The 72,089-nt window shown below is 42.8% G+C and overlaps 1 protein-coding gene and 1 long non-coding RNA gene across 2 annotated transcripts in view; both read left to right on the top strand.

Moving 5' to 3' along the window:
- LOC134909076 (uncharacterized) overlaps positions 1 to 9,245 on the top strand; it is a 220,360-nt gene extending 211,115 nt beyond the window's left edge. Inside the window, exon 3 of the long non-coding RNA XR_010175838.1 lies at positions 9,206 to 9,245. This is a non-coding gene — a long non-coding RNA (uncharacterized LOC134909076). The remainder of the gene's footprint in view (positions 1 to 9,205) is intronic.
- A 46,549-nt stretch (positions 9,246 to 55,794) lies between these two features.
- CLDN18 (claudin 18) lies at positions 55,795 to 71,587 on the top strand. The gene is made up of 5 exons (XM_063915503.1): positions 55,795 to 56,014; positions 58,008 to 58,172; positions 66,580 to 66,718; positions 66,818 to 66,928; positions 67,908 to 71,587. The coding sequence occupies exons 1-5, from the start codon at positions 55,795 to 55,797 to the stop codon at positions 68,047 to 68,049; spliced, it is 777 nt and encodes a 258-aa protein (XP_063771573.1). The 3' UTR covers positions 68,050 to 71,587.
- Positions 71,588 to 72,089: the final 502 nt, after the last annotated feature.

Genomic DNA, 72,089 nt, shown 5'->3' with positions numbered 1-72,089 from the left:
AGACTTGTGTACTGGATACGCAGTCGTAGATGACCAAGACACCATAGAAGCGGAACCGCTAGGCCCACCTCACTCAGCCCAGGTTGCTGAACTGGTCGCCCTAACCAGAGCATGTGAATTGGCTAAGGGTAAGTCAGCCAATATCTACACCGATTCTAGATACGCATTCGGGGTAGTCCATGATTTTGGAGCCCTATGGCGCCTCAGAAATTTCATGACGGCAGCTGGTACACCGGTAGCGCATGCAGCTCACATAAAAAGGCTTCTAACAGCGATACAGGAACCCGACAGAGTGGCTGTTATCAAATGTAAAGCACACACATATAGCCAAGACCCGGTATCACTTGGTAACAGCCGAGCAGACGAAGCTGCTAAGTTAGCAGCTGCTACCCCCATACAGACAGACACCACACAATTGATGGTATTTAATACCATTAACACACAGAAGTTGTGTGAAATGCAAAATTCGTGTTCCACACAGGAAAAGGCAGTCTGGAAGGCAAAGGGATGTGGCCAGGAGTCCTCAGGACTCTGGACGGATGGACATGGTAAACCAGTGGCCCCCAGAGCATATCTTCCATGTCTGGCTGAAGCAGCTCACGGGCTGACTCATCAAGGCAAGGAAGGGATGTGCAAATTGGTAAGAGCCTATTGGTGCGCCCCAGGATTCTCCTCTCATGCGAGTAAAAGAGCAATGTCATGCCTTACCTGTTTGAGAAAGAATATTGGAATGGCAATACCTACAGAACCATCCCATATCCCACCTGCCGGCGGCCCTTTCCAGGTAATACAAATTGACTTTATACAATTACCCCCTTGTCAGAATTTGAAATATGTACTTGTTTGTATAGATGTTTTCTCAAATTGGGTCGAAGCATTTCCTGCGGCTACAAATACCGCTATGTTTACTGCTAAGAAAATTGTGCAGGAATTTGTATGTAGATATGGTATCCCTAGAATAATCGAAAGTGATAGGGGTACCCATTTTACAGGTGATGTCTTTCAAGGAATGTGTAAGTTGATGGGAATTGATAGCAAGCTGCACACTCCGTACCGTCCACAGGCGAGTGCGAAGGTCGAAAGAGTGAACAGCACTATTAAAAATAAATTGAGTAAAGTGATGGCAGAGACAGGATTGACATGGCCAGAAGCTTTACCCATTGTATTGTATAGTATCAGAACCACTCCCAGGTCCCCTCTTAATCTGTCTCCCTTTGAAATCTTGTTTGGTCGACAACCGCATGTCATGATTAACCCTCAGGATGATTTGAAATGTAACAATGAAGTAACTGTAAAGTACTTGATTAACATGAGTAAACAGTTAAGGAATCAGAATGATAGTCTGAAGTTGGTGATTCCTGATCTACCTGATAGTAATTGTCATGATATTGAACCTGGGGATTATGTAATGATACGGAATTTTCTACGCTCAGGTTGCCTTATTGACAGATGGGAAGGACCATACCAGGTCTTATTGACTAGCACTACAGCATTAAAGGTTGCTGAGAGAGAGACTTGGGTCCATTCATCCCACTGCAAGAAGGTTGCTGATCCAGAGAAGTCCCGTGATAAGGAACAGACGGTAGAGGTTGTATCACTGGAGTGTCTGTTCCAGGAGGACTGAGGCGGCACCTGAGCCTTGAAGACCGAGAGCTGTTGTCGACTCCCCACTCCCTTTTATTATTTTCCTCCACTTCCCATCCCCTCTCCCTCAAATTTCTTTTTCCTCCTTCTCATTCTTCTCCGTTTCCTCCTATAAGATGGACTTGCCCCAAGAGACTGTGATCCGGATTTTCCTGTTGACCATGATGTTGACCAGAGAAGTCTGTTCCGGCGAGAGTACCATGGAGGTCGATAGAGGTTCTGGAATGGGTTCTGATGATAAAGATGGAGGCGTAGTTTTCCAGGATCAACCTAACCAACAAGCAAAGGCGAGTATCAGAAAACGATCCGATAGCATTGACCATAGAAGAAATTGTGACGGATTGTTAGCTGAGGAAAACTGTATCTGTAGGCTCTGTAACAATGTCATCAAAGATGGGTGCATTAAGAAATGCCAATCCAGTTTTAATATCCATATGGACCGGCATCCATTGAGTGACTATCACTCCTTAGTGGGTAATGTGTTAAACAAAACAGATTGTTGGGTATGCTCTCAAGTACCTCAAGGTCATAGCAAATCAGGGCTAGTACCATTTCCTTTAACGATAGGGGAGGTACTTGAGTTAAATGGTGGGAGACCGGTGGACAGGAGGTTTAATATCTCCAGCCCTCCTAGTTTGAAGCTCCACCAATACCATGTGGATAGGTCCCTATTATGTTTCAACATCTCCAATCCCAGAAAGCTGGGAAATTGGGAAGTGTCATGGAGTAACCACACCATGACCTTTTCGCATAGAGCAGATAGAATGCCTACAGATACAGAGCTTGTACGCCACATAGCCAGTAGAGGAAAATCTTTCCGGTATAGGTACACCTTAGGAAATAGGATTACGAGAGTTGGAGAAGTATCACCAGGATACTGTGCACATATCGTACAACCTGATACGTGTATTAAGCAGATGGAAGAATTAGGGTTAGGAGAGTTCACCTGGAAGGTGTGTAATATGGTTATGTCCTTCTCCGTCCCATATGTTCTCCCCGATGATGCATATTTCATATGCGGGAGAAAGGCGTACAAGTGGCTTGCCCCAAACTCTGAAGGATTGTGTTATATTGGAAAAGTATTGCCTGAAGTAATGACTGTAACACATGATAAAATGAAAGACATACACCGTGGTGCCCAAGCTCCTTATACTCACACCCATTACGAGCACGTTGTTAAAAGGCACCTGATAGAGAAGACAGAGCATCCGGCCTCTGATCTGATAAGTGAATCCACCGGGATTCAATTCTTAATCGCGTTAGATTTCACCCGCACCACTAGAGGAGTGCTAAATTATAAATACATATCGGCGCTCGCAAATTTGTTAGATAATATCACTGAAATGTATGATGACACGTTTAGATATACTGGAAGGGAACTTCAAGCTTATAAAACAGAACTGGTGCAGCATAGAATGGTTCTTAATTACCTCACAGCAGTGACAGGCGGATATTGTGTTACATTGGCAACACAGTACGGCGTGAAGTGTTGCACGTATATCACGAATAGCACCGAGGATCCGGTCGAGGTCATAGACCAAAAGATGGACGATATTCTCCAATTGAAGTGGGAATTTCGCCGAAAACACAATCTCACTCTTGCTGCTGTAGGTAATGAGCTGACTGGTTGGGTGTCATGGTTGAACCCGCGAAATTGGTTCTCCGGTTTGGGAGACTGGGCTCAAGGAGTCATAATGGATGTTGGGAAGTTTCTCCTATGTATCTTAGGTGTTGTCATATCGATTGGATTGATATTTAGATGCGGTCAGGCTTTAATGAAGTGCAAACATCGTACCAGGGTAATGAGTTTGAGGAGTGAAGAAACTGTAATTAACCAGGATTTGATTTATGACCCAATGATAGAAATAATGATGTAATGAAAATGCGATTATACGGTCCGTTTCTTTCACCTGTTTTTCTGCTTTTCTCCAAGATAAAAAGACCCCCTTGGTCGAGGAAGTTGACGAGACGCTATACAGACAACGGATAGACCAAAGAAGAAGTTTTGACCACTTGAGATACGGACATTTGATGAACTTTGCCATGGATCCCCAGTTTCCCTAGAATTCTTAAACTTACGCTAGCCCAACATTTTTTGTAAATCTAATGGCATTGACAAAGCTTTTTGCTCACACCTAATGGGCAACACAGCGCAAAGAAGACGACTTTCAACTGATACCGAACAAAACTTCAACCGACAAATGTACATTAACCTGACATAGAATACCACCGCATTTACCGTAATTATGTCTTTTCTTCATTTCTACAACCCTCAGGTAATGACACACATAGTATAGGGAATACAGGCACAGATATCAGCAATCACATATTCCCCCATTCATGTATCATCAACTAAAATGTGCTCCCCATTTTGTTCAAAATCCGAAAAGAGCTCGGTAAAGTTTGACAGCCCATCCACAGACCCGTACCACGGGATAAGAAGGAATTCAAATGTATACTTCGCAATACCTCGAAGCTTGATTTACAACACGTACGGCACGATGATACATGACCCCCCCAAACATGGACTCATACACACATGCTTCTGCTATCTCACTAGGTCATACCCTCTTCCCACCTACTCCTCTCTCCTCCCTTACCCAACCATGGAAATGAATTAACCCCTGACATATATTTTTCTCCTTTTGAAATGTTTTAGAAGGTGGCAGTTATTATTGACTGCCAAAGGGTGGACTGTCAAAGTCAGAAAAATATCTCTATGCACACTACCATATTTGCACCTCACACAGGTCCGTGCTGCGCATGCGTACGCTCTCCCGTACGTGCGCATACTCACAGTCGCGGGCACCCGCAGGCGCATGGTATGCGTATTTACGGTAGAGTTTATGCGATCGTAGCGTGCGACTCAATCATTACATATTTTCACTAATAATGTATTTTGTAGATCATGGTCCCTTTGATAGATTCTGAAAGTTTGGTTAATATAGAATGTTTATGAACAGAGGAATCCCTCTTTGTTTGATACGAAGGGTCAGACAGGAGTAATACAGTGGTGTTTAGTATCCATCGGAAGAATATTTAATTAGAAATATTCCGGTGTTGGTTTGAAGCAGATCAATCGCTCGTGCGAATAGTTATGGACATAAGAAGTTTATGAACATTTACTTTATTTGCACTTTATTACCCATGCGGCGGGAAACCCAGTTTCCCTCCCACCTGAGCAGTTGGAAATAGTCACAGCCCACCTGTATGAATCAACCTATGACCTTTTGTTATAATGCGAAGCCGAATTCCTGTGTCCAATGAACAATGAGATTGTAGGGACCATTGAATTGTATTGTGTGTGGGGCATAAATAGGCAGGCCGACCGTATCCAGTTCACTCTCTTCAACGGTTCTCATTGCTGATAATCGGGAGCTGGATATCGAGGCGCATGCGATCGTTTCCCCTTGTGCGTAAGTTTTCTCCGTAATCATATTGTCTTACTGTGAGCCATCTCTCTCTCTCTCTCTCTCTCTCTATCTCTCTCGTATTTTCCTTTAATTGTATTGTATTGTATTTCCTGTGTAGTTTATCTGGTTAGTTGGTTTATGTTATATTGTAGTGTATCATTTGTACTGTGATTCCTTTTGCAAGTATAATAGTCATAATACATATAATAGGTTTTGGACCCTAAGCCCAGGTATCTGTGTATTCTTTATAAGGGTTAAGTATTCTCTGAGCGTCGGTGACGCTCAAGCAGCTTTGTAGTTAATCAGGTTACACCAGGTTGCACTTACACTCTGTCTCTACACTAAGGTATACTGTGTATCTCATCGTTAAAGGTATAGATATAAAGGTTTAACGTTGTAAGCGTCTCCACCGCTGGTGATCTTCTCGTGGTCCCGAGCGTACGCTACGCTATAGCGAATCATTACGTTAGTCGGCAGCCAATAGCGTACCTGCCTGTGATCACTGGGCCGTAAGCGAACGTGACGCTTGAGCGTCTCGACTACGGTTGAGCGATCGCTACACAACTTGCGTACCCTTACGGTACTTCTTACGTAGATAGCGTACAGTGTTCTTAGACCTCTTAAAGTGTTTTATATACGATAAATATTTAGCTTTATCAATCCTTACACATAACGCTCACAGTAGTGTTCCTTACACATAATGGGGGTAATTCCAAGTTGATCGCAGCAGGATTTTTTTTAGCAATTGGGCAAAACCATGTGCACTGCAGGGGAGGCAGATATAACATGTGCAGAAAGAGTTAGATTTGGGTGGGTTATTTTATTTCTGTGCAGGGTAAATACTGGCTTCTTTATTTTTACACTGCAAATTAGATTGCAGATTGAACACACCACACCCAAATCTAACTCTGTGCACATGTTAAATCTGCCTCCCCAGCAGTGCACATGGTTTTGCCCAACTGCTAAAAAATTTCCTGCTGCGATCAACTTGGAATTACCCCCAATGTATCCAGTATAGTGTCAGATACACATAACGTTCCAGTATAGTGCCAGATACACATAATGACCCCAGTAGAGTGCCAGATACACATAATGACCGCAGTAGTGCAGTTTCAGATACACATATGTCCTCAATAGTGCTAGATACACATAATGACCCCAGTAGTGCAGTGGCAGATACACATAATGACCCCAGCAGTGCAGTGCCTGATACACATAATGACCCCAGTAGTGCCAGATACACATATTTGAAAATACCAGACCAAAAAGGAATCCACAGCGCTGTTCTTAATGAATTCCCTTTAAACTTCAGGATATTGCTTAATTTCCTATAGCAGATCCTCGTAAAATATCTCTTATATGCACTCCCAGTTCTCAAATTTACGCAGTGGGGACCGTTTTTCAAATCCGCACAGCAGACGATAATTGAGGTATGGTTCTATTGGTCTCCACACAGTAATGCCCCTTGCACCGTATCATACCCCACACAGTAATGCTCCTTGCACATTAATATGGCCACACAGTAATGCCCTATACACCTTAGTATGCCCCACAAAGTAATGCCCCTTATACACGTTACACCACAGTAGTGCCGCTTATACTGTACATATTACACCACATCAGAACCCTTAGACACATTACACCAAAGTAGAGCCGCTTACACACATTATGCCATAGTAGAGCTCCTTATACACATTACACCATGGTAGAGCCGCTATGGAAATAGCTGTTAATTGTGGACTAGAGAGAAAGAGAGAGGACAAGAGAAAGAGAGAAAAAGAGAGGTGAGGCAAGAGAGAGAGAGAGAGAGATGTGAGGATGAGAGAAGGAGGGGGGTGAGGACAAGAAGAGAGAGAGTGGGCTGGTGAGGGGTGAGGACAGAGGACAGAGAGAGTGACAGAGTCAGCCAGGGCATGTATACATATGGAAGACAAGAGAGAAAGACGTGAGGACAAGAGAGAGAGGTGAGGACGAGTGAAAAAGAGATAGAAGGAGAGAGGTGAGGACAAAATACAAAGATGGGGTGAGGACAAAATACAGAGAGGGAGTGAGGACAAAAGAGAGAGAGGGAGTGAGGACATGAGAGAGGGAGTGAGGACAAAAGAGAGAGAAGGAGTGAGGACAAAAGAGAGAGCGGGAGTGAGGACAAAGAGAGGGAATGAGGACAAAAGAGAGGGAGAGGGAGTGAGGACAAAAGAGAGGGAGAGGGAGTGAGGACAAAAAGGAGAGAGGGAGTGAGGACAAAATAGAGAGGGGAGTGAGGACAAAAGAGAGAGGGGGAGTGATGACAAAAGAGAGAGGGGGAGTGAGGACAAAAGAGAGGGAGAGGGAGTGAGGACAAAAGAGAGAGAGGGAGTGAGGACAAAAGAAAGGAAGTGAGGACAAAAGAGAGGAAGTGAGGACAAAAGAGACAGGGGGATAAGGACAAAATATAGAGAAAGGGGGGGTGCGAACAAAAGAGAGAGAGAGGTTAGGAAAAGAGAGAGAAGAGAGGGGGTGCGAACAAAATACAGAGAGGGGGTGAAGACAAAAGAGAGTGAGGGACTGATGACAAAAGAGAGAGAAGGAGGGAGGACAAAAGAGAGAGATGGACTGATGACAAAAGAGAGGGATTGAGGACAAAAGAGAGAGAGAAAGCGAGGACAAAAGAGAGAGAGAGGGAGTGAGGACAAAAGAGAGCGGGGGTAAGGACAAAATAGAGAGAAAGGGTGGTGAGGACAAAAGGAAGAGGTTAGGAAAAGAGAGAGAAGAGAGGGGGTGAGGGCAAAATACAGAGAGGGGGTGAAGATAAAAGAGAGAGAGGGAGTGAAGTCAAAAGAGAGAGAGGTTAGGAAAATAGAGAGAAGAGAGGGGGTGTGGACAATAAAAATAGAGGTGAGGACAACAGAGAGAAGGGTGAGGACTAAGAGAGAGAGGTGAGAACAGAGGGACAGAGAGTGTGGGTGAGGACACAGAGAGTCAGCCAGGACGTGTATACATCTGCACTCACCCTGGCCAGGGGAGCAACACTCTCCATGCAGTGCTGATGCTGGCTGTGTGCTGTGCTGCTGCTGGCATCCTGGACTGCATGGGTAGCTGGACTCCTCCTCAGGACCAGGGGCTCAGGCAGGCAGACCGGTGCTTGTGGGTGGCCAGCTGCATGTAGTACCATGCGCCATCGCTCAACGTCGTGCTGCTGCTCCTAGGACTTATCTCCCTGCTGTGTGCTATGATGAGAGAGATAGAGAGAGAGAGGAGTGAGGGCAAAAAGGGGTGGGGGTGAGGGCAAGAGAGAGAGAGAGGTATGAATACAAGAGAGAGAAGAGGTAAGGAGAAAAGGGGGGGTTAGGACAAGAGAGAGAGAGAGGGTGAGGACAAAAAAAGAGAGAGGGTCAGGACAAAAGAGAGGGAGTGAGGATGAGAGAGAGATCAAGAGAGGGGGTAAGGAAAAAAGAAGAGAGGCGAGGAAAAGAGACAGAAGAGAGGGGTGAGGATGAGAGAGATAGAGGTGAGGTGAGGACAAGAGAGAGAGAGAGAGAGAGAGAGAGAGAGAGAGAGAGAGGTAAGGTGAGGACAAGAGAGAGAGGTGACAAGAGAGAGAGAGGTGAGGGAAGGACAAGAGAGAGAGAGGTGAGGACAAGAGAGAGGTAAGAACAAAAGAGAGAGAGAGGGGGTAAGGACAAAAGAGAGAGAGGGGGTAAGGACAAAAGAGAGAGAGAGGGGGGTAAGGACAAAAGAGAGAGAGGGGGTAAGGACAAAAGAGAGAGGATGGGATAAGGACAAAAGAGAGAGGGTGGGATAAGGACAAAAGAGAGAGGGTGGGATAAGGACAAAAGAGAGAAAGAGAGAGTGGGATAAAGACAAAAGAGAGAGGGAGTGGGATAAGGACAAAAGAGACAGGGGGTTAGGACAAAAGAGACAGAGGGTGTAAGGACAAAAGAGAGAGAGGGGGTAAGGACAAAAGAGAGGGGGGGGTAAGGACAAAACAGAGAAGGGGGGGGAGTAACGAGGGGGGTGGTATGAAGAACCAAAGAAACCTTTTGATGAACGCATCTAATTTTATTGAGGTCAGTTGAAAGGTTTCCTGATATTAGATGAAAGATCAACATATACACGCTACTGATACTGTTGCTTTTGTTCATTTCTTCGAATCCTGTGAAAGAATAAAGGACTTCCAGAAATTCCTGTGAATTGATAAGAAAGAAAGAAAGAACCTCCTTGCAGTGGCGGAACTAGCGAGCAGTGGGGCCCATGTGCGACAAAATGGCTTGCCCCCCCCCCTCCCCCTCCCATCCCATCCCATCCAAGTCCACCCCCTCACCCCTGGAGAGGATCTGGTGAGGGGGGGCCTGCTCAGGGAAGTGGATACCTAGCAACAGTGCCGTAACTAGACATTTTAGCACTGTGTGCAAGAAATGGCATCGGAGCCCCACCCCTGCATGCAAAATAGGGGCAGTGCGCGCCATAGGCGCGCGCAAAAATACATAGTGGCGTGGCTTCGTGGGGAAGGGGTGTGGCCACAAAATAATACCAATTCACAAAACGGTGCACAGCAGTCTCCATTATTCAACATAGCGGCAGACAGCGTACACTTTTTACACATAACGGCAGACAGCGTGCCCTTTTTACACATTACGGCAGACAGCGTGCCCTTGTTACACATTACGGCAGACAGCGTGCCCTTGTTACACATTATGACAGACAGCGTGCCCTTGTTACACATTATACGGCAGACAGCGTGCCCTTGTTACACATTACGGCAGGCAGATTCCCCCTTTTTACACATTGCGGCAGGCAGATTCCCCCTTTTTACACATTGCGGCAAGCAGATTCCCCCTTTTTACACATTGCGGCAAGCAGATTCCCCCTTTTTACACATTGCGGTAAGCAGATTCCCCCTTTTTACACATTGCAGCAGGCAGATTCCCCCTTTTTACACATTGCGGCAGGCAGTCCCCCGTTTTTACACATTGCGGCAGGCAGATTCCCCATTTTTATACATTGCGGCAGGCAGTTCCCCCTTTTTACACATTACGACAGGCAGTTCCCCCTTTTTACACATTGCGGCTGGCAGTCCCCCATTTTTACACATAGCGGCAGGCAGTCCCAACAAAGAAAGAAAGAAAGTAAGAGACAGAAAGAAAGAAAGAAAGAAAGAAAGAAAGAAAGAAAGAAAGAAAGAAAGAAAGAAAGAAAGAAAGAAAGAAAGAAAGAAAGAAAGAAAGAAAGAAAGAAAGAAAGAAGAATTATACTTACCCTCTCCGCTGGCTCAGGCTCCTCGTGCAGCTTGACGATTCCCGGGCAGTAGAGGAGGTGGAGGAGGGAGGTGAAGGAGGGAGCCGCAGCAGCGCTGTATTATTGGTGGAGGCGCTGCTGCTGCTGCCCCTCTGCTTCACTATAGGCTGTTCTCGGAAGACAGCCTATAGTGAAGCAGAGGGGCAGCAGCAGCAGCGCCTCCACCAGTAACAAAGCGCTGCTGCGGCTCCCTCCTTCACCTCCCTCCTCCTTCCCCCGTCCGTGCCGCTGCGCTCCTCTCCTCTACGGGCGGCTGTGCGCTGCGGGCAGCGGTTGCCTGCAGCGCACAGCAGCATGTAATGAGTCACTTTGACTCATTACATGCTTGGGCCCCTGGACAGAGGCGGGCCCCAGTGCAACGCACTGGTTGCACTGGCAGTAGTTCCGCCGCTGCCTCCTTGTTATACTTGCAGCGCTTGTGGACCACTCCCTTTTTGGTTGTATATGGACAAGCCAGAAGGTTATTGTAACAATTTTTCGTGGCAAGATGAGTCTAAAATAGAGCTTTTTGGTTTAAATGAGAAGCGTTATCTTTGGTGAAAGAAAAACACTGCATTCCAGCATAAAAACCTCATACCATCTGTGAAACACGGTGGAGGTGGAATCATGGTTTGGGCCTTTTTTGCTTCATATAGCCCAGGAAGACTTGCCATTATTGATGGAACAATGAATTTTGAATTATACCAGAATATCCTAGAGGAAAATGTCAGGACATCTCTCCATGAGCTCAGTGGCGTAACTAGAAATTTTTCTCCCCCAAGCCAAAAAATCCTTCGGCACCCCTACCCCCCCCCCCCCCCCATACCCCCCGTAATTGGCACTAGCAAAGGTAGAAAAATGCGCGCGCCGGTAAAAAGGGGGTGTGGTTTTGTCAAAATGGGCGTGGCTTTGCGTGGAGGGCGTGGCATTGCAGGAAAAGACTACCTTATACCCCAGTTTTGCAACCTGCACGCCCAGACGTCGGCCACCACAGGAAAGAAAAATAATCCTGATTCATGCCCCTTGCATTATTTGTCATTTTTCCTCCTTATAGTAATGCCCAGTATACATTATTCCACATACTGCAATGGCCCGTAGACATTATTCCACACACAATAATGCACATGACACAATATGCACACACTGTAATGCCCCAGACACATTATGCCACACACCGTAATGCCTGTGACACATTATGACAGAAATCGCAATGCCCGTTATACATTATGCTACACACTGCAATGCCCCTGATACATTATAGCACATACAATGTCTGTGACACAGTATGACACACACCACAATGATCCTGAGACATTATACCACATACCACAATGCCCGTGATATAGTATACAACACACCGTAATGCCTGATACATTATGACACACACCGTAATGCCCATTACACATTAAGTTCTACAGTAAGGCTTCTAATTACTTTTAAATTACCTGCTCGTTGCCAGGGGTTTCATGCTCTTGGTTCCATGCACGGTGCCAAGGGTTTTCATGCTCAGGGTGTCATGCTCGTTGCCAGGGGTTTCATGCACTGGGTGTCATGCTCGTTGCTAGGGGGTAGTGCTTGTTGCTAGGGCCATGCTCCCAGTGCCACATATGCCCCCAGTGCCAGATATTCCCCCACAGTGCCAGGTATATGCCCCTAGTGCCAGATATTCCCCCACAGTGCCAGGTACATGCCCCCAGTGCCACATATACCCCCCCCCCAGTGCCACATATGCCCCCTCAGTGCCTGCTCCCCCCAGTGCCAAATATTCCCCCACAGTGCCACATATGCCCCCTCAGTGCCTGCTCCCCCCAGTGCCAAGTACTCCCCCACAGTGCCAGGTATATGCCCCCAGTGCCAGATATTCCCCCACAGTGCCAGGTATATGCCTCCAGTGCCAGATCTTCCCCCCACAGTGCCATGTATATGCCCCCAGTGCCAGATCTGCCCCCACAGTGCCAGGTATATGCCCCCAGTGCCAGATCTGCCCCCACAGTGCCAGGTATATGCCCCCAGTGCCAGATCTGCCCCCACAGTGCCAGGTATATGCCCCCAGTGCCAGATCTGCCCCCACAGTGCCAGGTATATGCCCCCAGTGCCAGATCTGCCCCCACAGTGCCAGGTATATGCCCCCAGTGCCAGATCTGCCCCCCACAGTGCCAGGTATATGCCCCAAGTGCCAGATCTTCCCCCCACAGTGCCAGGTATATGCCCCCAGTGCCAGGTATATGCCCACAGTGCTAGGTATATGCCCCAAGTGCCTGCTCCCCCCCCCCCCATGTGTTGGAGGGACACGGAGCGCATCGCGCGTCTCTCCTGCGTCCCTCCTGGCTCCCCACCCCCCCCACCCCGGCTGGTCTAATAAAGGAAGTGCCGGTTCGTGAGCCAATCAGAGCTCGCGAACGGCACTTCCTTAGACCGGCCGGGGGAGAGCCAGGGAGGGACACAGGAGAGACGCGCGATGTGCGTTCCGTGTCCCTCAACACAGCAGGGAGGGAGAGGAGACCGCAGATTGACATGCGGACGCTCGTCCGCATGTCAATCTGTTCTAAGTTAGTGGCGCCCCCGCAGCCCCTCGCCCCCAAGCCACCGCGAGGATTGCGGGGGCAGTAGTTACGCCACTGCATGGGCTACATCTTAAGAGAACATGGGTCATGCAGAAACACAACCATCCAAAGCATACAAGTCATTCGACCAAAAAATGGTTAAAAAATAAGAAATTTAAAGCTTTGGAATGGTCAAATCAAAGTCCTGACCTTAATCCAATTGAAATGTTTTGGAAGGACCTGAAGTGAACAGTTTATGGGCGGAAACCCACCAACATAACAGAGTTTAAGCTGTTTTGTATGGAGGAAAGGGGTAAAATTCAGTCGAGATTCAGGACTAATCAAAAATTACGTTTATATGCAGTTATTGCTGTACAAGGGGGTCATACCAGATACCAGATACTGAAAGCAAAGGGTCACATACTTTTGCCACTCACAGATATGTGATATTGGCTCATTTTCCTAAAAAAAAAAAAATAAGCATGTCTAATTTTGTTGTCTCATTTGTTTGATTTGGACAACTTTATTTACTTTTAGATAAACTTTTAGATTTACTTTTGATAATCTGAGGTAGTTTTAGGCCAAATATCAGCATAAATATAGAAAATTCTGAGGGGTTTACAAACTTTCAAGCACTACTATATATATATATTTATATATATATACACTGCTCAAAAAAATAAAGGGAACACTAAAATAACACATCCTAGATCTGAATGAATGAAATATTCTTATTAAATACTTTGTTCTTTACATAGTTGTATGTGCTGACAACAAAATCACACAAAAATTATCAATGGAAATCACATTTATTAACCCGTGGAGGTCGGGATTTGGAGTCACACTCAAAATTAAAGCGGAAAAACACACTACAGGCAGATCCAACTTTGATGGAATGTCCTTAAAACAAGTCAAAATGAGGCTCAGTAGTGTGTGTGGCCTCCACGTGCCTGTATGACCTCCCTACAACACCTGGGCATGCTCCTGATGAGGTGGCGGATGGTCTCCTGAGGGATCGCCTCCCAGACCTGGACTAAAGCATCCCCCAACTCCGGGACAGTCTGTGGTGCAACGTGGAGTTTGTGGATGGAGCGAGACATGATGTCCCAGATGTGCTCAATTGGATTCAGGTCTGGGGAACGGGCGGGCCAGTCCATAGCATCAATGCCTTCGTCTTGCAGGAACTGCTGACACACTCCAGCCACATGAGGTCTAGCATTGTCTTGCATTAGGAGGAACCCAGGGCCAACCGCACCAGCATATGGTCTCACAAGGGGTCTGAGGATCTCATCTCGGTACCTAATGGCAGTCAGGCTACCTCTGGCGAGCACATGGAGGGCTGTGCGGCCCCCAAAGAAATGCCACCGCACACCATTACTGACTCACTGCCAAACCGGTCATGCTGGAGGATGTTGCAAGCAGCAGAACGTTCTCCTTGGCGTCTCCAGACTCTGTCACGTCTGTCACATGTGCTCAGTGAGAACCTGCTTTCATCTGTGAAGAGCACAGGGCGCCAGTGGTGAATTTGCCAATCTTGGTGTTCTCTGGCAAATGCCAAACGCCTGCACGGTGTTGGGCTGTAAGCACAACCCCCACCTGTGGACGTCGGGCCCTCATACCACACTCATGGAGTCTGTTTCTGATCGTTTGAGTAGACCCATGCACATTTATGGCTTGCTGGAGGTCATTTTGCAGGGCTCTGGCAGTGCTCCTCCTGTTCCTCCTTGCACAAAGGCGGAGGTAGCGGTCCGGGTGCTGGGTTGTTGGCCTCCTCCATGTCTCCTGATGTACTGGCCTGTCTCCTGATAGCGCCTCCATGCTCTGGACACTACGCTGACAGACACAGCAAACCTTCTTGCCACAGTTCGCATTGATGTGCCATCCTGGATGAGCTGCACTACCTGAGCCACTTGTGTGGGTTGTAGACTCCATCTCATACTACCACTAGAGTGAAAGCACCGCCAGCTTTCAAAAGTGACCAAAACATCAGCCAGAAAGCATAGGAGCTGAGAAGTGGTCTGTGGTCACCACCTACAGAACAACTCCTTTTTTGGGGGTGTCTTGCTAATTGCCTATAATTTCCACCTGTTGTCTATTCCATTTGCACAACAGCATGTGAAATTGATTGTCAATCAGTGTTGCTTCCTAAGTGGACATTTTGATTTCACAGAAGTGTGATTGACGTGGAGTTACATTGTGTTGTTTAAGTGTTCCCTTTATTTTTTTGAGCAGTTTGTATGTATATATATATATATATATATATATATATACATAAAAGCAGTTCAGATTCCAGGATTTCACAGCATCAGAGCCACTCAGAACATTGGGATCCAAGCTCACCCAAGCCGCCAGACTCTGATTGATTCCCATTTCAGGCCGAATGTCATCTTCCCGGCGTCAGATTCTCGTGGGACTTGGATTTTATATAAGGTTCCGTGGCCGGGACTTGGCGCCATTGCACTGGAACTGACGTTTGCTGCATTATACTCTGCTGTAGTGTCTGTACTGTAGTGGGCTATGTCTCTACTGGATAGAGACTGTGTATAGGGAGCACACTGTACACTGATGCATGCTGTGCTATACTCTGCTATACTGTCTGTGCTATGTCCCAACTCCAGAGTCTTGCAAATGGATGTGCTGTATATTAATGACTGTGTATAGGTGGCATGCTGCGCGCTGCTGTGTTCTGTGCTACACTCTGCTATACTAGCTGTGCTGTGTCCAGAAAAATAAAAATAAAATATATATTTCTACTGTTGGTACTGTTTTATGGGCTTTGTTCACATGCATTTTTAAGCCCTGTGATCCACGCAGTTCGAACCAAGTTGCATTGGAACCAAGCTGCAGGTTTAAAAATAGAAAAATTGCAGCACTCCTAGGCATAGATGAATTCAATCTACTAGGTAAGTTGGGTAACGTTTCAGTGCCCCCTTTATTGTATCGGCACTTTCATCAGACAACAAGATACAAAATAGTCTCTTACCTAAATAAGTGCTCCCTTCTCCAGGACGCCAATCACCGGAAGCCAGACAGTCCGGCCTACCCGGCATCTCGTCATCGGTGATGTCATTCCCATACACGCCTCACACGGGCGCGCTGGCCTAATCATCACCACCCAGTGCACTAAAAACAAGACAAATAGAGCATATACATTTAGAAGATATAAAACATATACAACACACATATTTCTCCGCTAGTAATCATGCCTGTTGCTTTTCATATCGTTAACACTGCATAAATCAGCTGTACACATCATATTATATTTAGGCTATATAGATCATTAAGTGTTTGCTATATAGGTACAGCATGTTAGTGTATATCGAATCTTAGACTTTTTACCTGACCCTGGGTGATAAAACATATCACCTGCCATTAAAAACTGACAGGTGGTACAAGCACATCTTATGCAACCCATCTTCTTTTTACGAAAGTTATCCCTGGTAATAGTTTTGGATCTTACATCCGTATATATAAAACAAGTGGTACCCTGGGCGCTAAGTGAAATAACAAAGAGCTGCACCTCAAGATGAACCTTCTGTTAGATAAGGCTCAAGGATAACAAAAATAAAACGCAGATCTGAGGGCGCTAATTAACAATACCTAATTAACATATAAACAGTTTAAAAAATCAGTTTTGATATTTATTTGTGTACATACACTATAGCAATAACACAATATCACAGAAATAAAATTCCAAGTATTATCTGATTAGAAATCCATTAATGAAACAGTCCTTTATCAGCATGTGGCATAGTTGGACTCAATGCTTGAAAGATATAGCCTTTATCATGAGGCCTACTGTGACAAATGACATGGCTCTATGTGGGCACTGCTATTATGTAGGTTAGGACTGCTGTATCGGAGAAGCCGTGACGTGGCCAGCAGCTAAACATGTGTTTGCAAACATTTGTGACTAATTCTCTGAATTTTATTACCAGATAGGTTCAGGGATGGTTACAGGTAATTTTCAGTATGCGGAAAGGAATTTAGGGGTGGGGATTTGCACCCCCCTCCTCTCTGTCTGTTGTTTGTCTGTGACCCCTCCCCCTTCCAGCACCTGATATATAATTATCTCCAGGTATGAATGAGCAACTGCCAAATTGTTTGTCTGCTTGTGTGCAAGAGGCATTGAATGGAAACAGAATTTGGAAGGCATGCTGTTCCTTGTAGTGCCAATGGGAGATCCTGGGGGTGGCTCCTGGGTAAGTTAGCTCTCTGTCTGGAAGTGTTTTAGTAATAGCCTTTATCATGAGGCCTACTGTGACAAATGACATGGCTCTATGTGGGCACTGCTATTATGTAGGTTAGGACTGCTGTATCGGAGAAGCCTTGATGTGGCCAGCAGCTAAACATGTGTTTGCAAACATTTGTGACTAATTCTCTGAATTTTATTACCAGATAGGTTTAGGGATGCAAAAAAAAAAAAAAAGTGGAAACTTATCCAGAAGCGCTCCTATCAGAGACTGCAGCTGTGTCTTTAATCAGGAAAAGCTGATCAGCCCATTAGCTGAAATGGAACCAAATGTATAGACAATCCTTTTAGAGACCCTCAGCGCTGTCTCTTTTACCGTAGCTGTCACCAACTCTGTTTCTTCCAAATAATGTATAACACTGTACTCTCAATTTCTTAAAAAATATAAAGTCTCTTTTATTCATAAAAAAATCTCAACAGACGTTCCTAGGTTTCTCTGTTCACAGTTTTTCTTTAAACGCACACAGGTAACAGCGGTCACAAAAACAGGACTTATCTCACCGGATTCTCTGGACGTTCTTTTTAATCATGCGGTGCTGCTCCCTCGCCTCAGGTCGTTTGTACTCGGTGCTGCCGGCTCGCACCTGACCTCTCCGCTCTGGTTGCAGACTAGTGTCGGAAACCCTCCACTCCGCCTGTGCTAGGAGTTCGAGGTCGGGTTTACTTCCGCTAAACGCCGCTCGGTGATACCTTCTCCCCGCTTCCTTTGTTACCTTCCCGTGCCGCTTATCTCGTTACTCCACCAGAAGCACGTTGCTATACCACTGTGAATGTAGTGACCAAATCCACCGTCAGCCGCCGACGCGTTTCTACCCGTAGCGGGTCTTAGTCATGGCATAGGTGGATGTGGTCTGGTCACCAATTTTATATCCTGAGAATCCGGTGTGTTAACTCCCCTTTCCTTATACATTATACACATTGACCTCTCTCTATACACATTCCTAGGTTTTCTTAAAGATGCATACCTTCTTATTCCCACTTTAAAGATAGTTCACATATCTGGTCTTAAATTTAATTTGATTATACACTCTCAGAGGAACCATTTGGTTTCAAATTCCCCATTTAAGCCCCCTGGTTGTAATGTTTTTAACTCATATATCCAGTGCATTTCTGCCCTGGCTAGAGATGCTGCTGTGTCATTCCTCCTCCAATTGCCTTTCACTTGTTCGATTGCTTTGAAATTAATTATGCTATTTATTGAGCATTTATGAATTTCTTTACAGTGAGAGAAGAGACAATGTGTCTCCAACTCCTTCCGTATATTATTCATATGCTCTCTCATTCTCACCTTGAACGGCCTGCTGGTTCTCCCCACATATTGTCTTTGACATGCACATTGTATCATATAAACTACATTTGTGCTTTCACAAGTAATGAATTTATTAATTTTGTATTGTTTCTTTGTTACATTTGAATGAAATGTTTACATTTTACTCCCTTCATTCCCCTTTATATATTTACATGCCATACATAAACCGCACCTAAAGAAACCTTTCGATTTTATTCTTGTTGTCATAGTGGGTGCAGGGGCCACAGCACTTTTAACCAGCAGGCTCTTCAAGTTGGGTGCTCTTTTATATACCACTCGCAGTTTTCTGGAATTATTTTTTCCAGAATATTATCACTTTTCAGAATACCCCAGTGCTTTTTAAGGACACTTTCAATGTTCCTGTATTTCTGATTATATGTAGTTACAAACAAAACCGGTAATTCTCCCTCCTCTTCCTTATCCCTGGGCTGTAATAGAGTACCCCTCTCTATTATATCTATCTTTTCCAAATCTTTACCTAGAGAATCTCCATCATACCCTTTTAATAGGAATTGATTTTTTACAGTCTGCACTTGGTTCTTGTATACTTCTTCCTCTGTGCAATTACGTTTTATACGTCTAAACTGACTCCCCGGGACACCCCTTAACCAATTGGGATGGTGGTTACTCTCCTTCCCAATATAGGAGTTACTGTCCGTGGGTTTCGTGAAATTTTTTGTGCACAACCTTAGATCATTTACATAAATCGTCAGGTCTAAGAAATTTACCTCTTGTGTACTCTGAGTGAAGGTGAGTTTTACTCCGAAGTCATTGTTATTCAACTTTTCTTGGAATACTCCAAGGGACTCTTCCCCCCCTCTCCACACAAAGATGATATCATCTATGAATCTATGGTAGAGTGCGAGATCCGCCCCCAGCTCATCCAACACATGATGCTCCTCCCACAAGCTCATGAATATGTTCGCGAAATTGGGGGCGAATCTCGCACCCATCGCCGTCCCAAGGCGCTGCAAGTAATGGGTATCCTTAAAGAAGAAATGATTATTGGTCAGACAAAACCCTATACTTTCCTTAATAAAGTTTTTTACATTTTCCTCCATATTCTCGTCTGCCAATGCCTTCTCCACCGCCTGAATCCCCCTGTCATGCTCAATAATGGAATAAAGTGAGCCAACATCGGCAGTAACAAGGATATCTCCTGCCTGCCATTCCATTCCTCCCAGTTTATTTATGATATTGGTCGTATCCTTTAAATATGCTTTTCCTTTACATGCTAGGGGTTGCAGATGGTGATCTAGCATTTGAGAGAGGTTTGATGTCACCGATCCCACCCCTGCCACTATGGGTCGTAGGGGGGGGGGGGGGGCCTTTATGTTTTTATGGATTTTAGGTAATCCGTAAAATACCGGAAGTACAGGGTCATCTATTTTTAAGAAATCTCTTTCTTGTTCTGTAATTGTACCTAATCCATAGTATTTATCCACCAATACCCCTAAATCCTCTTTTATTTTTATAATTGGGTTCTTTTTCAACGTTTTATATGTTGTACCGTCTAATAACATATTTTTTATTTTATTTTCATATGATTCTGTGTCCATCACACCGGCAGCACTGAGTACAAACGACCTGAGGCGAGGGAGCAGCACCGCATGATTAAAAAGAACGTCCAGAGAATCCGGTGAGATAATTCCTGTTTTTGTGACCGCTGTTACCTGTGTGCGTTTAAAGAAAAACTGTGAACAGAGAAACCTAGGAACGTCTGATGAGATTTTTTTATGAATAAAAGAGACTTTATATTTTTTAAGAGATTGAGAGTACAGTGTTATACATTATTTGGAAGAAACAGAGTTGGTGACAGCTACGGTAAAAGAGACAGCGCTGAGGGTCTCTAAAAGGATTGTCTATACATTAGGTTCAGGGATGGTTACAGGTAATTTTCAGTGTGCGGAAGGGAATTTAGGGGTGGGGATTTGCAACCCCCTCCTCTCTGTCTGTTGTTTGTCTGTGACCCCTCCCCCTTCCAGCACCTGATATATAATTATCTCCAGGTATGAATGAGCAACTGCCAAATTGTTTGTCTGCTTGTGTGCAAGAGGCATTGAATGGGAACAGAATTTGGAAGGCATGCTGTTCCTTGTAGTGCCAATGGGAGATCCTGGGGGTGGCTCCTGGGTAAGTTAGCTCTCTGTCTGGAAGTGTTTTAGTAATAGCCTTTATCATGAGGCCTACTGTGACAAATGACTTGGCTCTATGTGGGCACTGCTATTATGTAGGTTAGGACTGCTGTATCGGAGAAGCCATGACATGGCCAGCAGCTAAACATGTGTTTGCAAACATTTGTGACTAATTCTCTGAATTTTATTACCAGATAGGTTCAGGGATGGTTACAGGTAATTTTAAGTGTGCGGAAGGGAATTTAGGGGTGGGGATTTGCACCCCCCTCCTATCTGTCTGTTGTTTGTCTGTGACCCCTCCCCCTTCCAGCACCTGATATATAATTATCTACAGGTATGAATGAGCAACTGCCAAATTGTTTGTCTGCAAGATTCCTTCTTTATCAGCATGTACTGTAGCATGGATGGAAATAATGCTTGACAAAATCCAACACGTTTCGTCCCTACTGGGACTTCCTCAGGGGTATTGTTTCAAATGCCGAATAATTTTAAAGAATACTGAAGAGGCATGTGCATCACTGTATGTATCGATATGTATGAATATAAAACCAAGTTACTTTGATAGGTAAGTTAATGGCGTGATTCCATGTTTACACGGAATCCAACAGATAACAGTTCAGAATGGTCAGTTAAGTGACCGATCTTAGGTCACTACATGCTACATGCTGATAAAGAAGGAATCTTTCAAGCATTGAGTCCATCCATGCCACATGCTGATAAAAGGCTGTTTCATTAATACATTTCTAATCAGATAATACTTGGAATTATATTTCTGTGATATTGTGTTATTGCTATAGTGTATGTACACACATAAATATCAAAACTGATTTTTTAAACTGTTTATATGTTAATTAGGTATTGTTAATTAGCGCCCTCAGATCTGCGTTTTATATATACTGTATATATATATATATATATATATATATATCAAACACAGCAATAGTGAAATTGGCGCCCTAGGGAAGGTATACTCCTGATCCCTCTTTTGTTAGTATCCCTTTCAATATATCTTACAGAGAGCATAAAATACACAGTGAGTTCCAATATACAGAGTTTTATTAAAACATTGCTAAAATATCAATAATGGGGGTCATTCCGAGTTCATCGCTCGCTAGCTACTTTTAACAACCGCGCAAATGCTTTGTCGCCGCCCACCGGGGAGTGTATTTTCACTTTGCAGAAGTGCAAATGCATGTGCAGCAGAGTGCGTGCAAAATCATTTTGTGCAAAACAAGACTAGCCCTGTAGTTACTCTTTGTGTGCGTTGATTCTAACGATGGAGGGACGGCTTTTGACAACACACACCCTTCCAGCGTTCGCCCAGCTATGCCTGCGTTTTTTCCGACACGCCTGCATTTTTCTAAGCACTCCCTGAAAACGGTTGGTTGACACCCAGAAACGCCCACTTCATGTCAATCTTCCTGCGTTCGGCCATACGACTGAAAGCTTCGCTAGAACCTGTGCAAAACCACAAAGGACTTTGTACCATACATCGTGCGTGAGCATTGCGGTGCATATGCATGCACAGATTAGCTGTTTTTTTTCACTGATCGCTGCGCTGCGAACAATGGCAGCTAGCGATCAACTCGGAATGACCCCCAATGTCCTTATATCCTTAGATGCATTAACAGATGACGGCCTCCTCACGTAACATGGAGGTTTGATTTCTCATAGATGAACTGATTGCTCCTTAATGAGAGCCTCCTTCCAATGATACAGGTTGGAGGCTACATCAAAACATAATAGAATGACCAACGCGTTTCATCAGATAGACTTTATCAGGGGTGTATTTTCATCAAAAATATGTGTTCCTAAGGCAATATTTCTAGACACTATTTTCCATCAAACATGCCTCACGCAGTTGAAAAGGTGAGTATTGTTGCCTGATTGTGTCTACAAAAAGCATATGATACTTAGGACATCACAATTGTGAGAAAGTTTCAAGATTCATTCAACCATATAGTGAAATGAGCAGTGCATCCAGGTATCAAGTGACACTCAAGCAGGCGAAACGCGTTGGTTATCCTTGTCGAAGTCAAAAATATTACATAGAAAGAACAAACTACACACATTATAAATCGCTATACTTGCCAATACGCGCAGCAAGCACAGCAATATATGGTAACACACGCATTTACATGGACATGCCACAGAGATGGATTCGACACTTATTTCATACAGTATATAATTATAATAATATCAAGCGCCAGACATCATGATGATTTAAAATTATATAATGAAGTAATGTCATATATGTGTATTATTTGAACAAAGCAAGATAAATCTGTCATATTTACTATTAAAGCAACCAGATTAATGTGTAGATTCATTTGATACTTGTTATTAAGTTGTAGGACATTGCAACAAATAGTTATGATTAAATGTATGTAAGCTAAAATCACTTTTATTAGAACAATAGATATTCCAAACAGGTAGTGGACAGGAAGCTCAGGCCAGCCCTTTGGATATCTTCAAGGCACCTGTTCAGCACACGAACAAACCAGTGACTCATCATGAATGAGAAAGTCCCCTCCCCCAAAAAACCAGATAACACATTGCTGATCACACAGGAGGTCAGTTGCTGTTTTGTCTCAGATGATGATGGATTTCCTGCATGATTTTACAGAGAGAGAGTGATATGGGGAGACAAATTTATATGAGAAAGATAATGGTATTGTATGCTGGCCTGTAACTGTAACTGTATGTATTAACTGCTTACTGTATAAATTGTAATCATGTAATTATGTGTATACTGTACATTGTAATATATTGAATCCATATCCTTTTACTAACAAATATATACATCAATGAGCTTTGGAACTCAGATAATGTGTGGGTGTATTGTTTTCTCTTATGGGCTGCAGTGTTTTGCTATGTATAGCGCACATTCATGGCACATGGTAATAAGAGGTGCAGGCGTTTACAATATATATTAGAGCGGGCATTTTAAATATTTTTAAGGAAACAATTTGGCATTCACAGATGAGGGCTCTTACGGGATATCATGGTCTTAATGATGCACTGTACATTATAAACGTGACACTGTGGTCGATCAGCTTGTGGTGGACGCATCATAAGGCTGAGAAAATCATAACCGTGTGTATTGTTGTGATATCAGTAAGCCAATGATATGAAATTTCAAGGGACAATGCGTTTCTCATAATATTTAAAATGCTAAAATGTATTTTTATTGTTGCAAAAAAAAGTTCAAAAAAGTCATATTGTGTTTGATTCAGATTGGATTGTTTATCTGTTAAGTAGGTTTAAAAGTACATTTAAAAGTTGCTGCATAGCCTTGATATAGTTTTTTTTAACTCAGGCCTAAAATAACTTCTGGTGCTTGTATAATGTGTGATTTCTTTGTGACAAAAAAAGCCGCATGGTCTGTCCTCCATTTTGGACTAACCACATGGCCTGTCCACCATTTTGTGTAAACCTTGTGGATGTGGAAGGGGGAGGAGCAGTGGCCATTTTAGGAAGGTCATTTGCTAAATAGCTGATTTTCAGTCTGCTCAGAACAATCAGATTCCTTGGTCACATCAAGCACCATTTATGAGTTACCAATGCATTTATTTAACCCATGCCATAGTCAATTACAAATACTTTCAATTGGGCCTAATGAGAGTAAATGGTGAGATAAATGCTTGGCTTGGGGTAAGAATTGCACACAGATAGAAAAAGGAAAGAAAGGTTTTTTTTTTTTCTCTTTTTCCTTCCAAGACTTATAGAATCTGCTTACTAGGGAGGATATCCATTGAAATGCAAATTAACCTGTGTAACTGTTTTTTTTTTTTTTAGCAGTGGAAAAGCAAATAGCTTTGATATGCAAATTAGAAGCACTGAATGGGTAAATGAGTCACATAGAAGGCTAGTGAATGATACATATATATAATATTATTATAATTATGTGTATATTTATATCAGTGTATGTTCTGCAAGATAGTTATCTAATCTGAATTATATCATTTAAATTATAGATTATTGCAGTCATTATAGATCTGTGTGAAATAGGATACATTTGTTGCTATAAAGGTAAATTTGAAATAACAGTATTTTAAGGAAGTAAGTGTAAAGACACAAACGCAGGTCTGCATAAAAGTTTATACAGAACAAGTTGTGTCTAGTGGGCAATAGTAATTAGTATTGTTCACATTTATAGAGCTGTGTGATTTGTTTTATTGCGGACGCAGGGTTTGTACACAGGTCTCGGAGAAAGAACAGGACTGCGCACGCAGCGTAAGCGACACGCACGGTCGCGGGTTTACGCAAAGTGCGTAAGAGCGCGGGTGCTAAGTACAAATTACAAAATAGTGTCATTTAATTCAAAGGTGGGACAGTAGCCATGCTACAAAAGCACAAAACTACCCGGTTTCTAAAGCAGATTAGTATAAAACTTTTGTTTAAACTGTATTGCCTCTGGGGGTAAAGCTGCCAATCTGAATGCATTAAAATTTTCTGTACAGAAAAACAAAGTGTATTTGAGTGAGCGAACGTAGGAGTAAGTGGATTCGAACCCCAGAATTCGGGATCCCGTCGTTCGGTACACCAAGTGAGTGGAGGCTTGGTGGCGTGAGGCGGCTGACTCACGTTAGTATAGATTGAAACACGTAAGTCGTGAAGAGACTTACACAGGAGCTTGGTAGGGAATTGTGTTGTGACCCATATAGTTTTTTGATACGCTTCGGCTGAGGTTTTGCAGCTTGTGATTCGATTCCAGTGGTCGTACGGCAGATAAGTAACAAGTACCTATACGCTGTGCGATTGGACCGCGCGTTTGTTGGTGCGATATATAGCGCAACTTGATATCCCTTTTACGAGCCTTTTGCATAAAATTGCGGTATCATTAGAGCTGTATACAGCATACGCAAGCGTGATTTGTGTATAAAAAGTGCATAGGGAGTTTTCGCTGGTCTCTCTCAGGAAAATCTCCAACAGCAGATACTTTACTGGAAAGGGTAAGTTGTTCCCCAAAACTTCCAGTAAAATATAGGTCAATAGGGGCCCTAAGTTGGGTACATTGCCTTCGCTATCAACAGTGTATGGTAGTACTGGCCAGCGTGGGCGAGAGTGGGTGAAAGCGCTCAGAGAACTTTCACCGTCGCCTTATATCTAGTATTTTGGTATTTGTGGGATTAGCTGAGAAGGCAAGACCCGCAAATTATGGGAACCAGTTGCTTAACTAAGGGACGTATGGTAGCCAGGGTTCAGGCAGAAGAGTTGGGACCGAGAAGGTCAGACTCGGGATCGAGAAGGTCAGCAAGGTTTATAATGTGTGGAAAATATGGTCTACACACTGAAGTTTATTGTGACGAATGGGTACGTATGACTGACAAAGATAGGGTATCATTCCCTAAGGTGGGCAGCTTTGAACCAGAGGTATTGCAGAACTTAAGGATAAGAATCTGTTTGATAAAATCACGAAAACAAAGGGTCAGACATACAAATTGTTTAAACCTGTGGCAGCAAGAGTGGTTGGTGAGTTTGATCCTAAGGTATTGCAGGTGGTATGTCTAACCAAAGTCATATAAGACAAGAATGGAAATATAAGAACTGTTTGAACTTGTAGCAACAATAAACAAGTAGGAAAAAACAAAAAAAGAGAATGCAAGTACACCGCCTTATGTAGATGTGGAAGCAGTTACGGACAGCATACAAACTATAGAAAATAATTAAAATATGAAAATATGACTATAACCTATATATGTACTAATGAATGTTGAAGTTTTATTTAGGAGGAGAAGGTGACCTGATTGTTTTCAGCCATTTCTCATGCACCCAGAGGAGTATTCAACCGGTAAAAGAAGAGCAGTAGCCTGCGGGGGAAGTGGTTGAGACCAGTGGAACAGGTAAGTATGGTATCATTCGTGTACATATATAGTAAAAGCCAAAAATAAAACAAAAAAAAATCAAGAAAGTAATGTCAGAAATGGAGAAAAACCTGTCCGCACATTAGTATTTGCCAGTAGGAAAGCGGACAGAGACAAGGTAACCCCCGGGTATTTCTTTCAGTTACCATATAAGAAGTATTCATTCCTAGTAATGCCCCTAGTCAAGATGAGCTCGGAAATGTTTGTTGGACCATGTACAGACCCTTAATACGGGATGAGAAGGATTGAATGAATACTTTGCATGACCTAGAAGCTTGTTAAAAACATTTTTTGTCTTTTGCAGTAATAGAAAACTCTCCATCTGGATAAGACCACTGGTAAACACTAATTCGGCAAATGGGAGGTGGCTGTCTCTGTGCAAATGGACGGGCTCAATAAGGCATTGAGTGTAAGGGTGCAGAATTCTTTGCAAAATTGGAAACGGGTCACAGTAGCTAATCTTAGATAGTGTGCTATTGAACATCACAAGAATAGTGCTAGGCGCAGAGAACAACAGGTGGAGAGGTTGAGGACGGTAAGTATGCTAGCACATACAGGAAAGACCCATCAGTCCAAACCCCAGATCCCTAATGGTCAATAATATGTTACACTTGTAGGAAGGAAGGGCATTTTGCCAGAGATTGTAGGAGTAGTAGGACACATAGTCAATATAGACCCCCTAGACAGAAAACACAAGCCACAGTATTAAACACATAGATGGGACCAAGGGGACATATAGTAAGGAATCATAAGCCATATAGAAAACACAGATTCGGCTAATGGGAAGAACAAAATAAATGCAACATTACCCTTTGACAAAACTTGCTGGGGTTAAGATGGGGCCTCGAAATTTTTGCTTCTTTTTCCTAGCAGAAATGGCCCCTGATTAACTTGATTTTGTTAGATATGATATACATATACAGTGCACCCGCTCAGGAAATACAAAGTATGTTAGACACCCACGAAGACTAATGTCGCATTCTACTGTTCTAGATGCATGTCCATCACAGGTAGAGGAAATTATCTCACAGATACCGGGTTCCCTATGAACTTAGGATGGACAGGACACTGGATTGATGGCTGGGATAGTCCCAATAACGATACGATAAACACAGAATATTTTTAAAGGAAGTAGACCAAGTAGAGAATCACTTCCCCGTAGTGCCCAATCCAGTTGTCAAACTTTTATAAAATCTTCACCTCTACAAACTCATCTGTCACCAACCTCTATTCTGTTTCTCTACAGTTTTCCTCTTCATCTTTTGCGTTCACACACAGTGGTACGATACATGGACCCAAGTACAGTTCAAACTCCACCTTCCTAAGTCCTTCAGATTTCTGCCCGAACCCAGTATATCTCAACAGCACGATAACACCAGTATTACTGCAGTGTGCCTTGTCATGCACAAAGGGTGGAGAATGGGAATACTGGTGAAGGGAAATTTTGTATAGACACTGATATGCCTGTTGGTTAATGGCAAACCTGACAATTTCTTTTTCATTTTCTTCTTCTTTCTCTCCTCTAGAGATGTTTTTGTCTTTTTTTTTTTTTGAGTTTTGCTCATGGTACTCTACATTGCAAACACACGATAGTAAATTAAAATGAAAAATTTGTGTTCCCTACAGAAAAAGGCAGTCTGGAGGACAAAGGGGTATGGCCAGGAGTCCTCAGGACTGTGGACAGGTGGACACGGTAAGCCAGTAGCCCCCAGAGCATACCTTCCAAGTCTAGCTGAGGTTGCACACGGTCTGACTCATCTAGGCAAAGAGGGTATGTGCAGGCTGATGAGAGCCTACTGGTGTGCGCCAGGATTCTATTCTCATGCAGGTAAGAGAGCAATGACCTGTCTTGCTTGCTTGAGGAAGAATATTGGTAAAGCAATACCAACAGAGCCATCCCATATCCTTCCTGCAGACGGATCTTTTCAGGAAATACAAATCGACTTCGTACAGCTAACACCCTTTAGGAATTAGTTTTATGTATTGGTGTGCACTGATGTTTTTTTCAAACTGGGTAGAGGCATTTCCTGCCGTCATGGATGCTGCTGTGTTTTCCGCAAAGAAAAATTGTGCAGAAATTTGTGTGTGGATAATGGTACCCCTAGAAGTAGGAGCAAAGCTTGAAATTGCACCATTGTGATCATAGATACTGACACTAGTATTATGTAGCATTGGAACCACTCCCAGATCTTCACTCAACGAATCACTGTCTTTGAAATTTGTTTTTGTTTTGGTATTTGTGTCTTTTTTGGGTTGTTTTTGGAAGACAACCTCATGTCATGATTGATCCGCGCAATAATCAGAAATACACCAATGCGGTGACAGTACAGTACCCAGTGGCGTATCTACCTATTGGCCATGATGGCACTCGCCAGGGGCGCCAGCCGAGGAGGGGCGCCACTTGACGGTGCAACCCGCGGCCAGTGGGTAGATACACTTTGTAGAAGTAGCATATTTGTCCCCCTTCCCCTGGCAGGCAGCAGCGGCAGCCACGGTAATTGGCGCCGGGTTCCGGCGCCGCACACCACATTACCACGGATCCCAGCTGCAGAGCCACGGGCAGCCCGGCTCCCGCACAGCTGCACGCCCTCCCTCAGCAGGGACCGTTGCCGCAATGCCCCTGGCTGGTGAACGGTTAATAAAGAGTCCGCTGTAACCCCTCCATTCCCAGAGTGCAGGACTGCTGTCCCCCGCAGCCAGGGAGCGGAGCAGGCAGACAGGCAGGACCCTCCTCCCTCCCCAGTCCCAGCAGCAGCAGCGGCACAGAGCGGGTTAATGCAGGAGGCTCGCTCCCGGCGCTGATTGGCCGCTAGAGGGACACTATTTGCATAGCCACGCCCGCCCGGCAGCCCGGCACACTGAGCGCACCTGAAGTGTGTGCGGCACCTGGCCGGGAGAGGAGCCGCGGGAGCCGGCTACAGGATGGCGAGCAGCGGCTAGCGTCTCCAGATGGGGAGCGGGTCAGCATGATCCCCGGGCGGGTCGCGCTGCGCTGATACGATGCGCCCGGGTGGCGAGGTGGCCACGGTAATTGGCGCCGGGTTCCGGCGCCGCACACCACATTACAATAAAGAAAACTCTGCATAAACTACAGCTCCCAGCAGCCCTTGCTGCCGAAGCTCACATCCAAGGGCTGCTGGGAGCTGTAGTTTATGCAGAGTTTTCTTTATTGTAATGCGGTGACGAACACAGTGGCTTCCTCCTCTCTCCTCTTCCAGCGTGTGACAACGGCAGGACAGCAACCTGGTAGTTGAAACCAGCAATTCCCCTCAGCTGCCTCCGTTCTGCCCGGCTTACCGATGCGACTCTGCTGTAGGACCAGGCTTCTGCTGGGGTTGGTAAGAAGATCTGCCTCCGGATTTCTCTCTCTCTAACACCTCTCTTGCTCCTCTCTCTCTCTCTCTGACACCCTCTATCTTTCACTACTCTCATACTTCCTGATACCCTCTCTCTCTCTCCTTTCTCCCCCCCATCTCTCTCTCTCCTTTCTCCCTCCCCCATTTCTCTCTCTCTCCCCCTACTGCCAAATATCTGTCACGGCCCAGCAACGCGCCTTCCTCTACTGGCACCACCACTGGTATTGATAGGGAAGAAGGGCATGTCTCCCCACAGTTCAGCAGACACAGGCCATTTACATGCATGTGCATTGGAGGCACTGTGTGGCATATAATGTGCAGTGGGGGCACTGTGTGGCATATAATGTGCAGTGGGGGCACCATGTGGCATATAATGTGCAGTGGGGACACTGTGTGGCATATAACGTGCAGTGGGGGCACCGTCTGGCATATAACGTGCAGTGGGGGCACTGTCTGGCATATAACGTGCAGTGGGGGGCACGGTGCGGCATATAACTCGAATTGGGGGCATTGTGTGGCATACAATGTACATTTTTTCAGGGGCCTAACATTTGAGTTACAGCTGGTGACAGTAGTAATAAAAAAAAAGCATCTTTAACGCTTATTTACACTATGAGAGCCCCAACAACTCTAACTCTCCCTTTAGCGTCCCTGCCCTCACCCTTCCTCTAACTCCCCCTCAGCGTCACTGCCCTCACCCTCCCTCTAACTCCCCCTCAGCGTCACTGCCCTCACCCTCCCTCAGCGTCCCTGCCCTCACCCTCTCCTGTAACTCCCCCTCAATGTCACTGCCGTCACCCTGCCTCTAACTCCCCCTCAGTCTCACTGCCCTCACCCTCCCTCTAACTCCCCCTCAGCGTCACTGCCCTCACCCTCCCTCAGCGTCCCTCCCTCTCCTGTAACTCCCCCTCTGTGCCCCGGGGAGTGTGTGTGTGTGTGGGGGGGGGGGGCGCCAGTCCCTTATTTTGCCATGGGCGCTCAGGCTCCTAGATACACCCCTGACAGTACCTTATTGAGATGAGCCAGCATTTGAGAACTTGACAAAAGAACTTGAAACTGTTGATTGCTGGTATGCAAAATACTAACTGTCTTGATTGTGAACCAAGAGACTGTGTGATTGTTCTTATGCTCAGGTTGCCTAATAGACAGGTGGGAAGGACCATACCAAGTTTTGTTGACAGCACTATCCCAGTGAAAGTAGCCGAGATAGAGACTTTGGTCCACAATTCCCATTGCAGGAAAGTCGGTAGTCCGGAAGGAACTCGTAAATGGAGTGAGATTGCAAAAGTATCACCAGAGACTCTGTTCCGTGAAGACTGAGAGGCGGCACTGTTGAACACTACCTGAGCGTACTAAAGGATTGCAGAAAGACCAGTCATTGTAATTGATTTGTTATGAACAAGAGTTGTTGTTTTTTTCTTTCTCTTTTCTCTCTTTCCCGCTGACAAAATTTTTTTTTCAGGATATTCTTTTTTTGCAAAGTTTTTTTTTTATGAGGAGTCGAGTGTGGGACTGGAACTGGTTCTGGAGGAAGGAGTGATTTCCTTATAGGATCCCAGGATTAGCCGATCAAAGGTCTAGTAGTTATGGAGTTCAGAGGTAATCAGGAACAATCAGACAATGGCTATTCACACATTGCAGATAAAGAGCTCATTAATATATGTGGAAGAAAGGTTTATGAGCAGCTCTCCCCGAACTCTGAAGGTTTATGTTATTTAGGAAGGACACTACTTATAACCCTTGTTCAATTATTAAACAGACCAAGCATACGTTCCAGAAATGGAAACAATGTTTAGAAAATATTAGGAATATGTAGATCATGAAAATTTTATATGTCACTTTCACGATTTGTTTGTGTCTTCTTCATCTACTCAGCAGAACCTCAATCGAATCCAAACATCAGTGTACAAAGACATAGGTACATGTATGTGTGAAATCTTCGTCGCAAATCAGACATTATAGGCCAAAGCACTGTCTCAGCATACTCTATAGGTTGAATGTTGTCCCACACCCAACCAGTGGTCCCGTGACCGCCGAGTGCATATAGAGGATGTCTCGTCCTCCTCCCTGTCTTCCCCAAATATAGTCAAGTGTCTGATTTGCGAAATGAACACATACTTGTGTCTAGGTCACTGATTATTTTATGAAATATTTTTTTTTAATATTAATAATTGATGGCAGTTATTGTTTACTGCCAAAGGGTGGACTGAATTATAATGATATCAAGCACCAGACATCATGATGATTTAAAATTATATAATGAAGTAATGTCATGTATGTGTATTATTTGAACGAAGCAAGATAGACCTGTCATATTTACTATTAAAGCAACCAGATTAATGTGTAGATTCATTTGATACTTGTTATTAAGTTGTAGGACATTGCAACAAATAGTTATGATTAAATGTATGTAAGCTAAAATCACTTTTATTAGAACAATAGATATTCCAAACAGGTAGTGGACAGGAAGCTCAGGCCAGCCCTTCGGATGTCTTCAAGGCACCTGTTCAGCACACAAACAAACCAGTGACTCATCATGAATGAGAAAGTCCCCTCCCCCAAAAAACTAGATAACACATTGCTGATCACACAGGAGGTCAGTTGCTGTTTTGTCTCAGACGATGATGGAGTTCCTGCATGATTTTACAGAGAGAGAAAGAGTGATATGGAGAGACAAATTTATATGGGAAAGATAATGGTATTGTATGCTGGTCTGTAACTAACTGTATGTATTAACTGCTTACTGTATAAATTGTAATTATGTAATTATGTGTATACTGTACATTGTAATATATTGAATCCATGTCCTTTTAATAACAAATATATACATCAATGAGCTTTGGAACTCAGATAATGTGTGGGTGTATTGTTTTCTCTTATGGGATGCAGTTTTTGGTATGTATAGCGCACATTTAGGAGTGCACTGCAGTGGCAGACAGGAGGGCAGATATAAAAAAAAGGCCCCAAACAGCACATCGTGCAAAGAAGAAAAAGATTTGCAATGAAGTAGTTGTACAACTAAGCCAAGCGACACACACAATTGGCCCAGCTAGGCGTGGCACTGCAGTGGCAGACAGGAGGGCAGATATAAAAAAAAAGGCCCCTAACAGCACATGATGCAAAGAAGAAAAAAATGTGCACCAAGGTTGCTGTATGACTAAGCTAAGCGACACAACCACCTGGCCCATCTAGTAGTGTCACGCGGTGGCTGAATGTCGAGAGTGGGACGTAATTGTAAGGTCCACTGACAGCATCTCCAGCATGCTCCAGTCACTTTAAAAAATAATCTGCAATTGATGGACTTATACGGCAGTAACCCAGGACTAATACAGCAGTACCCCTGGACTCACACGGCAGTGTCACACAGGATGGCACTTTTCAAAAACTAGGTCCCAAACAGCACCTCATGCAAAGATGTCGAAGATGTGCAATGAGGTAGCTCTATGACTAAGCCAAGCGACACAAACTATTCCAACTAGAATTATACGTCCAAATCACTGTAATTAATTGGCAAGATCACTGTAATTAATAATTGTAAATCACTGACATTAATTGGCAAAATCACTGTAATTATATATCCAAGTTACTGGAATTAAATGGCAAGATCACTGTAATTAATAATGATAAATCACTGACATTAATTGGCAAAATCACTGTAATTTTACATTCAAATCACTGGAATTAATTGTCAAGATCACTGTAATTAATAATTATAAATCACTGACATTAATTGGCAAAATCACTGTAATTATACATCCAAATCACTGAAATTAAATCGCAAAATCTCGCTATCGCATGCTTAGTGAAGTGGAATCTAGATGGGATTTGGTACCGGGGACACAATACCTCCACCAATTGTCTAAATACCACTGCACTAATGGCGGGTACCGGACGCCCATCAAACACCAACATAAGTGTCAAGGCCTCAGTTATGAGGGCTTCCATCATCATGTGAAGCTGAACCACTAGTCATGAACATAGGCCAGGGCCTCAGCCGTTCCTTGCCACTCCGTATCATAAATGGCATATTGGCAAGTTTACGTTTCTCCTCAGACCATTTTAATTTCTTTTATTAGGTCTTTTTAGTGAACATTGGCTTTTTGGATTTTATATGCCCTCTACTATCACGTTGGGCATCGGCCTTGGCAGACAACGTTGATGGCATTTCATCATCTATGTCATGGCTAGTGGCAGCAGCTTCAGCACTAGGAGGAAGTGGTTCTTCTTGATCTTTCCCTATTTTATCCTCAAAATTTTTGTTCTCCATTATTTTTTGAGAGTTATATGAGACAATATGCGGCACAGGAATGACTGGAATTACTGATGACACAGGACACTATCACTGGTCTGATGCAGCCCAACAGGTTGTTATAATTGTTATACTGCAGCGGTGGACATATAGCGGCAGCGTATATCGTCACTGGAATTACTGATGACACAGGAGATTACCACTGGTCTGATGCAGCCCAACAGTTTGTTAGAATTGTTATACTGCAGCAGTAGACATATAGCAGTAGCGTATATCGTCACTGGAATTACTGATGGGACAGGACACTACCACTGGTCTGATGCAGCCCAACAGGTTGTTATAATTGTTATACTGCAGCAGTGGACATATAGCAGCAGCGTATATCATCACTGGAATTACTGATATATATATACTGGAATTACTGATATATGGCAGCAGAGAACACCAACACTGTGACTGCCTGGACTGATACAGCACAATGCACTGACTACACTGGACTGGTCTGCACAACACAGCACCACTGTACAGCTACACTGGCTATATCTGTCTGGACTGATACAGCACAATACACTGAATACACTGGACTGGTCTGCACAATAAAGCACCACTTTACAGCTACACTGGATATATGGCAGCAGAGAACACCAACACTGACTGCCTGGACTGATGCAGCACAATACACTGAGTGACTACACTGGACTGGACTGAGCAACACAACACTTGCCACCCCACTTTCCCGCCGCAACACACAGACACTGAACACTGAGGACACATCCTCTCTATACACTCTCCGAGACTGGAGTGAAAATGGCGGGGACGCGCGACTCCTTATATGGAATCCAAATGCCTCAAAAATCCGACAGCAGGATGATGACGTTTTGCAGCGTTTCGGTTTCCGAGTCAAAAGGGAAAATCCGAGCCTGGCTCGGATCCGGACTCAGAAGGCAATGTCCAGTAGGGTTCAGTTCTCTGAGAACCGAACCAGCTCATCTCTAATTTTAAACCTTGCTGTCTCTTATTGTTATAAATAAAAAAATGTATATACTAAAGAATTACCTTTTTACTATACATACTGGTTTAGATTGTGTGTATATATAATCACTGACACTAGTAGTCGCCCTAACTTTCCCATCCTTACTGTATCTCTCTCTCTCTCTCTCTCTCTCTCTCTCTATATATATATATATATATATAGTTTTTGTGCTGGTTGGTTGGTGCACTTATAAGCCCCACGATCCATGCAGTTATTTCCGAGCTAAAAAATATATATCTATTGTTTTTGTACTAGATGGTTTGTGCATTTTACTCAAGTGCACTTTGTTCACTTCACATGCATCTATAAAGCCTGTGATCCACACAGCTGGAACCAAGCTGCAGGTTTTAAAATAGAAAAATAAAATATATATAATATATATATTGTTTTTGTACTGGTTGGTTGGTGCCTTTATAAGCCCTATGATACCATGCAGTTGGAACCGAGCTGCAGGTTTAAAAATAGAAAAATAAAATATATATATAATATATCTATTGTTTTTGTACTGGTTGGTTGGTGCACTTTACTCAAGTGCATTTTGTTCATGTGCATCTATAACCCTGTGATCCGTGCAGTGATCTGTGACTTGACAAATGGATAACTATCAGTTTAGAGAATAGCAACCAAATACTAGTGCAGCTGCAGCTGCGGCCACCAGTCCAGCAACATCATCTACTTAAACCAATGCTCAAGGGCAAAGCGGGTCTTAGGCAGGGCATCTAAAATCAAAAACCCAATATACACTGTAAAAGAAAAAGACACCTCTTATAAAGGGAAGGTTTGGTGCAGAAAAATATAAAATTGCCATCATGCCATTCACCACACTCTGTAGCAAGAAAAGGCTCAGGCCTTGGCCTTTATTTCTGAGTAGTGGCTCTACAATTGTCAGTGAGGCATTTTCTTTTGCCTCTCATGATGTAGCAAAAACTTTTCACTTGGAGTCTCGCAAAGGTGTAAAAAAAAAATAAATCACTAAGGCGGTAGAACAAACTGTGCGTTCAGAACCGTCAAACATTCCTCAGGAATGTTTAGGGGTGTCCACGTTAACTATGTGTGAGTCTGACATTTCTCACACTGACCTCATAGGGAAGCCTCTTTTACCTCCTTTCACCATTTCTGCACCATCTGCACAAATGGGCGAGCAGTACAAGTAAAGATGGTGATGATGAGAGCATAATAGAAATTGAGGATTTGTGTGTGGAAGAGGAACAGGGTTAGGTGGATATGTGTGTACTACTATCTAACACTGAGGAGGATGCTGATGATGTTGTTTGTGCAAGCCAGCCACCAGTGGCTGCAGTTCTTGTCCGTGATAAAATTAAAAAAAAAACCATTGTGATGCCTGGGCATAAGACCAATAAAGCCACCTCTTGAGTGTGGGATTATTTTTACCCAAATCCTGACAATGTTTGTGAAGGTATCTGCTCCATTTGTGAGGCCAAAGTTAGTAGAGGTAGGGATGTTAGAAATCTAGGCAAATGGTCCATGTTACGTCATTTGCTGCGAGTTCATAAATTTTATTGTACAATATTATAATGTACTTAACACCCTCATCATTACCCTCCTCATTAGTGAGGTAGTCCTTCCAAAAAAATGTTGTGAGGCCCAAACAAACCAAGCACTTCAGCTGCAAAAGTGTCAGTCCCTGACGCTGAAGTCCTTGGTTTCTCAAACTGTGCATGTCCTTAAAACTGTGCATGTCCTTTTTAATATCCAGCATGTGGCAGGGAGGGCCCAAGGGAAATTCCATATTGCACCAACTTTCATTTCTGCTTCTGCTGTGTGGCAATATTTCACAGATGTACTATAAACTGCCATGTGTTTGTGCTGCTGCTCTTTCACTTAGTAACCAACCAGGTCGCTGCAGCCTTTTCCCAATAATGGTGAAAACAATATTGTAAGCTGTGAGAAAATAATGTTACTGAGGTTAATAATACTCTAAGAACAAAAAAAAGGCCCAAATTAAGTGATTTCATTTTTTTTTTGTACATTTTTCAAATTAATCCAAATCCAAAACCAGCCACAGTGGTTTGGCAAATCCAAAATCCAAAACCGGACGACAAATCAGAGCCAATCCAAAATCCAGCAAAAATGGTGTGATGCACAGCTATATACATTATACATACAGTGCATATATATATATATATATATATATATATATATATATCCAACAGAAAAGAAGGCACTCAGAGACTGTTTCAAAGCGATAAAGAAAGACATCTGTATTTAAGATGTTATGACATCTAACGTTAGATGTCATAACATCTTAAATACAGATGTCTTTCTTTATCGCTTTGAAACAGTCTCTGAGTGCCTTCTTTTCTGTTGGATATTTACTTCTCTGAGTGGCACCTGAGCAGTTGGGACATTGTAAAGTGAGTGCCGGCATACTGTGGATGGGTATATATATATATATATATATATATGTGTATGTATATATATATCAGGGCCGGTTCTTAGCTTTGTGGCGCCCCGGGCAAAATATATATGGGCGTGGCTTCACATGGGGGCGTGGTCACGACGCTGAAAGAAAAAATGAAATAAAAAAAAAGTATACTAACCACCCCCGTTCCTGATCCAGACCGCTGCAGACCCCCTCCGCCGGCGCCGCCGCTCTTCTCCTCTGCTCTCTTCTTTTCAATCTATGGGAGAGACGTTATTACGTCTCTCCCATAGAACAGCATAGACACTAGAGGTCAATTATGACCCCTAGTGTCTGTGCCACTATGCTGTGCGGTGCGCGATGACGTCATCGCGCATCGCATAGCAAAGGTCCTCTACATGAAGGGAAACTAGACCGTAGCGTCTAGTTTCCCTTCATGGAGAGGACCTTTGCTGTGCGGTGCGCGATGACGTCATCGCGCACCGCCCAACTAAGGTCTTCTCAATGAAGGGAAACTAGACGCTACGCGTCTGGTTCCCTTCAAAGCGGGGGGGCACAGCAGGGCACTGCGGGGGGCACAGTGGCGGATCTTGCCCTGGTGCGGTGCCCTCCGGATGGCGCCGGCGCCCTCCGGAAGACGGCGCCCCGGGCAAAAGTACCGCTTGCCCGTGGCAAGAACCGCCACTGATATATATATATATATATATACTGTATATACATAGAGAGAGAGAGATTTACAAGGCTTCTTCATTCATTTCTGTCATACGAAACAATATTCAAATCTGCCACAAACTTGGGCTTCCCAAGAATCCCTCTCCCGACACTCATTAAGACGACTGAGTCACGGTTATGTCTAGGGTGGAGAAATAGGCTTTTTGCTGGGTAAACACAGAGGTTTTGATATAACAAAAGCTGCCTGGTACTGAAAGACTCACTTATCTACCAGCATCAGATTAGACCTGGGGCGGTAACTCCATGCATACTGCTGGCCTATTCCATGCATGACGTATATAACACAGCAATTGTAACAATATAACATCCCAAGAGCTCTATCACTAATTGCAGCAAGCTCTCTTTAGAACTTAAACTTGTGGGTCCAGATACAGGCTGCTACCATGGGTATACATCTCCTCCAGTGTCCAGGGTTCCTGCTTGCAGCTGCTGGGGTGGCTGGTATTACAGCCGCAAATGCTATGAATCAGTGGAGCACCCAGGACCTCCAAAATAATCCAGTGACCGAGACAGTAAATTACCAGGGATTATGGCAAACATGTGTTCAGGATAGCACTGGTTTTACTGAATGCCGCTCGTACTTCACTATTCTTGGATTACCTGGTGAGAGACACTTTTCTTCTATTTGTTTTAGTGTTTGTTTTGTTATAGATTTATTGATATTTTTGAGTGCCAAACATTGCAAAACATATGGTAATGGGTGTCAATTCAATTAGATATGATGTGTGGCCGAACATCCAGTGACATTCAGCTGCACACATTATTGTTCATTGTACTGCACACTATTAGGGTAAACCAAACGTCACTAGTTTTCTTGTGCACCTCTATGGGGTGTGAGGGAAATCTAGCAATGTTGACGGCCACAATGTACCATTCCGCTACTTGAATTGCCCTCATAGTGACTTTGAGATTTACATTTTGAGAAATAAAGGTCTATTGCTTTCTCTATTTGATTTTCCTGTTAAAATATAGTTAAATAAAGATATTAAATGGTCAGCACAGAAAATATAATTACGCTGCATAACTATACGTTGCTTACTTTACTGCTTCTATAGTTGAAAAGTTAAGTTACAGTTAAAATGATGCATCTGCCATAGGTTCCAGTGGAACAGCGCCCCTGCTGGTCAGATAAAATAAAATATGTTTATTGATGGATTTTTATTTAATTTTAAAAATACACATGCATTACCCGGTTCTGTTAAGAAATATGTGTGTCATGAAAGTAATGATTTTAAAATAAGCATTGTTTCAATAAAATCTAAAACATTATATCTTTATACGGGGCAGTACGGATGGTGTAATGGTTAGCATTACTGCCTCACAGCACTGAGGTCATGGGTTCGATTCCCACCATGACCCTAAATGTGTGGAGTTTGTATATTCTCCCCGTACTCGCGTGGGTTTACTCCGGGTATTCCGGTTTCTTCCCACACTCCAAAAATATACTGTTAGGTTAATTGGCACCCAACAAAATTAACCCTAGTGTGAATGTGTGTGCGTGTACATGTGGTAGGGATTCTAGATTGTAAGCTCCACTGGGGCAGGGACTGCTATGAATGGCCAAATGTTCTCTGTAAAGTGCTGCGGAATATGTGTGCGCTATATAAATAACAGGTAATAATAATTATACTATAAATATTTTACATTTAAATTGACAAATAACAGAATTACACTTTTTTATTGAAAAATCTCCCACATTGTTTAAAATATTTTATTTATTTACACATAATAAAAGAAATGTTGTTATTTGATCACAATGAAGGTTTAGCTGATTTTATGTTATGAAAACTTGGCCATTTAGCAGTAGTTTTGAGATTTATTGTGGTATATATGGTTAATATTTTTAATCATTACTATTATTAGAATTACCCCTTACTTAAGCAGAGCTAACATAATATTCTACAATGACAATACAAATATACATCGCTAAGAACACAGTCATTTGCACAGAGACAAAAGGTGAACTCTGCTCTCTAGAACCAACAATAGTATTAATGAATAGAAATATCCAGAGAAACGGGCTTGCTATTTGTATTACTTACTGATAAAGTATTTTACTGCGATCAGAATTAAACACCTCTCAATTTTCCCCTGGAATAGTAAACAAAATTATTTCTGGTATATATGTATATATATATATATATACAGTATCTAATGATACATCAAAAACAACTTTAGCGCATCTGGGGTAATTGTTTTGCATATATATATATATATATATATATATATATAGTGATTAAAGGAGCATTGAAAAGTCTTCAGAGAGCCGCCTGCTTTCTTCTATACTATGAACATATGTACCTAAGGAGGGCACCGGAGCAGTTGCTACGCAAGTCACAGGAGTACCGGTTTTATCATAAATAAATAAATATATATATATATATATATATATATATATATCAAATATAAATTTTACCAGTATTTAAATGTACATAAATTACATTAGACAGATGTTATTCATTACAGGTATAGATTAATTTTCTTACTCATGAAGATATTGTTCATGGCATTTCTATGTCTATTATGAAAATGATTTGGATATGTTTGCTAGTGATGCTTTCTCATTGTTTGAAGCCGTGCTGAGTGTAAGTTAGCTGCAATAATACAGGTACACTGTAACACTGTTATTTGGTGGAATTAAGGATTCCAATAGAATTTGGCAAATACAAGAAGAATAGTATTATGGCAAGTTCTGCGACTTTACATTTATATAGTATTGCAGAGAAGAACATATATGTATTTGATTTCCATAGGTTTATATAGTAAACACTAATAATCACAAATATGATTATGGATACGATGCATGTGACTGCCCAGTGACCACCGTCACAGTAATGTATGAGTGGACGCATTAGCACAGAGGCTTACATTGCTCGGTTCAGTCACTTTCAGAGCACAGATGCTGGTTTAGTCAGTGCAGAAATAATATAAAAAGTATAATTAGTTCTCTGTGTGGCAGTACCGCAGAGGCACCACTGGCCACTACAGAGCCCACCTAGGTTTGCTTACTTGTTGTAGCGTATGATATACATGCACTTGGCTGAATAAGTCGCTAATGGACGGATGTGGGCCCGATTTGTCAGATTGCCAGCTATCTTATTTTCCATAGTCTTGTTTGGTTTGATTTGGTTTAATGTGTCATTGACACATTAAGCTTTTGATTTAGGAACGCACAGGCCATACATACTGTATCTACTTACAGCCACGCATATTTCAGAGAAAGAAAGTAGGTATATCTGTATGCCGGGTATATTATATTTTACTGCCTTTATTCTTCTTGGGCTTTTCAACCATCTCTATTTCTGCTGAAATATAACTTAGAAATGTGTGCTGTATAGAGGGATATATACATGCAAATTGTTCAGTCCCTAATTTAGGCTATCTGTAATGGCAGCTGTGCATATTGCCCCGGAGCTGTGTATGAACTGCTAAATAAACGGAAAACACTCCCCTATTACCTGCTGTATATAAAGGGGGGTCTGGCGAGCACCTGCTATTTATAGATGGCAGACAGGAAGTGAGGTCAGTGGGAAATGGTTCTATATTTCAATATGAAATGACATCACTGCAGCAACAAGGGCTGTCCAGCGGTTAGGCCACTGTGGGGCAAAGATATCAAAGCTTGGAGAGAGATTAAGTGGAGAAAAATAAAGTACCAACCAATCATCTCCTGTTATTTTACAAATACAGCCTGTAACATAACAGTTACAAGCGTATTGTTTAGTACTTTAGCTCTCTCCACTTTATCTCTCTACGCACTTTGATAAATCTCCCCCTGTATCAGATCTCCCCTGTCTGCACCCACTGTTAGTTCCATCCATGAGCAATTTGAAGTAATTGTGTTAGATCCTAGTGTGCTCTGAATCTCGTAGTGATGACAAAAAGAAGTGCTAACAAACCAATAAGGGTTTCCCTTCAGTTAAAATGAATGAGTGCAAGAATAAAAGGTATGAAAAAAATTAATCAAAAGTGAAAACTTTATTCTGCTAAAAACAGAGCACAAATTATCTGGATGAAAATTTTAAATGTAACTTTAGTAGGTTTTTTTAGAACAATTTTTAAAATATGACGGAGCAAAACCATATAGTCATAGAGCACCAAACTAGACACATTTTAAAATCTTGTCTTCTCCCAACTGAAAATAAGTTGATTTCGATGAATTATTATAATTATTTTGCTGCCTTCCTAGAGAAAAATGAAACAAATAATAAGAATTTACTTACCGATAATTCTATTTCTCGTAGTCCGTAGTAGATGCTGGGGACTCCGTCAGGACCATGGGGAATAGCGGCTCCGCAGGAGACAGGGCACAAAAATAAAGCTTTAGGATTAGGTGGTGTGTACTGGCTCCTCCCCCTATGACCCTCCTCCAAGCCTCAGTTAGGATACTGTGCCCGGACGAGCGTACACAATAAGGAAGGATATTGAATCCCGGGTAAGACTCATACCAGCCACACCAATCACACCGTATAACTTGTGATCTGAACCCAGTTAACAGTATGACAAACGTAGGAGCCTCTGAACAGACGGCTCACAACAATAACAACCCGAATTTGTTTGTAACAATAACTATGTACAAGTATTGCAGACAATCCGCACTTGGGATGGGCGCCCAGCATCCACTACGGACTACGAGAAATAGAATTATCGGTAAGTAAATTCTTATTTTCTCTAACGTCCTAAGTGGATGCTGGGGACTCCATCAGGACCATGGGGATTATACCAAAGCTCCCAAACGGGCGGGAGAGTGCGGATGACTCTGCAGCACCGAATGAGAGAACTCAAGGTCCTCCTCAGCCAGGGTATCAAATTTGTAGAATTTTGCAAACGTGTTTGCCCCTGACCAAGTAGCAGCTCGGTAGAGTTGTAATGCCGAGACCCCCCGGGCAGCCGCCCAGGATGAGCCCACTTTCCTTGTGGAATGGGCCTTGACAGATTTAGGTTGTGGCAAGCCTGCCACAGAATGTGCAAGTTGAATTGTGCTACAAATCCAACGAGCAATCGTCTGCTTAGAAGCAGGAGCACCCATCTTGTTGGGTGCATACAATATAAACAGTGAGTCAGACTTTCTGACTCCCGCCGTTCTTGAAATATATATTTTCAATGCCCGGACCACGTCCAACAAGTTGGAATCCTCCAAATCGTTAGTAGCCGCAGGCACCACAATAGGCTGGTTCAGGTGAAACGCTGACACCACCTTAGGCAGAAAATGAGGACGCGTCCGCAGTTCTGCCCTGTCCGTATGGAAAATCAGATATGGGCTCTTATATGATAAAGCCGCCAATTCTGATACTCTCCTGGCTGAAGCCAGGGCCAGTAGCATGGTTACTTTCCATGTAAGATACTTCAACTCCACCGATTTGAGCGGCTCAAACCAATGGGATTTGAGAAAATCCAAGACTACATTAAGATCCCACGGTGCCACTGGGGGCACAACCGGGGGCTGTATATGTAGTACTCCTTTTACAAAAGTCTGGACTTCAGGAACTGAAGCCAATTCTTTCTGGAAGAAAATCGACAGGGCCGAAATTTGAACCTTAATGGACCCCAATTTGAGGCCCATAGACAATCCTGTTTGCAGGAAATGTAGGAATCGACCCAGTTGAAATTCCTCCGTGGGGGCCTTCCTGGCCTCACACCACGCAACATATTTTCTCCAAATGCGGTGATAATGTTGTGCAGTCACCTCCTTCCTGGCTTTTACCAGTGTAGGAATGACCTCTTCCGGAATGCCTTTTTCCCTTAGAATTCGGCGTTCAACCGCCATGCCGTCAAACGCAGCCGCGGTAAGTCTTGGAATAGACACGGTCCCTGTTGAAGCAGGTCCCGTCTTAGAGGTAGAGGCCACGGATCCTCCGTGAGCATCTCTTGAAGTTCCGGGTACCAAGTTCTTCTTGGCCAATCCGGAGCCACTAGTATCGTTCTTACTCCCTTTTGCCGTATAATTCTCAGTACTTTTGGTATGAGAGGCAGAGGAGGGAACACATACACTGACTGGAACACCCACGGTGTTACCAGAGCGTCCACAGCTATTGCCTGAGGGTCTCTTGACCTGGCGCAATACCTGTCCAGTTTTTTGTTGAGGCGGGACGCCATCATATCCACCATTGGTTTTTCCCAACGGTTCACAATCATGTGGAAGACTTCTGGATGAAGTCCCCACTCTCCCGGGTGTAGATCATGTCTGCTGAGGAAGTCTGCTTCCCAGTTGTCCACTCCCGGAATGAATACTGCTGACAGTGCTATCACATGATCTTCCGCCCAGCGAAGAATCCTTGCAGCTTCTGCCATTGCTGTCCTGCTTCTTGTGCCGCCCTGTCTGTTTACGTGGGCGACTGCCGCGATGTTGTCCGACTGGATCAACACCGGCTGACCCTGAAGCAGGGGTTTTGCCAGACTTAGAGCATTGTAAATCGCTCTTAGCTCCAGTATATTTATGTGAAGAGACATCTCCAGGCTTGACCATACTCCCTGGAAGTTTCTTCCCTGTGTGACCGCTCCCCAGCCTCTCAGACTGGCATCCGTGGTCACCAGGACCCAGTCCTGTATGCCGAATCTGCGGCCCTCTAACAGATGAGCACTCTGCAACCACCACAGAAGAGACACCCTTGTCCGTGGCGATAAGGTTATCCGCTGATGCCTCTGCAGATGTGATCCGGACCATTTGTCCAGCAGATCCCACTGAAAAGTTCGTGCGTGGAATCTGCCGAATGGAATCGCTTCGTAAGAAGCCACCATCTTTCCCAGGACTCTTGTGCATTGATGCACAGACACTTTCCCTGGTTTTAGGAGGTTCCTGACAAGTTCGGATAACTCCCTGGCTTTCTCCTCCGGAAGAAACACCTTTTTCTGAACCGTGTCCAGAATCATTCCCAGGAACAGCAGACGTGTCGTCGGGGTCAACTGAGATTTTGGAAAATTCAGAATCCACCCGTGTTGTTGCAGCACTAGTCGGGTTAGTGCTACTCCGTCCTCCAGCTGTTCTCTGGACCTTGCCCTTATCAGGAGATCGTCCAAGTAAGGGATAATTAATACGCCTCTTCTTCGCAGAAGAATCATCATTTCGGCCATTACCTTGGTAAAGACCCGAGGTGCCGTGGACAATCCAAACGGCAGCGTCTGAAACTGATAATGACAGTTTTGCACCACGAACCTGAGGTACCCTTGATGTGAAGGGCAAATTGGGACATGCAGGTAAGCATCCTTTATGTCCAGGGACACCATAAAGTCCCCTTCTTCCAGATTCGCTATCACTGCTCTGAGTGACTCCATCTTGAACTTGAATTTTTGTATGTACAGGTTCAAAGATTTCAGATTTAGAATAGGTCTTACCGAGCCGTCCGGCTTCGGTACCACAAATAGCGTGGAGTAATACCCCTTTCCCTGTTGTAGGAGGGGTACCTTGACTATCACCTGCTGAGAAAACAGCTTGTGAATGGCTTCCAATACCGTCGCCCTGTCTGAGGGAGACGTTGGCAAAGCAGACTTTAGGAACCTGCGAGGGGGAGACTTCTCGAATTCCAACCTGTAACCCTGAGACAGGGCTGTTTCTAGCCAATTTGGCTCCCAGTGCGAGATTTAAAAATGCGCCCCCCCCATGACATAAAAAAATGTGCCCCCCCCCACACCTAGTTTAAAAAAAACTTGTGCGCGCACCCGTCAAGGGGGCGTGGCCTCGTCTAAATGGGTGTGGTCTCATTTAAATGGGCATGGCCTCGTCTGAAAAGACTACCTCACAATCCAGTTTTTGACCCTGCTCCAACAGATCACGACCACCACAGGAAAAAAAAATTCTACCATATTAAGCCCCACACAGTAATGCACCCTGCACCATATTATGCCACACACCGCAATGCCCTTGATACATTAAATCCCCACACTACGGCAGGCAAGAGTCCCCATTTCACACATTACGGCAGGCGTACCCATTTTACACATTGAGAGAGAGACAGAATATTTACAGAGGCGATTACCGCTCTTCGGCCCGCCTCACCAGTCGCTCCTCGCGCCAGGCTTTTCTCTCTTCCTAACTTGGATCCCCCTCTGTACTCCGCTCGGGGGGGGGGGGGGGAGTTTCACGGAGTCACAGGGTTGCGTCGTGACGTAACGACGCAACCGCGTCATTCCGTGAAACTCCGCCCCCCGAGCAGGTTACTCGGGGAGAAATAGGAGGGGGAAGCAGGGAGCCACAGTCTGTGTCGCGGCGGGCGCCCAGTGCGGTTGCACTGCTCGCCTGCCCCAAGAAACGGCCCTGCCCTGAGATACTACCTGCAGGATCCAGGGGTCCACCTGTGAGCAAGCCCACTGTGCGCTAAAATTCTTGAGTCGACCCCCCACCGCTCCTGGGTCCGCTTGTAAGGCCCCAGCGTCATGCTGAGGGCTTTGCAGAACCCTGAGAGGGCTTCTGTTCCTGGGCAGGGGCTGCTTGCTGCCCTCTCTTACCCCTTCCTCTGCCCCGAGGCAGATATGACTGTCCTTTTGTCCGCTTGTTCTTATAGGACCGAAAGGACTGCGGCTGAAAAGACGGTGTCTTTTTCTGTTTAGAGGGGGTCTGAGGTAAAAAGGTGGATTTTCCGGCAGTTGCCGTGGCCACCAGATCCGATAGACCGACGCCAAATAATTCCTCCCCTTTATACGGCAATACTTCCATATGTCGTTTGGAATCCGCATCACCTGACCACTGTCGCGTCCATAAACTCCTTCTGGCAGATATGGACATCGCATTTACTCTCGATGCCAGAGTGCAAATATCTCTCTGAGCATCTCGCATATAAAGGAAAGCATCCTTTAATTGCTCTATAGTCAATAAAATACTGTCCCTATCCAGGGTATCAATATTTTCAGTCAGGGAATCCAACCAGACGACCCCAGCACTGCACATCCAGGCTGAGGCGATGGCTGGTCGCAGTATAACACCAGTATGTGTGTATATACTTTTTAGGGTAGTTTCCAGTCTCCTATCAGCTGGATCCCTGAGGGCGGCCGTATCAGGAGACGGTAACGCCACTTGTTTTGATAAGCGTGTGAGCGCCTTATCCACCCTAGGGGGTGTTTCCCAGCACGCCCTAACCTCTGGCGGGAAAGGGTATAATGCTAATAACTTTTTTGAAATTAGCACTTTTCTATCTGGGTTAACCCACGCTTCATCACATACATCATTTAATTCCTCTGATTCAGGAAAAACTACAGGTAGTTTTTTCACCCCCCACATAATACCCCTTTTTGTGGTACTTGCAGTATCAGAGATATGCAAAGCCTCCTTCATTGCCGTGATCATATAACGTGTGGCCCTACTTGAAAATACGTTTGTTTCATCACCGTCGACACTAGATTCAGTGTCGGTGTCTGGGTCTGTGTCGACCGACTGAGGTAAAGGGCTCTTTACAGCCCCTGACGGTGTCTGAGACGCCTGGGCAGGTACTAACTGGTTTGCCGGCCGTCTCATGTCGTCAACTGATTTTTGTAATGTGCTGACATTATCACGTAATTCCATAAACAAAGCCATCCATTCCGGTGTCGACTCCCTGGGGGGTGACATCACCATTATCGGCAATTGCTCTGCCTCCACACCAACATCGTCCTCATACATGTCGACACACACGTACCGACACACAGCAGACACACAGGGAATGCTCTTATCGAAGACAGGACCCCACTAGCCCTTTGGGGAGACAGAGGGAGAGTTTGCCAGCACACACCCAAGCGCCATAATATATATGGGAACAACCTTATATAAGTGTTGTTCCTTATAGCAGCTTAAATATATCAAAATATCGCCAAAAAATGCCCCCCCTCTCTGTTTTACCCTGTTTCTGTAGTGCAGTGCAGGGGAGAGTCCTGGGAGCCTTCCTCACAGCGGAGCTGAGCAGGAAAATGGCGCTGTGTGCTGAGGAGAATAAGCCCCGCCCCCTATTTCGGCGGGCTTTTCTCCCGGAGTTTTAGATATCTGGCATGGGTTAAATACATACATATAGCCTTAATGGCTATATGTGATGTATTCTTTTGCCATAAAGGTATTAAATATTGCTGCCCAGGGCGCCCCCAGCAGCGCCCTGCACCCTCCGTGACCGCTTGGTGTGAAGTGTGTGACAACAATGGCGCACAGCTGCAGTGCTGTGCGCTACCTTCATGAAGACTGAAGAGCCTTCTGCCGCCTGTTTCCGGACCTTCAATCTTCAGCATCTGTAAGGGGGGTCGGCGGCGCGGCTCCGGGACGAACCCCAGGGTGAGACCTGTGTTCCGACTCCCTCTGGAGCTAATGGTGTCCAGTAGCCTAAGAATCCAATCCATCCTGCACGCAAGTGAGTTGAAATTCTCTCCCCTAAGTCCCTCGATGCAGTGAGCCTGTTGCCAGCAGGACTCACTGAAAATAAAAAACCTAAAAACTTTTTCTAAGCAGCTCTTTAGGAGAGCCACCTAGATTGCACCCTGCTCGGACGGGCACAAAAACCTAACTGAGGCTTGGAGGAGGGTCATAGGGGGAGGAGCCAGTACACACCACCTAATCCTAAAGCTTTATTTTTGTGCCCTGTCTCCTGCGGAGCCGCTATTCCCCATGGTCCTGACGGAGTCCCCAGCATCCACTTAGGACGTTAGAGAAATTAAAGTTGTTTGAAACCTATATACTTGTGGTTAGAGATTTCACCCTTCCATATGCAATACAATAGAATATGACAGGCAGAGAGTACTCCCATTACTTTTTTTAAATCATAATAACAATCTTGCTCCTAGAAAATAGTTAACCCTTAATGCTGTATAATCCATAAGGCAGCAAAAAACTTAATAATGATGTTTGTAAATTAAGTTATCCATTGAAGGGTAAGAATTTAAATGAAAACAATTTGTGCGGCCAACTCCTTTAAATTAATCAAATAACCTGCCTCTCATGCAGAATGGCCACTGCAGCTGGGAATAATAAATAGTAAAAAAATGTTCTTGTTACAGTATCAGAGGCTCGTCATTAGCTCACTGTCTGTGTATTTCACACCTGTGTGCAGGCCTTTCCCCTAGATTGTACTGAGCACACTATAAGTTTTTCTTACGACATGGCCGATAATTACTTTGTGTGTTTGCGCACAAGTGCTTGATGGTCAGTCAAAAAACAATAGTTTTTGCTCCCACTATAGGGCCTGATTAAGAGATGCATGCTAATATATTTGCAGCTATGAATGTGTACACAACCACTGTGCGAATATATGCAAATGTCGCAGATGACTGGAGTTGTATTGAGACGCCCACTGGCAGCTTTGCGAGTCCTGGCGATTGAGTACAAGGACATAGCATCAGCCGATGGTTGTGTCATGTTTATGTCTTTGTCTTGTCTCACCTATTCTTTAAAAACACAACCTTAACCCTTCTTCACCTGCTAGCTACAGCCCCATCTCTCTTCTCCCGTTTTCCTCCAAAATACTTGAGTAGCTTGTATACAGCCGACTCACCATCCTTGATCCTCTTAAATCTTGCTTTCACCAACTCCACTCCACTGAAACTGCCCTTGTTAAAGTCACCAATGACCTGCTTTTAGCCAAATGCGGGGGTCTTCTCTCTGCTCATCTTCCTGGACTTCTCTGCTGCTTTCGACACTGTGGATCATCATCTCCTCCTCAGCACCCTTCAGACCATTGACTGCTCTAGCACTGTCCTTGCCTGGTTCACCTCTTACCTAGCTAACCGCTCTTTCTCAGTATCTGCCTCCTTCTCCCCCCCCCCGTCATCTGTGTCCTCCAGGGTTCTGTACTTGGTCTCCTTCTCTTCTCCCTGTACACCTCTTCCCTGGGTGCGCTCATATGCTCTTTCGGCCTTCAATACCACCTCTGTGCGGATAATATGCAACTATACCTCTTCTTTCCTGACCTCTACCCCTCTGTCCTCTCTCAGGTATCCAGCTACATCTCTGACAACTTCTCCTGAAAGTCTGAGTACTCCCTCAAGTTTAACATGGACAAAACCAAACTCATCATCTTTCCCCCATCCAGAGTCTCCCTCCACCCCCACCCCCCCAATATCTCTTTCACTGTTGACAACACCATCACCTCCCCCATTTCCCAACTCTACTGCTTGGGCATCACTCTTAACTCCGCCCTCTCTTTCACTCACCCACATCCAATCTCTTTCTCAGTCCTGCCAGTTCCAGCTACGCAACATCGCTCGAATCAGACGAATCCTCTCCCAGAGTGTGACTAAACTTTTTATCCACTCACTGGTCATCTCACAGTTTGACTATTACAACATTCTCCTCACTGGCCTCCCACTCTCCCTTCGCACTCCACTCTGATCTGTTCTCAACGACAAAACCTGCACTGACTCCCATTCCCCTACAGAATCTTCTTCAAACGTCTCACCCTCGCATACACGGTTCTCTCTAACTCCACTGCTCCCCCTCATCTCCAACCTTATCTCCTTACATACTCCCTCCCACCCTCTCTAGTTGACCAATGACAATTGCCTCTCATCTACTGGTCACTGCATCCCATGTGTGACTCCAAGATTTTGCTCGCATTGCCCCCCTTCACTGGAACAAGATCCCTCGCTCTATTAGATTCTCCCCTACCCATTTAAAGCTTCAAATGAGCACTGAAAACCCACCTGTTTATCAAAGCGTACCCTTCTCCATACCCCCTGCCTTGGCCATCTATGCCTTGCTTACTTCCTGCCATCAGGCCACCTCCAGCTTGCTCGCACCTCATGTCACCTGTCTGTCTTCCCCCTCCCCCTAGATTGTGAGCTCCTTGGAGTAGGCTCTCTTCCCTCTTGTTCTCACAACCGTTTAGCACTTCAGTTAGAGCTATCTCCTACTCAGTGACTGTCTATACGCACATCTCCTCTTGCTCATTCCTGTTTATCTCTTCCAACGGCTGCCTGCCCCTAGTAGTGCGCCGGTTACTCCTTTGCTCATCTCAGCTGTATTGTGTACTGATGGAATGCTCATTGTTAACTGTTCCCTGTTTTAATTTTTCAGTTACTGTAATGTTAAGTTCTGTGTACCCTGTATTGTTCTAATCTCTGCTCTATGTATGGCGCTGCAAAACACTTGTGGCTCCCTATAATTAAAATAGAGTAATAATAACAATAGTCAGATAAGTTTGGGCCAAATATGAGACAAATAAGCTAAAACAGCTTTAAAGGTCAAGAACAACTGGTTAAGAACAGCTACAAGCCAATGAAACCAATACTGCCAAAAAATCCCAGTTGGGGCGGTATATCCACTTTAGGACCTACACTGCAGCTTCATAATAAAATTGTTATTAGAAAAACATCAAAGTGGACTAGTAAAATACTTGTAAACTTCTATGAATAATACAGACATATTAAAACATAAAACGCGAGGTCTCAGTGGAAACAAATAATATTTCTATTGGGGAATTTGATTTTGGAACAAATAGAAAAAACAGGCAATAAGAGAAAAAGATGTTTGCCAAGCATCCTTCTTTAGTGTGCGCCATGTGGAAAGTAATATGGATTGTAAGCTTGTCTGGGGCAGGGACTGATGTTCAAACCCTAAAATCTAATAAGAAGGCACTTTAAAAAACTTACATAGTTACATAGTTAGTGAGGTTGAAAAGAGGCAAAATGCCCATTGGTTCAACCTGTATTCTGTATTAAGCTGTTCATATTATAATGCACCTGCTGAAGTAATGGTTTAGTGCCAATTGACAATTATGATTCTTACCATCCTAGATATTAATGTAACTATTAATATATAAACAATATATTCTCCAAATGTGAATATATGCCTAATAGTCTCGTCCTCATGGTATTCACCAACAACAGGGGAGTCTACAAAAGCAGTGTTTTTACTCCTTTTTGATAGTACTGTGCTCCCACTGTTGGTTCATGAAAAACACAGAGGGGCAGATATACTGAACCTTGGAGAAAGATAAAGTGAGAGTGAGAAACTACAAACCAATCAGCTCCTATGTGTCATTTTTCTAATGCAGCCTGTAACATGTCATAGATGATTGGCTGGTACTTTATCTCTTTTAACTTTATCACTCTCCAAGGCTCCTGAGTGTCAGACCATGGGGAAATGGCTGGTCTCTTCAATGTGCTACAATGGCCTTGGCTTTAAGGGTGGTGGAGGCAAGTATAATGTGTCCAGGAAGATGGTGTTCCAGGTAGTAGTTATCCCTCTCTAAGTGCACCTCTGGATCTTTGTTATTATTAATTATACACTAAACAAAAAATATGAAAAACAGCATCCTTACAGTGGAGTAGTCAGCCCTGCTGAAAACAAAAAGATTATAGTAGATTTCAGGAGAAATAGGAGGCAGCCCCTCCAAATAGTAGACTAGATGACATGGTTTCTGAGGTAGTGGAGTCTGTCAAACGCATTTGTGATAGATAAAAAAAAATGTAGGCATCAGGTATGAGTAGGGAGAGGTTAGATAATGTTTATGGCTGCATTGTAGAGAGTTGCCAAGTGTTTAAAGGCCCGTATTCATGGGCCAATGTGGGAGAGATGTGTGCTGAGCGAACCGCTCAGCACACATCTCTCCCACCGCTCAGCACAGCGCGATGTGTGCTGAGCGTGCGGGGGGAGACGGGGGTGTGTGTGAAATGAGTGACCTGCTAGATTGAGCCTGCATGGCAGGCCAATCTAGCACCAGCGATAGCGATGCGTGGGGCTGCACATCACTATCACTGTAGGGGGTACACACGGAGAGATCATACTTAAAATTGAAGCAATCTAGTCAGATTGCTTAGATTATCGCTCCTTGAGTACCCCCCTTAAGATATCTACAGTATGAAAAGAGAATTTTGAGGAAATTGTGGAGGATAACGAATGTTGCATTTTATCCAAACTATGGCTTATTTTGTCCGTCGCCCCTGAATAGACAGTATAGGCCAACATTACACCACTCGATTACAAAATAGCTTCTTTCCAACTGTTCTAAATATGTTAAATTGCAACTAGTACATTGTGCTGAAGTTATAGGTAACTATAGGTTATAGGTATAGGTTTTTATGACTGTAGATGACTTGCAAATATGTTTTGTTGGCAGTTAATGTGGTGTGAACTTTTAAATAACAATAAAGTAATTGAATTTAATTGAATTATATTTAAAATATATTTTTTACTGTTATAAATAACCTACAAACAATTTTTATATATTAACATATACATGTAAAGTTGAACCTTTTGTTTCCCATTCATACCGATCTTCCAGCTTTGTTTATCTTCTTAAAAAATGTCCTGTATGTAAAAAAAAAAATCCACTGTAAACATATTAACAAACAAGATTATAACTGCCCTGATTGACCATCGGAGGGTCCTTGTATAGTCAGAGCCATTGTCCGAATACTGCAGCGCAACATGCTGCACTGATTAAATATTTGTACATTTGCTGATTGCTTCTGTACCAACATTTCTTTTTATAAGACTTTATGGTTTTTATTTATTATGTGCCTTCAAGTCGATGCAGACTTACAGCGACCCTATGGATAGCTGCCCTGAACAAATTTCGATCTTCTGTCAAGTGGTTCAGTGTTGATAGTGTGATGTCCATAGTTGTTGTGATGGTATCAAGCCATCTGGCATCTGGTCGTCCCCTTTTTCGTTGGCATTCAACTTTTCCATCACAATGTCCTTCTCTAGGATTCTGTTTTTCGCATTATGTGTCCAAAGTAGGAAAGGCGCAGTCGTGTCATTTGTCCTTCTAGGGAGAGCTTAGGTTTTATCATGTCTAATACCGATTGATTTGTTCTTCCGATAGTCATGGTATATGTAATACTTGTCTCCAGCATCATAATTCAAAAGCATCAATGATCTTCCTACTGTATCTTGCTTCTTGACTGTCCAGCTTTCACACCCATACGGTGTTACTGAAAAAACCATACCTTGAACGAGTCATGTATTTGTATCGCTTTCCACTTGAATATCTTATCAAGATCCCTCATGGCTGTTTTACCAAGTGCTAGGATTTTTATTACTTTATGATATTGGTTTTGTCAGGTGTTACATAAATAGTTTTAAAACTGAAAAGTGTTTTAAAAATTGATTACATCAAATGACATATTTACTCAGCCTATTCAACTTTATCTGCTACCCTAGGTAGTCATTTTATTGTGTTTCTCTTACTATCATAAAGACGTTAAATGCCTTTCACTATTCACCAGTATATGGTCACATACTATTATGTAAGTTTTATAATATGCTAATTAAGAGCTTTTATAAACACCTCTAGAACTATGTTACCTTACTGTGTGGGCTAAATCTGAATTGAAAGCTGCTGCATTTAGTAAGTGCCCAATTTTGAGTGTTTAATTTGACATTAGCATTAACTGGGAACTATACAATGATTTCCATACCGTATATTCAGTCAGGAATTAAATGCCAAATAGATCTAGAGCTGAGAATGATCAAGGACCTATTGTGAGAAATGGAGGAGCTGTGACCAGCGATATGTGGGTGTGGCTAGTGTTGTGTGGGTGTGGCCAGTTCTCTAGGGGCATGTAAAGACCTACACTATTGGCCCCAATGTCCCCCTAAATATGTAAGATTAGGAAAAATATCTCCATTTTGTAAGGAAAATAGAAAAACTATTTTTTAAGGTTTATGAATTATGGACGACTTTGTGGACAGCTGGTCATCATCATGCAGTCATTATGATGGGCCTATTTATGTGGATGCCTAGCAGTGTAGTTCCATCCGACCCATTGTTAAACTGACGCAGCGTTCAGCGGTTATTGGGGTTATGGTTAAAATGAAAAAGCATGATTCTTACATTTCTAAATGACATTCTCCTGCAGTTGTGCTGGGTGTCATATAACTGGTCAATACTCATCAGGTCGACATGAGAATGTTAACAGGGCTGAACTGTCGATATGACCCATGTCAACAGTGATCATGTCGACATACATAATGTCTACCCAAATGATATGTTGACATAATGAACTGTCGACAAACTGTCCCTGGTGGTCTAGTTGGTTCGGACCTGCTCCCTAACACACATTCTGAGATCGGCATGTTATTGTCTACCATTTGCCCATATACCAACTTTGCATTATCTTTCATTTTTATACTTACATTTGTTTGTTTGTATTTCTTTGCTATATCAGTTGTATATGTTATATATGTTATTATATGTATTCATTTGTGTTTTCTTTTTCTTTCTATAACATATGTTGATTGAATTCCCTTTGTACACTTTCTATGCTTATAATTCCACTCTGCTTTTTTTAATATCTCCTGTGACAAATTCCCAATATATGTACAAGAAAAGCTGGTAGGATACTTATTATGTTGTTATAGCGTCTATTATACATTGAGCGTAGTATGTATGTGCATGTAGAACGATAAGAAATTAAATATAAAGAACACGCACAAAACAGGAAAAGGATTGGTCGAAACAGAAACCGGGCTGGCGACACGAGATGGTGATGCCATTATCTTGTGGTTGTGATGTCATCACTTCCGCTCCCCACAGCTTCATACTGCGTTGAGTGTCATGTGAAACTTGACCGCACACTACCCACAATGAGGGCGAAACTGAGATATCTTATGAAAACATATTGAGCAAACAAAGCTCTAGCAGAGAAGGTGATTATAATTGTCCTTCAGAATGGGACTTCAGTAGATCAGAAGCAACACACACAGCTAGCTGGGACCTTCAGCCATCCTCAACCATGTCAGTTACAATGTGCCAAACGATGGGTTTCGTTGTCTCAGCCCTGGGCTTCGCTGGCATCATCGCATCCACAGGTCTGGATATGTGGAGCACACAGGACCTCTATGATAACCCAGTCACTGCAACATTTCAGTACCAGGGTCTCTGGAGGAGCTGTGTAAGACAGAGCTCAGGATTCACAGAGTGCCGACCCTACTTTACCATCCTTGGCTTACCAGGTCCTAATTTATTTATTTTTTATATATATTTGAATTATGTTAACAAATATATATATATATATATTATTTTTTTTACAGTCAGCAATCATTTGTAACCATCAATATATAAAAAGTGCACAATAGTCTTATGTTTTAAATATGTTACAGTACATAAAAAATACATCAATGCTATATGTATTTGTGTATACATACTGTAGAACAGTCTAACATAAGTCAGTTTCTGAACTATTACAGGTAAACGTATTAACAACACAGTAACATCTATTGGGTGGTAGAATTTGTGAGCAGTTGCTACAGAGAAATTATTTTGTTTTATTTCGTTTATTGGTGCACAGATTTTTTTTATTTCAACTGTATATAACATATGAATACTGTTGTTGCAAGCTGTGTTACTTTTACTTGCAATAAAGTAGGTGTACGAATGGAATAGTTGTTAGAGAAATGGGCAAACTCAACTTCATATGTTACTGCATCTGAATGGAATTCTTAATTCCTGAAAAGATATTAGATGCACCTTATATAAATATGACCTGAAAGAAGAGAGTAGGGTTTTCCTTTGGTTTATTATATCCTCTGATCTGTAGTTACTGAATGGGTTAATGATTTTGGTGTATGAACGCTGAACAAACCTAGCACCCCAGTTGTGTACCTGGACTTTTGTTATACGAAAGCAGAACATGACTTATCACCAGTGATTGGGGTGTGCCAGTCCTTATCAGCTATTTCCTTTGACTTGTGCGCAGTTTCTTTGCAACCGAAACCCTGTCAATGAATAATGGAATTTGAATAAGACATTTTTTGTTTAGTTTTTTTATTTAAATATATTTAAAAATTCCCTAACTGCCAATAATACCTATGAAGCCACCACTTGTTAGATACTGTATACTATATAATTCCATAATATTGCGCTATTTCTTTTTCTTTTTGCTACAATTATTAGTTCAATATTTATTTTTCTTCAGCCATATAAATGTTGTATAAAATGAAAATTGACTTTAGGTTCCTTTTTTATTCTAGATTTGCTCTTATTTTATATTGACAGCATTAAATATGTTTTTACCCTTTGGATTACTTTGATGTATAGTTGTGCACATACCTTCTTCCGCCTTTTAAAACATGCATTGGTTTACCATTCTGATTTCTCTTAAACATGTATTATAAAAAAGTGTTTATGTAATCAAAGAGTTTTAACCTAAAACAAGAAATGAAACAGCTTTACCTGATGATCTAGGTCCTGATTCTGAGTTGGGAATAAAAGAAAGAGCAAGTAACTGCAAATGGACAAATGTTGCAATGCAAGGGATGCTAAAACATATTTATTTTTTTGCATGCAGGGTAAATACTGGCTGCTTTTGCATGTAGCCCACAAATGATAGACAGCTTCATTTTACACTGCAATTTAGATTTCTATATTTGGATGCGCCCTTCTCAAATCTAATCTCTCTGCACATGTTACTTCTGGTTTTACCAAGGTGCACAGTCACTGGCTCTTCCTTGCTTTATCCCCAACTCTGAATCTTGGCCATAAAGTCATGGTTAATATGAGCAGATCAGCTAAAAGGCAAAGCTATATATTTGGTAAAATAAAGAGGACAATACGTACAATTTAATAACTTATAATAAAGTTATAAAATAACAATCTTAACTTAGTTGGCACATATTTATTTCCAATATAAAAAGTAATTAACTATTACAACTAGAAAAAGAGTTTCCAACTTAAGAAACATAATATGAAGATTCAAAAATATCTAGTGTTTTGGAAATTCATTGACAAAAATAACATCACGGGTTCCCCATTTAAGTAATATTTTGGATAATACCCTTTAATAAATGGGTTAATATAGTTTGGCTTTGCCATAATCATGTGAAAAGTCTATACTAGACAATTATCTTATGCTTTAACGTTCCATAGGAATACTACAGTAAATCATCCATCATTACCCCACACAATGTCTTCATTATCAGCTTCTCTGAATACATCTTTCTATTACAGCTATGTTCCAGGCTGTCAGAGCATTGATGATCGTTGGGATTGTACTCGGGGCGATTGGTTTACTCATCTCAATCTTTGCCCTGAAATGCATCAGAATTGGAAGTATGGAAGATTCAGCCAAAGCTAATATCACCCTGACATCTGGAATAATGTTTATTGTAGCAGGTGAGCATTTTCATTCTGACATCTCTTTCTTTAGTTCCATCTCTTCCACCGTCCAGATGGATGCCATGGACCAAGTACCATGGGCAGGTTGTTATGAGTCTTTGTTTTAGGCATAAAGGAGACTATTGGCCACTAGATCAGCATATCCTTGTGGTAGTAATACAATATTCTGTTACTCTGTTCCTCAAGACATTATGATTGTCCACAGAGTGCACAAAAAGATGTATGTTTTTGTCCTAGCCTTAAATCATTCTTTTAGAATCAATACTGTATATCTATGGGAAGTGTAAAGGAACCAAACAACGGACATACAGTACTTTGAAGAAATAAAAAGTAATTGTTATTGTACTTCATATATAAATAAAAATACAGCATGTGTCAACTGGCTTTGGCTTCCGTACAAAAAAGATTTTGTTTGATGTGTCAGCAATCTAAATTAATTTTAAAACTACTCACTCTTAGCTACAAAGTCCTCCACAACACTACCCCTCTATACAGATCACCTCTCATCTCAGAATACTTTCGCTCTGGCCCACCTTCATCTCTGACCTGAGCCTTGCCTATGGTAAACACCTCTGACCTGAGCCTCGCCTATGATAAACATGGCCTACTGAATTCCCCACCACACCCAGTCAGACTCTCCCACAGCCGTCAATTCTTTAAATGCTCTCTGCAAATAATTCTCTATATTAGAGCTTAACTTACACTCACCTATGCTACTCACACTAATGACCCTCACCCTACTCCCACCAACTGCATACTACCAACATTAATACACCCTCACTATACTCCCACCTATACAACTCACACTAATGCACTCTCACCCTACTCCCACCTATGGTATACTACCAACACTAATGCACCCTCACTGTACTCCCACCTATACAACTCACACTAATGTACCCTTACCCTACTCCCACCTATACAATTCACACTAAAGCACCCTCATCCTACTCCCACCTATACAACTCATACTAATGCATCCTCACCCTACTCCCACCTACTGCATACTACCAACATCAATGCACCCTCACTATAGTCCCATCTATACTACTCACACTAATGCACCCTCGCCCTACTCCCACCTATAGTATTCACACTAATGTACCCTCACCCTATTCCCACCTACTACATACTACTGACACTAATGCACCCTCACCCTACTCCCACCTATACTACTCAAACTAATGCACCCTCACCCTACTCCGACCTACTGCATACTACCAACATCAATGCACCCTCACTATACTCCCATCTATACTACTTACACTAATGCACCCTCACTCTACTGCCACCTATACTACTCACACTAATGCACCATCATACCTATTCCCACCTACTGTATACTACTGACACTTATGCACTCTCACCCTACTCCCATCTATACTACTGATACTAATGCACTCTCACCCTACTCCCTCTTATTGTATATTACTGATACTAATGCATCCTTGCCCTATTCCCACCTACTGTATACTACTGTTACTAATGCACCTTCAACCCTCTCCCACCTATACTACTCACACTAACACACCCTCACCCTACTTCCACCTATACTACTCACACTAATGCACCCTCACCCTACTTCCACCTATACTACTCACACTAATGCACTCTCACCTGACTCCTACCTATACAACTCACACTAATGCACCCTCACCCTACTTCCACCTATACAACTCACACTAATGCACCCTCACCCTACTCCCACCTATACCACTCACACCAATGCACCCTCACACTACTCCTACCTATACTACTCACACAAATGCACCCTCACCCTACTCCCACCTATACCACTCACACTAATGCACCCTCACCCTACTCCCACCTATACCACTCACACTAATGCACCCTCACACTACTCCTACCTATACTACTCACACGAATGCACCCTCACCCTACTCCCACCTATACTACTCACACTAATGCACCCTCACCCTACTCCCACCTATACCACTCACACTAATACACCATCACCTGACTCCTACCTATACCACTCACACTAATGCACCCTCACACTACTCCTACCTATACTACTCACACGAATGCACCCTCACCCTACTCCCACCTATACTACTCACCTAATGCACCCTCACCCTACTCCCACCTATACCACTCACACTAATACACCATCACCTGACTCCTACCTATACCACTCACACTAATGCACCCTCACCCTACTCCCTCCTATACCACTCACACTAATGCACCCTCACCCTACTCCCACCTATAGATGTGTCCTCATACATCTTTGCTGCAGTGACACCCAGGCCCGGCGACAGGGGGGGTCAAAGGGGACAACCCTCCCGGGCCCGAGCTTCAGGAGGGCCCCATCACTTGCTTGGTCTGGTTGGTCTTCGCTTTGTTGCCTTCATTATGCTTGCGGCATGCCTCTCTGCCGCCCCGTCCCTGTCTGACGATCTGCTGCCGCTGCCGCTGAAGAGCCGGGCAGCATAGCAGCAAACACAGGCTACACTGACTGTGTGAGTCAGGGCTCCTTATAGCAGCTGCCCGCAGCACTACCTCTGTCCAACCCTGCTCCCTACGTGCCTGGATGGCACCCTCACAGCCTGTCATACTGTATACTATGTCAAGGTACTGCCATATTATTCTATATAAATGTGTGTATGGTGAGTTCTATGTGTGTGTATGTATATATATATATGCAAAAAATGTCCCTGGCACTCCGGACTTCCGTTCACCTTGCTCCGGTGCCCTCCCCTCAGATCTGCATCTGTGTATATGGTCCTTGTATGCCGCCCATACAAGGACCATATATATATATATATATATATATATATATGTGTGTGTGTGTGTGTGTATATATATATGTATAAATTATAATATATATACTGAATATTTTATATATATATATATATATATATATATATATATATACAGTATATGTGTGTGTGTATATATATATAATTTTTTTACAGCGACTTTGTACTTTATAAGGGGGGGGGGGTCAAGGCAGGGTGGGGGGCCCCGGAGAAATTGGTGTACCGGGCCCCAAGATTTCTCTTGCCGGCCCTGGTGACACCAAACATCCCCTCTTGGAACACCAGGTCCGTGAGACTCTGCTAGTGTTGGGCATCTTCACTGCATTGTTTTTCCAAAGAATGCATCTTACATGTTTTATGAATTGTATGTCTTGTTTTCCTAACTGTCCGATACCATGCAGCCCTGTTGCACATTACAAAGCAGCGATAATAATATTTATTATTTAATGTAGTCCTATAAATACTATAGCAGTTCTTCTTCCTCACATATTTGTAAAGCTTTGCTTCACTGACCACAGCTGAAACTTCCCTTTGTATTTGGTGATCTCCTACATCTTTCATATATTACATCCATTATGGCCAACAGTTGTGTTTCCTCTGTAATTATAATTGTAGTAGCTGACTTGCTCCTGGATCACATTTCATTATCAGATGGAAGGTTATAATGTTGTGTAGTCATGTGACACATCCTCTTTCCAAACATTCCATTTCCTCTGTGCTCAGAGTGGCATAACTCCATAGCTCCAGAGCTATTGTCAATAGTAGGATGTATGAAATAAAGATAATATGTGGGCAACACTTATATCTGTTTGCAGATCCATATTTCCCGTAAGACTAATTCATGGATCAATACATGTAGCTAGCTCACCTTGTAAATAAGCACATAGAAAGTAATATAGGTCCATCTGCTGCAGTTCTAAAATCTAGTAATTGATATTTTTTAATGAACAATCATTACAGTCACTTCCATAGATAACAGTGTACAATGGTAAGTAAATAAGAACTAAAAGTTCTGTGTTTTTTTTATAATTTATGTATTTGACTGGCTTGGGCAGAGCCATAATGAGAAATGTTAGTGCCTAGGGAAACATAGGCAAACACTACGGGGTGGGGGAGGGGAAGGAGGTGTTCCGGGTGCCTGGAAACCCCCCTCCTCTTGGCAAGTGGCTCAAATGATGACAACAATAACAATGGTATAGAATATGATTATTATAGCTGCCACCACATAATGTAGTTTAAGGGACAAAGCATAGTTTCTGCAAGTGCCCAATGGTAGCAGCGTCTTTTACCAAATTGTGGTGTGTGTGGATGTGAGTACTCACTGGACCACTGCACTAGACCAGAGAGTAGCGACCAGGAAGTAGAGACAGGTGCCTTACCATGAGGTGGGAGAATGTGTGCTTAGAAAGTGCAGTACTGGTTCTAATATATTTGTATATTTATTTATTATAGTATATTTAACCTTTTCCTGGACACTTATTTATATTATTTATATATGTTTGATACAGCCTATTCTAGAGACCATGTATGGTGTTAAATATTAATGTTCTTCAGAGTGGGAGATTGTGGATTGCATTTGTAAACCACCCTCTAGAAATCCTACATTTGCCACTGGGAAAGAAGTACAATGTGTGCCCAGGGAAGCTGCCCCTCTCACAGAGCACTAGTTACGGACCCGGTTTGGGGGCTTTTAAAAAAATCAGAGAAATTTATCAGTATTATTGCTAAAATTATAGTTATATTTTCCATCAACAAATGATAAGCCCAGAAACTGCTGTAAGTGGGTTTATGCAGCTAAAAAGTCAGTTTAGAGAATATAAATAGCATCTTATTCACAAATGTCTTCCTAAAGTTGCTTGCAAGTCCCTACTTATTGTCTCACCTCTCACAAGTCTTTGTGATACAACCATAGTGAATATATCATCAACATGCATGAAAGGAGCAAACTGTTGAGATCATTAATATTGATTAAATCTTTGAGTTTGCGCTGTTATTAAATTATGTGGTAAATACTAACCACAGTCATAATAGTACTAAATTATTATCCAATATAAATATCTTGGGCAGCTTCCCCGAAAAAAAGCCCCTTGCCAATATGGACCTACCATAGTTAATATAAAAATAGTAGTAATATCTGTTGAATGAAAGCACTCCTCAAAAACAACCATTTATTACTATGTACCCAGTATTATTATTATCCTTTATTTATATGGCGCCACAAGGGTTCCACCACGCCCAATTACAGAGTACATAAATAATCAAACAGGAAAACAGCAACTTACAGTTGACGACAATATAGGACAAGTTCAGGGTAAATAAACATAGCTACATCAGCAGATGACACTGGAATAAGTATCAGGTGGCAGAAGACTGCTGGATGTGGTACAGTTGAAGATTATTACAGTAAGACAAAGGATAAGCACATGAGGGAAGAGGGCCCTGCTCGTGAGAGCTTACAATCTAAAGGGGAAAGGTAGACAGACATGGGTGACACAGATGGGGTACATAGAGAATGTGGAACAGAGGGTTAGGATGAGATTTGTCTGGGTTTGGGGAAGAAGTGGGTCTTAAGAGCCCGTTTGAAGTTTTGTAGAGAGGTGGAGAGTCTGAGGGGGAGAGGTAGGGAATTCCAGAGAAGTGGTGCAGCACGTGAAAAATCTTGGAGGTAGGAGTGGGAGGAAGTAATCCATAGGCAGGAGAGTCGTCGTGCATTAGCAGAGCGAAGAGGACGGGTGGGAGTGTAAAGGGAGATAAGATCAGAGATGTAGATGGGAGAGGAGTGGGTGAGGGCTTTGTAAGCGAGTGTGAGAAGCTTGAAATGGATTCTGAAAGGGAAGGGGAGCCAGTGAAGGTCTAGTAGGAGAGGAGAGGTAGACGTAGTGCGTTTGGTGAGGAAAATGAGCCAGGCAGCAGCATTGAGGATAGATTGGAGTGGAGAGAGGTGTTTGTCAGGAATGCCAGTCAGGAGGAGATTACAGTAGTCCAGTCTGGAGATGACCAGTGAGTAAATAAGAGTCTTAGTAGCATCCTGGGTCAGAAAGGGTCTAATACTGGAATTTTTTTTAGATGAAAATGGCAGGTTTGTGAGAGGTGCTGAATGTGTGGTTTGATGGAGAGGGAGGAGTCAAGGATTACTCCAAGGCAGCGCACTTGGGGGCTAGAGGAGATAATAGTGCCATCAATAGATAATGAGATTGTAGGAGGTGAGGTTATGCGGAAGGGAGGGAAGATGATCAGCTCGGTCTTAGACATGTTAAGTTTAAGAAAGCGTTTGGACATCCAGGAAGAGGTAACAGAGAAACAGTTGGAAATACGAGTGAGGAGAGCAGGGAAGAAGTCTGGAGTGGAAAGATAGATTTCGGTGTCAACAGCATAGAGATGATACTGGAAACCAAAAGAACTAATGAGCTTACCTAGTGAGGATGTATAGAGAGAAGAGAAGAGGACCAAGGACAGAACCTTGGGGTACACCTACAGTTAGTGGAAGTGAGGGGGAGGTGGAGTCATGAGAGGAGACAGAGAATGAATGGTCAGAGAGGTAGGAAGACAGCCAAGAGAGGGCAGTGTCACGCAGACCAATGGAGTGAAGGATTTGCAGTAGGAGAGGATGGTCCACTGTGTCAAAAGCAGCAGAGAGATCAAGTAGAATAAGTATAGAGTAGTGTTCCTTAGATTTAGCAGCATGGAGGTCATTGCATACTTTTGTAAGGGCAGTTTCAGTGGAGTGGATGGAAGCCAGACTGGAATGGGTCAAGTAGTGAGTGTGAGGAAAGAAAGGAAATAAGGTGGTTGTAGACAATACGCTCAAGGAGTTTGGAGGCAAAAGGGAGGAGAGAGTTGGGTCGGTAGTTGGAGAGAGTGTTTGGATCAAGGGTAGGTTTAGATGAGTGCATGCTTGAAGGCAAAGGGGACAGTGCCTGATGAGAGGGAGAGATTGAGAAGGTGGGAAAGATGGGAACAAGCAAAAGGAGAGAGGTAGCGGAGGAGGCGGGAGGGGATAGGGTCAAGTGGGGAGGTGGGGAGGGGACAGGAACAAATGAGGGCAATGACTTTCATCTGAAAGATGTCAGAGTTGGTGGGAGGGATGGGGAGGGGTGGTAAGGGATGGGAGAAGGCTGGTTACTGATGGTCTGGTGTGATGTGATGTCCTTACGTATGGAGTCAATTTTGGATGTGAAGTAAGTGGCAAAGTCAAGAGCTGAGAGTGAGTACTGCCCATCACTGCCCTTGACTATCCAAGGTGAAGAAGGCAACTGTTATGATTGATTGCGTGCTCAATATATGAATTTGTGGATTCACTCAAAAAATATACGTTTGTTTTTTTAAACTGATTTTTTTTCCTGTTAGTAAATTAACATGGACATTGAAAGGTATTAGCATCAAGGATCAAAGTCTTAACAAGACAATTAAAATACAATGACAGCAATTTAATTATATTGTTTCTAACCAGTTCTTTATATAGGGCATACATATTATGCAGCATTTGGCCATTCACATCCCCAGTCCCTGTCACAGTTTATCTATATTCCCTACCTCGTGTACTCACACATACACTCTAGGGTTACTTCTTTGTCAGGAGCCAATTAACCTACAGTACCGGTATATTTTTGGTTTATGGGAAGAAACCAGACTACCTGGAGGAAACCCACTCAAGCAATGAGACTATACAGTCAGGAAAATGGTGGGAATCAAACCCAAGACCTCAGTGCTGTGAGGCATTAACCACTTAACTGATGATTTTTTACCCACAAAACCGCTCAGAAATTATCATTATTGTTTATTACTCATTAAAGTTTAAAAAGTATTTTTAAAAATATATTAAAATACAATAATAATAATAATAATAATAATAATAATAATAATAATTTTATTTATATAGCACCCCTTTTCCCAAAGGACTCAAGGCACTTGTTATTTAAAAAATATATATCTATGGGGTGATTTGCACCCCACCCATCCCCCCATGTCCATAGGCCCCCATTATAAATAACTTCCCATCCACCCCCTCCCCCCTTTCACTGGCAACAGGCCCCCCCAGTGGTCTTAAAATCTAATAATAGTAGCCCCCACACCCCCTTATTAGCAAACCCTCCCATGTTTTATACCCCCCCCCCCCGTGAAAAGACCCTTTTTTGCCGCTCCCTATGAATCATGTTTCTTTATTATTTTACCCCTCCTCTAGCATCTTTTACTTTTATTATTGATTCCCCCCCCCCCCTCGGTAATCCATTCCCCACGCCCATAGAAATACACATACCCCTCCCCCACATGCGGAGCACAATGGATCGTGGGGCAGGGGGGAGAGATGATCAGTCTCCAATGCTGCAGCAGGTCTCTGCACACTAACTAAGCTCCCCTCCCCGCAATGTGATGCCCCAGAGCATGCGCTCCAAAACGCCGGCTGCCAAGCATTCTGGGGCATGATTCCGGAAGTGATTTCCAGAAGTGATAACTGTAAGCCATTTTTTGATGTAGAGATGGCCATGCAGGCAGTTCTACCTGGAAATCTCAAACTCGTAACTCAACAATTTAATGAACATATGTAATTATGTTTTTTTATTCTTAATATTAATCTTCTTACTGCCAATCACCATAATGTTATTTCATTCTATTTCTTGAAGGTCTTTGTGCAATAATTGGGGTGTCCGTCTTTGCCAATATGTTGGTGACCAACTTCTGGATGACCACGTCTAGCATGTACACTGGCGGAGCAATCAGTGGCATGGGCGGGATGGGAGGGTTGCAGACTCTCCAAACAAGGTATCACCAGTTACACTAATTTGTTGGTTCGGGAACTTGGAAATTATATCTCAACTAGAAAATGCCATGGTGTAACTGTTTATATTCTACTTATTCTAGATACACATTTGGCTCAGCCCTGTTTGTTGGATGGGTCGCTGGAGGAATCACACTTATCGGCGGCGTCATGATGTGCATAGCATGCAGAGGTCTGATGCCTGAAGAAACCACGTGAGTCGCCCAAGGCAATTCTATGGACATTTTACACAGACATTTTCATGGAAAAATTATTTGGCGGAACCGATTAAAGTGTTAGCTAATGCTGGGTACGCACTAATAGCTGCAGATCAATTGATCTGCAGCTATAGCTACAGCCGGATCGGCAGTGTGTTGTGCATACACGCTGCCCAATCCATCGTGAGTGATGTCACAAACTGGGTGGGCATTTACATGCGCCCACCCAATTCAGCAGTCAATCACCGCCGGCTGCGGCGCCATATGTACGGGCAGTCAGCTGACCGCCTGTATACACACAACGATGCATGATTTGTGTGTGCTGCAGGGCCGGAGTGATATGTCTGTGGACTACGGTGTTAATAGACATTGGTACACACTGGCCAAAATTCCATATATATTAGTCGTTCGATAGAACAGCCGATATATCAGCCAGTGTTTACCCAGCATTACTCTTTTTAGAGTCTCTGTCTTTGGAAAGCTAGAAGACTAATTCATACTGTAGCTACAGTTATATAAAGTATTGCAAGAAATAAAAAAGCTTTTCAGTCAACAAAAAATTCAAGGCCATTTAAAATATGAAATATTTCATGGCACACACTGATTGTTGTAATTCTCCGCAATGTACATGATTGCTCAACTTCTGTGTAATGAGAACCAGACCCACATTACGGTTCCTGGAACTGTCCTCATAAAACTGGTCTGTGTCCCCTTTGGTTGGTGCATCTGGAATCGTTTAAGAAAAAGAGATACCCCTAAAGGCGTCTTCTCCATCCCTTTAATCTTATGTACAAAATCCTCCTCCCTGGAATGATAACTTTATTTTGCATGTGATTGTATACATTATCTTACAACAAGAACATTTAAAACATAATGCAAAATACATGATAAATAACTTGTTAATTTACATTCATTTTAAACTCTGAAATAAGCTTTGGAACCTCATGCATGTATATATTGATTTGCTTTTATACAGCTACAAAGCCGTTTCCTATCACACTAATGCCAAAAGTGCCGGATACAAGACGTCCGCCTATGAAGGCAAGAAATCCATTTACAATGAGTCTCGACGCAGTGAGGATGGCAAGAGCGTCCCTTCAAAATATGACTATGTGTAACTGTACAAGTGACCCTCCTGTATATACCCAAATATAAGAGCCTTCTATACTTGGTGGTGTGCCCACTGAGACGCAGCTAACCATGCAGTAATTGGGACTCCAGTCAATAAGTTATCGGCCCTTATATTTGCACAATATTTTAAAATCTTGAATACATTCTATATAATCCTCAACTATTAGTACATGGAATTATTTGTACATATTCTCTCTCTCTCTCTCTCTCTCTCTCTCTCTCTCTCTACCCATAACTAATTTTACTCTCCAGATCCATGTTATCCCTATAGCTAAATGTAATACTCAGTAAAACATATATGTATATTGTATTGTATTATAGAAAGTGCCTACAGGTAATGCATACAATGTACAGAAGGAGCAAATCTTAACTATGAAGCGGTGCCTCTGCACATGCCAATTGCACTGATGTAGGGATAACATGGTGTAAGTGATGGGTGTGTTTGTGCCATGCAATGTGCCACAATTACGTACTTTGGATGGCGCTCGGCAACTGGAGTATTTATAATGGGTGCAGTGTGTGCATTTTTTTTTTAATACTTACCCCCCGGAGTCCCGCATCGGCAGCAGCAGCACCCATTTTCCTGGAGTTTCACACATGTGCAGTAGGAAAATCACTGGGAAAATGACCACCACACCATTTTCCAGGAGATCTGCACATGCGCACTAGACTCTGGGACAGTGCTAGGGTCCCCTTCTTAGTGACCCTAGTGCCCAGAATCAACAGTGCTGCCGACTGGGCCTCCTCCTCTCTTAGTAGGTCCCTGTGCTTGACTACTACATTAGCATATTGAGATTTTCTCCATCGATTTGCTTATGAGGTATGTGTAAAACTATAGTGAAGATGTACAAATAAACTGTTTGTAAGTATTTTTTAGCTTTTTAAATATTGGTATTTTTATGCTAGTCAAGTTATTAGTGGTGGCCTGCTACTTAAGATATGCTGACTGATGCAGGGATATATACAACTAAGTTAGTGCTAATTTCCACATTACCAATTTAAAGCTTGTAGAGAAATTTGGTATCTATATTTTTTATGTCATAATAAACATTTTTTAAAATATGCTATATACAGTATGTATATATATATATTTTTAAATCAAGTCGATAAACCCTATCATCCAAAAAATTATACAGCTATATGTGCTGACACGTCAACTCTATAATGTCGTCCAGTTCTAGGTTTTCCTCAAAACAGTAATTATATTGGTACAACCATTCTAAAACAACGTAGGGGTAAATTTACTAAGATGGGAGTTCTATTTAAGATGGGATGTTGTCCATAGCAACCAATCAGATTCCAGGTATTATCTTTTAGAAGGTGCTAGGTAAATGAGGAGTAGAATCTGATTGGTTGCTATGGGCAACATCCCATTTTAAACAGAACTCCCATCTTAGTAAATTTACCCCGTAGTGTCTGTTCCAACTGAACAATGCATAGGTTAAAAAGAGTTCTATTATCCAGAAGAGAGAGTGAAAGTGGATCACTGTGTAGAACCCTGACCACATAACAATGATACAAAGATCTAGAATTTATTATCATCAACTTCATGTGTCTTTAGACATGTCACACATGATCTTATCGCCTTACTCCAAGTCAACAAGAACTAGATTGTGAGCTTATGTGGACAGAAAATCTATACTTGAATAATGCTATTTACAATACTGTGTAAAACTCTGTGTAATATAGGATGAGTCTCCGATATCTAAAATGCTTGGGACCAGAAGTATTTTGGATTTTAATATTTTGGATTTTGGAATATTTCCATATAATAATGAAATATTTTGGGAATGGGACTCAAGTCTAAACATTAAATGCGATGATGTTTCATATACACCTTATACGCCTGAAGATAATTTTATACAATATTTTGAATTCTTATGTTCATGAAACAAAGTTTGTGTACATTGAACCAACAGAAAGCAAACGTTTTACCATCTAAGACTGAGTCAAAAAATTTTGGTTTTTCAGAATATTTTGGTTTTCGGAACTCCCGATATGGGAGACTCAACCTCTATAACCTAGCAACAGTGTGTAATTTATTCAGGAAAGTTTGCTATAAGCCATTTTTTTTAATCTGTTGCATCGAAATTTCATTGCCATGTATTTTGAATTTTGTAACAAGATGATTTCCCCTATTTACTTTCTCAGTTTAAAATAGTTCAGTTTCTGGCGGGAATAAGCAAACTTTTAATAACTTCTCAGACCTTCTGCAGAGTTCCAAATAACCGATCCAGAAAACTTTCTAGCACAGGTCATCAAAACGATAAAGATGAAAATTCAGCAATGTACATTCATGGCAGGGAAGGGAATTTTAAGAGCTTTCAAGAGTTTTTCAATGAAGCAATTGCAATTCACATTCAGGTGTCCCGTACATCTCTGTTCAGCCCTTTGCTGGTTTAGCTGTTGCAGACTTTACTCAAGTGCATTTCTCCCAGTAAGTTAAAAAATACATAAATTCAGATTTTACACACTGTCAGAGTTCTATGATGTTTTATAGGAGAGCAGGAAAAAAGCATTGAGAAAACATTTCTATTGCATTTTGAAAGCAAAACGCAGACTTTTCTAAGATTTTATTGCCCCATACAATCAGCGAGTTGTTCCAGTTTAAGGTTCTATGGAGTATCAGTACAAATTAATTTGCAATTCTACTCCTCTTCTTTGAATAAAGATGGATTTCATTTCAAAAAGCCCTGTGCCTTTCTATGTTATCATAAATACTGGAGAAGATCGAGTTCTCTCCTAAAACGCTTTTTTTGTGCTGCTGCTTTGGAAAGAAACAAAATTATAACTTTTCTTTTGCATGAATAAGTAATAATTTCTCATTTACCTGGTGCCACAATTTCATAATACATTATAAATTATAACTTAGAAAACCAAATCCTTCAGAAGTGGGCCATCCATCCCTTAGTTTTTACTTTCCGGTGCAGCCATGTTGGCGGAGATTACTATAGATAAACAGAAACTGACCTTCCTCGTTTTATAAAAAATATATTTATCCTGCAGATGGAGCAGATTGTACGGCAGCGAAAGGTGCACTATGAAACAGACTTTATTATATTTAAATTCATTTGAGTTATTCAAAGCTAAACTTCTCATCTATTTACCATAAAGCACTGATTCTCCACTTAAACTTTAGCCATAGCGCATTGTCCACTGCAACAAATTCTGCTCCATCTGTACCTGCTCGATATAGCAATTGTAGTAATAGCATTTTAGATACTTAGTTTGGGCAATGTCTTTCTTTGATGGGCAACAAATAGCTTCTGGTGTCAGAAGTACATTTAAGGTACATTTAAGGTTCACCATGGCTTTTATATAGCTTATTAACTCTTTGGGAATGTGTAATACTTTTATTTGTACACTTACACAATAAAAAGATTCCTTTAGCCAATGTTATTCTATGTGATAGGATTTCTGTATGACTTACTACCTGAGTTTCATAATTCTGTTTGTAGAAAATGCTTTTTATTGTTATATTTGTTTACATGTTTGTTATTCATCAATAAATGTACCAAAAACTGAGGAGTGTATTTTGCTTTGTATGTATGTTGTTAAATTGAATGAATATATAAATAGTTGACAATTGATGAGTTGTGTAATGCACCATTTACACCACTGCTAAAACTCTGGTTATTGCCGGGTTAACCCAAGTTGTGGCTTGGTGTAAAAGGATTAACCTGGGTCCAGTGACCCGGGGATACAACCCGACTAGCTACCCAGGTTGGTCCGAGAATGACCCAAGTAATTGGGCAGTGTAAGCGGGTAACCCGGGTAGTCAGACCCAGGTCCCATCCACTGCATAGTGAGAGCCACAGTCCCAGTGCTTGGACATGATGTCATCTCCAAGCGCCACCAGAGGTAAGACCCTGCAATATCCTAGGTCCAGCCTACGGTGTAAAGGGGAGTCAAACTGGGCCCGTGATTTAGGTGTAAATAGGATAAGAGCTTGACTACACACCCAATCTTACTGAGAGTATAGTCAATGACACACAAGGAACATGGATAAAGAAACTATAGGTGATTT

This window comes from Pseudophryne corroboree, chromosome 4 (assembly GCF_028390025.1).
Source record: "Pseudophryne corroboree isolate aPseCor3 chromosome 4, aPseCor3.hap2, whole genome shotgun sequence".
In the NCBI taxonomy this organism is placed as follows: Eukaryota; Metazoa; Chordata; class Amphibia; order Anura; family Myobatrachidae; genus Pseudophryne; species Pseudophryne corroboree.
The sequence above is the reverse complement of the archived record's forward strand: the minus strand, read 5'-3'. Positions and strand labels throughout refer to the sequence as shown.

What these genes read in the sequence shown, in the direction of transcription:
- CLDN18 (XM_063915503.1), top strand. Translation starts at nt 55,795, where the DNA reads ATGTCAGTTACAATGTGCCAAACGATGGGTTTCGTTGTCTCAGCCCTG. An exon ending in TACCATCCTTGGCTTACCAG is followed by an intron (nt 56,015 to 58,007) that starts GTCCTAATTTAT and finishes TTTCTATTACAG; the next exon opens with CTATGTTCCAGGCTGTCAGA. An exon ending in TTGCAGACTCTCCAAACAAG is followed by an intron (nt 66,719 to 66,817) that starts GTATCACCAGTT and finishes TACTTATTCTAG; the next exon opens with ATACACATTTGGCTCAGCCC.